The following is a 72,089-nucleotide window of genomic DNA, read 5'->3' as shown; positions in this document are numbered from 1 at the left end:
TAGTAAAAATCAAGTATGTGTGTGCAACTATAGGCCCATATTAAAATAAGCTTACTAATATGCAGGATGGGTATGTTTGCGCATACGCTTGTCTGTGTAGTGCTATCGAGCGTAAGATTTGTAGCTATGCAAACGCATACCAACCGTGACGGCAGTTATGTTACATGCCAGCAACAACAATAAAATACATAAAATTATTCATGTTGCATACCAAAAGGCGTTTACGCTAACACATAGAATATTAATAGCGGTCAGCTGTAGCAAATTTAGTACGAAAAATCAACATGAGGTCGTCGTGAGCAGCACCAAACTCCATCTACGAAAACACAAAGCTATATAATTTCGTATAAACACACACACACACATAACTGCGGGAATAAAAATGTTTTGGCTACCCAACTGCTACTCGCTGCTCGTAAATATCAAAATTAGTTACTGGTCAACAGAAACGGTCACACAATTAATTAATTAGCTAAAGGCCAACATGGCTAGCACACAGAGCAACTAGAAGCCAGCGGCCGAGAAGGCGTTGCTGCAGTACGTTCTCCGTAGCGTCGCATTGTTTTGGCCTATTCATTACAGATGGTCGGTTGACAAAAATTGTGTGGGCGGCATAAGCTTTCACATGAGTTTCCTTATAGCGGGTGAGACGCAAGTTTAGGTGTCTGTCACTTTTTGTTAGTTTTTGTAAAGGTCGTTTGTTTTGTTGCTGACGTTAATAAGGATGCTTGCGGTTATTAGGCTAGCAAAATTTAGGTTCACAGTACATATATAAACTACGAGGATTTACCAAACATAAGTGAGAGCATACAAAAGAGTGACCTACTGCTTGTCATGCGAAAATTATGCTCAAAGCAAAATGCAGAGTTGCCAAATACGAAAAATTTCAGCGCTTGCTCTTACATGCTTTATTAAAAAACAATATATATATAATATTTTGTTTTTTGTTTTGCCTATATGCAACTATTTTGCAAAAACCTTTCCATATATTCAGTTTAGTTTGAATACGTCTAGATTAAGTCACAAAAAGAAAAATTGTGGCCTACATTTAGGATAGGCTTGTTTAAATGAAAGTAAGTTTGGCCTACATTTAGGATGAATATCCGAAAATGTTATATTGAAGATGAATAAGAAAATTAGTTGTTGCAAAAACTTATCAAAAATAGCAAAATATACTTTTATATAAAAATCTAATAAACTTCCAACAAATAAAATTAAATTTAAGAGTATCATCTTCTTTGTTTATTTAGGTATATTGGATATAGTTCCTATTCACATTAATTTAGGCAAGCAAATGCTGTTTTTCTGTGTAGTTTTTTATATAATAATAATATATAATGCTTAGCACGGACGAAATGGGCTAGCTTATATGATTTAAAAGCTTACATAAGCAAGCTTAAGCATATTCTGGGTTTTCTGTGCGCATATTTTTACAACAATCCTAAGTGTATACCTCATTCATATAAAAAAAAAAGTTCCCCATGACTTTTTGATAGTTGGCATTAAAAGCTGTTTGCCTTTTATAATTTATTTCCATATAACTGTGAAAAATTTTTGACTATAATTTGTTTATTTACATTATTTTGTATACTTTTAGGCTAAAAATGGAATTTAAATGAAGCTCGTGTATAATGGCATGTATGCCTATAAGTATGCTACAAAATTAGTATAAAAGTATCTCAAAGGTCTCACAATTGTTTTTAATTTCAAAAAAAAAAAAGTTTATTCTTTGCTGATAAATATTCAATACAGAAAATTAAAATGTAGACAAGAGAGGTCACTGCCTTTAGTAACCCAACCAGATGTTAATTGTAAAAAGGTTGTTTCGGCAAGAAAAGGGAGCTTCATACCTTTTATAAAACACTTATTTCATTTATTAAGTCAAAGTTTAAGCTTATATATTGGCTTACGTTGGATACAGCTTTCGTAATTTCAATACAAACAGGCATTCGTATGAAGCTATACGTAGGAATCCAAAAATTCCTTAATACCCAAATTAACGTAAATTCCAATGCAATGCACAGCAATAGAAACGCTGCGAAGCTCACTCACCAATTGTAGAAAAACTGCAAAATCAGCACGTTTCGTAATTTCCCAAACAAACTAAGGTTAGTGAATGTGTATATTGGTAGCTGCACTTCAGTGCATTCGCCCACTTCAAATGCGAGAAGCCGCATCGAAAATTCTGCAAAACTCAAATGCAACTGTTCCAGCAAATAGCCACTTATGTGGCATACATGTAGGCGCCGACAAAACAACAAGCACCAAAGAATCACGGCATTATAATGGACGCCCCACACGCATACACACACACTCAAAAACAGACGAATTTTTATTTAAAAATTTTTGGTAATAATTTGCTGCAACTGCAACTGCCACAGACAGACAATATGCACACATTGCAGAGACGCGAGTGGGGCAAAATGTAACCGCCAGCTCAGCAGGCGCTTTGCATTATTCTCGTGCAGTTTTATCAAATTGGCAGCCGCATGAACGCACAGAGTACACGGACCTTTAGCCGGTTACGCATACGCCCTGGCGCATTCCACCGGGCATCAGCGAGCGGCGAGCCGAATGCGTCACAAGTGTCGGAGACGCAGGCAAAGCGCACTAATTGGAAATTTTATGCACTTCGTTAGGGTAAATGAGTGGTCAGCGGTCGCCACTAGTGCTGCACACCAACCACTTCAACGACGGGTTCCACCGTGACTCCCAATGCAACTACTATGCTTGTGATGCCCTCACTCACGCTTCCCACTAGCTATACGCCGTATTCGCACTCATGTGGAGTTTAAATACTCCGCCGCTGCATATCAATCGGCCTGTAGTTATTGGCAGCGATTAAATGTCGTCGGCACGCGCGGCAACGTTAATTGGTGGTGATGGGCTTATCGCATCCGCACACATACATACCATATATTGCACACACATTAAAGCCGTTGCTTGCAGTGCATACTGCAGCGAATCAAAATTCATGGCGTTGCACCAATCAACTCAAATGTTTCCAATGTTCATGCTCAAGTGGCATTTAAACAATTCACTACAAAATCATGCACACACTCAAACAAGCACACTTTCACAGCTATCTATAATATGTGATCGCTGACAACTGTAAGCGCATAAAACTTATAACAAAGGTAACAACAAAATCGCAGGAAATTTTATAATTTGCGGTGCTGCACTTGAAATTTGTAATTAAATAAATTGATGTGCAAATTGAAGTGGTCAAAAGCACAAAATGTGGCCTTGCTGGGCAATGATTTGGGTGCCGTAAAGATAAAGGTAAATGAGCTTCCTAAACGATAATTAAAACATTATTGATATACTTGTTTATAATATATATATATATATACTTGTACACATATATATATATATATATATTCTCTGCTCCAATATATCCGGCATAGTGATTTCCGTCTTTGTACAGGCTAGGTTGGTCCAAATGTGTAATATTTTCATGAATTTACGTGGAGTTTCTTACTTTTCTTAAAAATTATGTGGTTACGCCCTGAATATAAATGGAGTAGGCCTAGATCTTGATCTTAAGCTCATATCTCTAATATAATGAATTCCAATCCTCTGGTGGACAACTCGTCGTCGCGATGTGATGTGAATTAAAATTAATAACTTAACCCCACGACAAGCTGGCTGACCGCTGGCTCTATAAAAGAAAAACTGGCATCATGCCTGGATGGTGCTTAAGTGACTCTCGTGCCTCAATGTGATGTGATTTAAAAGTCATGAGGTGAACTCAGGTGAAGCTGACTGCCAGAAGCCTCTATATAAGTAAAAGCAGGCTCCGTGCCTAGTCAGTGCTTAGGTGACTCTTGCGTCTCGATGTGATTTGATTTGTAAGTCACCAGGTGACCTGGCTCTATATAAGTAAAAGCAAACTCCGTGCCCGTCCAGTGCTTTGGTGACCCTCGTGCCTCAATGTGATGTGATTTGAAAGTCACGAGGTGACCTCATGGGAAGCTGTGATGTGGCTTGAAAGTCACGAGGTGACCTCTTGGGAAGCTGTGATGTGGCTTGAAAGTCACGAGGTGACCTCATGTGAAGCTGACTGCCAGCTGCCTCTCTATAAGTAAAAGCAGACTGCGTGCCTGGCCAGTGCTTACGTGACCCACGTGCCTCAATGTGATATGATTTGAAAGTGACGAGGTGTAAACAAAAGAGTCATATACCGCAAATGCAAACAAAGGTTGTTGACTTAGTTAAATGTAAACAAAAGGGTCATTGACTTCATAAAACGTAAACAAAGTTTTCTTTGACCTCTGCAATATGTCAACAAATGGGTAATTGCCTTCAAAATATAAACCAAAGGTTCATTGACCCAAAATGCTAACAAAGGTTGTTGACTAGGCTAAGTGTAAACAAAAGGTGCGGACTTGGCCTAAAGTAAACAAAGGTTGTTAACTTGGCTAATTGTAAACAAAGGGGTATTAACCTCATAAAATGTGACTTCACCAAATTTGGCAGGGATTATTGTCCAAAGCAGTACCGTAATATACGAGTATATTGTTCAGATTCTTCCACTACAACATATAGCTGCCGTATTAAATGATCGATCAATATCAAAATAAAGATCTCTCTACATAATTTTATGCTACAAAAAATGCCCGTATAAAAGTAATAAAGTTTTGTTACACCTGCTTTGAACCTTGCTATTTGCTAGCGTCTAACTAGGTTACACCCGATTTTAACCCTTCCTTACTTGTTTTGGTATATTACAATAGTTTATTATAAAATTTTAAATTATCAATATTTTTATTTTTATGAAAAAATTATTCTGTTTCTTTCAATGTACTAAAAACATCAAAAGCAAAAAAAACATCTGACTTAATCTTAAACTACACTCTTCAAAAAAAATCCTTAATACACTTGCAATGGTCTATGCGCTTGAGCATTGTTCACTGAAAACGCTTTTAATTAGTTTTTAATTTGTTTGCACCAAGCGAACACGGAACGTTTGTAACCTTTTCTTACTTTTCATTGGATTGCAAACAATTCGACGAAGGTTATCAAGTATAAAGTTGGCTGCAAAATATCGACAGCAATCAACAGCAAATGCCGCACCAATAAAATTAGCTAAAGCAACAGGCAAAAGCATACTACTAACAACAAACACAGATTGCAATCACTGAGCAATACCTTTACAAAATTTTCAACTACACACACACACACAATTATGTGTGTTGAGGCGAAGAGTAGAAAAAATAAAATTTATTTATACCAAGAAAGGGAAGTAGAAAGTAGGAAAAGTAGAAAGTACTGTGAGTTAAGAATACTCTACTAAATGACCACATCATGATGCACCAATACACTTGCAATCACCCACAACTCATATGCGCTTTCATAAAAGTCAACATTGTTGTTGCTGTGCATTTACCAATTTCCACTCCTTTTTCGATTTTTTCTCTCCGTTGCGCTGAATAGAAAATTATTTCGTCAAATTGCAACTTTGTATGGGTTTAAATACTGTATCGAGCAGTTTATGGCAGCGATTTGTGAGCATTTTGCTCAAGTGCCTGTGCAAACATGCGCGTATATGTACGTGTGTGTGTGGGTGTGTGTGCACAAATGAAATGCTGCATCGCCATTGGTGCGACTGCACTTTTAAATAATGTAAATGGCAATTGAGACGTCTGCAAACTTTGTACCTTAAGCTTCCCATAAACATGACTTGCCCTAGCGACATGGGCAAGCCATGAGACTTCGGCTACAAGCTTCAGGGTTAACTAACTAGCCTTTCGCAGTCAACTAACCCCGGTAGACTGGTGCCACCCATATGCGGGTATGGCAAACTATTAGCTGATGGATGCTGGCGTATCGATGACTAGCTATAAGTATTTACTTGTAGACTGGTATTAGTGTGTGTGTGTGTGGGAGTATGAGTGTGGTATATATAGCAATAGTGAGAACTTCAACTTCACTCAACCACAAAAACCAAAACACATGATGACGGACCGAATCGCAGAGTTGCAATGATGCCACGTTGCTTTGTTGGCGAAAGGCAACGAGTGTAGTTGGTACCCAGTAAGAAATTATTTGTGCTATTAAAATAGTATTCAGAAGTATCTCTATTAAATATCCCAATAAGGCATCTCACATTCTCTTTGCTTTTTCGTACCGGATTGATAACGCTTTTATACCGAATAGATCCTCAAGCAAAAATTTGTAAAGGTATGCATACTTGGACCACTTGACACATATAACTAGGGTAGACGTTTGGTGCTTTTCAGACCTGTTATTGTTGTTGTTACTATTAAGGTAATGGCATCCCCAACAACCCCACATCTTTTTTATAAAATTCTACGGTGTTGACAGTCCACGGCCAGCTTTAAATAGAGGTTAGTTCGGGTACATAACATATAACCTTGTATCGTGATTTTTACTGTTCATACTCTGAAAAAGTAAAACCCACAACCCAGGGAAACGCCGGTGGTTTCAAGAATAGTCACTGACCAAAATATGCTCCTTGTTGAACAATTACTCTTAAGTATTTTTTCCTACAGGTCCTGTTCACTATCACTACAACTGAAAGCACATTCTTATGTTTGCCAATATACTAATACAGCATTTTCAATGACTTGAAACAACCTTGATCGCACATGCATGTTATATTTCTCCATTCGATATTTCAATCATAAGCCATTTGGAATCAGCTTTCGGTTTTTCCTTCAGTTTTTCGCTGCAGCCAATTCTCATAACTCCCGATGACTTAGTTGCGCATAAAATGCCATAAACTCCTAGTGGAAAAGCTTACGCGTTACGAATAACGATAGTTAACGATAGTTATAGATTCTAATAGCAGCTGTAATAAGGGTGGTCATCATTTTCGGATGGATGCTAAAAAAGTTTAATGTTGAAAAATCTTTCTTATGAGATCTCTATCGTCGTGTCTGTCTTAAGTCGAACTTACTGGGAAAGGAGTGTAAACTCATAACTTCCAGCTGAGTATTTTTTCCTTAAAGCTTATCATAAAACCATCAGCTATACGAAACACTTTAAAATCCATAAATACACCGATCTTAGTTTAGTTTTTAAAACTTGAGAGAAGAAGCCCTCAAGACTTACTATTAGTGATGTGACTCCAATTTGTATCTAAGGCTCACTGAACCTTCCAAGCTACTACTAATATCAAGAACCAACCGCAAAAAATTTAGAATCGCTGGAGTTAGCAATGACGACTAAAAACTTGCCGAAGATGATGAACCGCAAATCAAGTATACTGTTGTTTTATTCGCGCGCAACTGTTGCCACAACGCTGAAACGCATGATGCATACCAACTGCGGCTTGCAACTCCATTTTATTCACTGCATATCGCACCGTCTGACTTATTCCCAGCACGACGGTGGTGTTATTAGCGTCTGCCATTCTAACATCTTGGCCGCGAATATCAAATAGCTGACAGTAAGACAGGTATACTGTGGCTTTCTGCATGCACCTGTACGTTGTGCATAGTGTTCTAGCTTGTTGGTTGCGCGGCAAAGTTATTGTTTATTGCGGTCTAAGCACGTTTCGGCAATGCGAGATTGCGCTTGCGTCTACCGCTGGAAGATTGGTCTTTTCGAAAAGTCTTTTCCAGTCTTTCGCCAGTTTGTTATGCATTCCGTGTGGTCTAAGTATTTTTTCATTTTTCTTTTGTAATTTTTTTTTTCGCCACTTTAGTTGATTTGCTACTTTTTTACTTTTTGCTGGTTCTTGCCACAGTGCAAGTTTTTGGTTGTGAATTATTTTTGAGTTGCAAGCTGATTTTATCGCCTTTTCCCCAATTTTTGTTAGCATTTTTCAATGCAGTGCAATTCGATTTGTTTCATCAAATATTCAATGGCATTAAAAGACATTGCTGTTTTGCGCTTTTGTTGCAGCAATCGGCAAACGTATTTGCGGCACCAATAAGTAACAGCTATACAGTTCTATAAATAAATAACTATATTGCTGACATTGTTTGTGTTGCATAGTGTATGAAAATTTCCTATTTGTCTTAGATTTTTTGTTCGCGCTTTATTTGCAACACCAAATAATTTCAACATTTTATTTTATTTTGTATATCACATATTTTCTCTCTCTTTTTCATTCAAGCATGTAGACAGTAGTGAGTCCAATCCAGTCAATCAATCGTCTATTTTATTATTTATAGAATTTTTCTGTGCATTGCTTTCGAAAAGTCAAATATCAACTCATTTTCTGAGGGTTTTGAACTTTTACTCATTCAGAGCGATACCAAGCAGAGTTGCGAGTTTGTTTGTGTATGCAAAGAGTATTGGTTATTTCTATGCGTTGTCAGTCAATCTGACTTCACTTGAGTAATTTGCATATTTTGGTGCGCTAATTTCGAAAATTGAAAAAATAAGGAGCATTAGATAAATATTTAATTAAAATTTGTAATAAAAAATATTTGGTGGTGCTATTTAATTGAGATACATCTATTTGAAATCAGAGCCCTGGTGACAGCCTATTTAATTTAAATCGAGGAAATTAAGAAACTTCTTTCTAAAGGAAGTTATTTTCATTGACTTTTAGTTACTAAGAATGATAAATCTTAACAAAATCTTTAAAAAAATGTGAAAAAAATATTTCATACATGATTTCTTTAAAAATTATTGCATACTTAAAGCTTCTGTAGAGCCTTTAAACGATCACTTAATCTGCGCAGGCGTGGTGTAGTCAGAAATTTCTTTACTATAAACAAAGTTGTAGCACACATACTGTGAAAAATTTGAAAGTCCAAGATCAATAAAGCCATTTACTTTAATATTAGATAGGTTTTTGTATTAATAGATCTACAATTAGAGCCATGTTGCGTGTTAAGGTGTACGAAACAGCACTCCGTAATCAAGTAAGAGAGTAAAAATTCAGGCATCCAATTGTTCTCGTGTGTGCTAAAGGCTAATTTTTCATTTAGCTTTAGCCTTTTATGTGATCCTGACTAGTTTGCCCCAAATGCAGCTACATTAGACAGTCTACAAATGGCACAGAATTTTTAGTAAGTATTATTCCAAATTTCATTATTCCAAAATATTCACTCAGAACAGCGAGCATAGAATTCCATTTGTGTTTTAATTTTGGAGTGGACATTTGAAAAATGCCTTACAGTTAAGCCAGAATTTTTTTTTAGCAAATCACTAAACTAATATTTCCAATATTCAAACGCAAAAAATGTACTTAATAATTTAGTTACAATTTCATCAATCAACATGTGTCACAAAATTGTAATCCTAAAAATTTGATATGAAAATAAAACAATGCAACAAATAATTGACTTGAAAATCATTTGAAATTTATATTTGTAATGCCCGCCTTCCTCCCGCCATGGCATGAGTAATTGCAATATATTCAACCGGCGACCACGCTTGCCAACAGCACAAAATATATTGCATACATTTAGGCGCTCACTCCACCACACACAATTCAGTCGTGGCACAATAGACAACTTTAGTAATAAAGCAAATAACAAATACCAATGCCTGCAAATATAACAACAACAGCTACAACAATTATGTGTGCTTAGCTGCAACAATTTTTGTAAATATGTAAGCAATTATAACGCTTGTTGGCACGTATTTACATGCATACATAAGCATGCGTATGTATGTGTGCATAGAATTTTTGCATTTTCTATGTGCCGGCGTTTGTTTGCATTGCTTTGGTTAGTTGGTTTTGTCTAACCATTGAGGCATGTAACTTTCAAAACACCCACACACACACACACAAATAGCTACACATACAAAAGCGCATATATTTACTTGTGTGCATGTGTGTGTGGGTGTGTGTGTGTAATTATGCGACGCTTGAAACCCCAAAGACAAACCACGAACTTGATATGCGGCCATAGTCTCCATATGTATGAGATCAATCACCGGAAAATTGGATTTCCATATGTGTACACATAAAGTGACAATACTCACACGCACACACACTCAAAAATGCCGAGACACACAGGTGATTCGACTAACATCAGTTAGCAGACATATTGCCGGCTCCAAGTGGCACATAAAGAGTTGTTGTGGTTAAGCTTTCCGGCGGGTAGTTAGGGACGACGTAGAGCTGCGTGTGAGCTAAGGTTAAAGTTTAAATTGGCAAATTCTGTTTACTGACACTTTAATTTCATATGCGTTTAATGACGAATATAAACTTTAGCTAGCTTTAGTAAAGTAATTTAGCAGCAATGAAATTTTGTTCGTATTAAATATGTACACTCAAACGATGCCAAAAAGTCAGCGCGCCGCTATGCTGCAGCCAGTCTGGCGCGACAATTTGGTCGCCAAACTATTTCACCGTCTGCTTGTCTGCCAAACTAGTGGCAATGCGCCTACCTGTATGCAACGTCAAATACATTATTATCTATGATCTTAATGTATATATTCAAATAAATAGCTTACAATGCCATTCTTAAAAAGAATACCACCATAAGCCAGTATCCTGGGTAAAGATAGAGCCTTAAAATATAATTACTATATTATTAGAAGTATCTAACAAAGTTTCGTTTAAACTGCAAAGACCAAATTGTGTCTAGAATTCACTAGAAACTGTATTAGCAATCAAGAAAAAAAATCGTTAGCTGGCTCAGAGGCACTACCGATAGCTCATCGCCGGACATTGTATGGTCTCTGCTAGAGCTTTAGATTGCAATGCTTGGTAATGCCGTGACTCTATGCCCTAATCTCTTCTCACATATACTTTTTTGTGGTTTTAATTTTCTAAACTCATTCAAAAATCTGAACAAAAAAAAAACCCAACAATAGGTGAGTTGACCTATCCTGTGCAAAATAACTTATAGATTGCCCATAGCGGTACTTCCATCCAAGAAGCCATATTAACCTAGAAAGCACCAAGCCTTAAACGATTTAATGCGTTTTGAAAGCCGTAACTTTTATATGAGAATGATGTAACAAACCAGGAAGTAACCTCTTGACAGAAATACTTCGGTTCCGCCTTGCGCCTACAAGCCAGATATTAAAGGCTAAAAGCAAAGTACCTTATCTACCAAAGGTAAAATTATTGATTTTCATTCTACCGTTCATTAATTAGTAAGTCTTTCATCGTCTCTTTAAAAATCATAAAGTATATTTCAGAAAAAAGTTGGTCACTCACCTACCACAGCTTACCTCGCCAGCATCGTCACGTGCATATTTAACGTTGTCTGCTTTGATTTGTTTGCGTGCATCCATTGCTTATGCGGGCATTAGACAGGCTACACTGTCTCCATCAAATCTAACGCTGTGGCCACTATTTGGAACAGACATGCAGGTGGTCAACAAACAAGCATACAAATATAACAAAAATGGCAACAACAACAACAATGTAAGCGGCTATTACAAACATACTGTTCGCGTGCCATCATCCAGCCAAGCTGCACCCTCAAAAGCACATTGTTTACGAGCATGTATGCGTGTATTGTAATGCGTCGACGATTTTCAGTTTGGCACTCACACACGCAGTTATTGCCATATTTGTTTAGTTGAGATGAATTTGCAAATTACTACGACGAGATGCGTGCACATTTGTGGATTGACGTCGAGACAACGTGTCTAACGGTAGAATAAAGTGATGAATATGTTGAAGCAAGCGGGAGAGAGAAGTTGTAGCCAGCCACTCGGTGGTATGCAACAAATTTTGATTGTGATTGTATGTGATTGTTTAATGGCAATAGCAACAAAGTCCAATTGATACGGAGCTGCAAGTTGCCTGCGTGTATATGTTGCAAAGTCTGCATTTACTTTTGCATTTCATTGCATTTTGTCCACTTGTGCTCGTACCTGTGCCGCTGTTGTTGTTTTCGCATTTGTTCGTTTTGTGCAAATTTTAAGCAAATATTGAATTTAATCTTAATTGAGTACAAATTCTCAATTACAGACACGCCACATCATCATTTGTGTAATTTACAACAATCAAATGCAAATATATAAATGTCCAGTGGTCGACTTGTTGTTGCAACGTCAAAGAAAATATTGCAATGAGCAATGCCCATTTACGGCAGTACCCATGAACAGGTTATGTAATTACCTTGAGAGTATAAGTATCGAATAGAGTGGTTCAAATGATCAACAGTTCAGATAATTTTGATTTTAAACTCAAGTTAAAAAGGCTAGCGATGAAGCTTGCAATAATTTGTGAAGCTTTCATTATCGAAAAGCTTACCTCCATCTGCGCCTGAAGCTCAGCGGATCTCTTGGTTGGAAGCTTTACAAAAAAATGTATATTACATTATTCTTGGCATGGTTTCTTCATATTAAGAAAATATATAAATAAAATTGAAGATCAATGCAGAAATTTAATTTTAAACTAAAAATCTCCAAGACTTTCACCTAAAAGCTTGATAAATAAATTTAAAAGCCAATTTTGAATTCCTATCTCAATTAGCAGTTTTAATTTTATAATATCGGCACAGTAAGCTTTATACTGAAAGCTTAATAAAAAAGAACTTTAAAGTGGAAGCTTGGCCAAATAAACTTTCAGTGTAAAAAATCAAAACAAAACAAAGTAACATTTAAATCCCTATTCAAATTTTCATAACAGAGAAGAATGAAATTTTTCATTAAAAAAAGTTTATATATTAAAAGCTTTTTATGTTCGAAATATTTGGACCAAAAATTTGTTAAGAAGTTAATTTCTTAAAATCCGCGCAGTGAGCTTTTTAATGAAAGCTTAGCCAAAAGGAGCTTTAAAGTGAAAGCTTGGTCAAATAAGCTTTTAGTGTAAAAAATCTAAACAAGCAAAAGTAGCATTTAAATTCCTAATACAACTTTTATAACATGGAGCTATGAAATTATAATTAAAACCAAAGTTTATATTTTAAAATGTGCTTATGATAGCAATTTCAATTTCGAAATATTTTTACCATACATTTGATAAATACATAATTTTTACTGAAGAGCAATACTTATTTACAAAAAGCATTTTCCAACACGTAAAGTTACTCATAAGAGCTTTTATAATAAAAGCATGTAAGCTTATATAATATTAAAACTTTTGCTAAGTAATGAAAGCTTTCATAAAAAAAATACTTATCACTTAGCTAATAAAATTAAGATTATTAAAATGTATTTAAATACTAGATCGATCACTTTCATTTGATCGATCATAATAAATAAAGCTTTCATTGTTTTTGAAGACATTTTTAGTATTTTTTTTATTAATTTTTATGTAAAAAATTGTGCTTCCAAACCAAACAAATCTCGTAATCAAGTGCTTACACTCACCTAGCAATCGCTCACCACACACATCATTGCTACATAATCAACACTGCCATTGTTCTTGTTTTGTTTTTGCAATTTACAATATTAACATTTCGCAAATTTTAGTCAAAATGTCAAATGGACAAGCGCACAGCGTCACTGTCGCAGTGACAGAGTCGCGAAGGAGTGACGTGACGTGAATCTATCAGACGGCAGTTGGGCTGTGCGCATACCTGTCTGCCACAATGACATCGCCTCCAACGAATATTTTTCCCAACCACACATGTCTGTCACTCGTTGCGGCAACAGTTGCTGCCAAGACCCACAGAAATTTCACTTTCATGTCAGCCAACAGACGCCGGCACAAAATGTCGCTTGCTGGCGATCCCAACAAATATCAACACCCATTATTTTACATTTGTCTATGTGTGCAAATGTGTTTGCACTGATGTTAATGCAAATTCAGACAGGCATATATATTTTCGTTTACATGCTGGGTGTTTATGCACATTGCTGATTTGCTTCGACTGCAACTCCCAACGGTTTATGGTCACCGCAAAATAAACACGCGTTTTAATTTCCCTCAGCGCATTCGACTTATTTAAAATTCATTAACACTTTGCACTCAAAACCGACCATGCAACCAACAGCAAAACAAAAAATAAGACAAAAACAAAAATAAATCATATTAATGGCTTTTATTGGTATGTTTTTGTTTTTAATGTCTGTTGTTTACTTGGCAAAATCGCTTCGGCTGTAAATGCATTTGTCCGCCGCTCAGTGATTTTTATGATTTATTCATAGGCAGCGCATTCAGTTATACGTCGAGTGGTTGAATTTTAGATAATTTTAAAAATTAATGGCAACCATTTCATATAATTATATTTAAGTAAGTTAAAATTACATGAAGTTTTACTGTTGCAGAGGAACTCTTGTGTAAACTCACCAATATCTATGTTGCGCTACACCAGCAGTGCCCTCAGTGCAAAATAGCTGAATACTTAGGCTTACTATATGTAAGTCCGGACTATCGGATACCATGGAAACTTCGAGTTCATGCTATATTATTTAGAACACACACTGCGTCGCGAACCAACTTCTTGTGGGCTTTTCTCTAAGCTCATACCTGTAAGGTTGTGTAGACGGACGGACCCATTGGAGGAGCTTTGTACGGATGGACCTTCGCTATACCTGCGTGTATTGCTGAATAATGTTGATAGGAAATGGTTGAAAAGACCGCAGACGAACACATTTCAGCCATTAGTAGAATGTACCAACCTTAACCAAAATTTTCGTTAATGCTAACCTTAATTTCTGTTGAAGATTGAAACTGAGATCAGCTCATCAAATGAAAAGTGATAAGCTTGTGAGAAGTTCTTCTCATTTTTGGAAATTTATTATACTGAGTGTTACTAGAAAATGTATTTTACTGGCTTCTCTAAATTTTAATTCCTTTTTATACATTTAATAAGTTTCGCCAAATTTCTCGCCATTGTAATCAATTGCTATTACAACACCACTCACTGGGACATGTCAGACTATCCCAATTTGGAAAATATAATTCAAAAAACAACGATTTGAAACAAAAAATTACAGGCACTTAAAAAGTATGAAAGCATCACATTGACAGCTGCTGTGACTCACATGTCCCCCCCGCACACATTTAAACGTCCACGAGCAATAACTTCATTTGTTGATGCGCTGCAATACCCCCCGACACGTGACAGCTTTATTTTGTAATCACTGCGCAATGACAGTGGACTACAGAGCAGCTGAATATTGGTGAGTTCTTCGGCCAGACAGTGATGTTTGTTTGTTCAGCACACAATCAAGCCCACCAACAGATTTTAGTTGATCAAATGCCTCTTCACTCGTGTTTATCTGCGCAGAGGTCCATAGGGGTTTGGTTAGTCATGTCTATTTTTATGCTGGTAGAACAGAGATTTATTTTTTTTTTTTATTTCGCCGATGAAAATTTAATTGCAATTTGATTAGAGAATCGATGATTTATTTTTTTTTGTTTTTGTTTATAGCAAATTTTGGTTCAAAATGTGCTTTAAGCACCCTAAAGGCAAAGAAATAATTTACACATAATTAAATCTGTGACATTGTGTCTTTTTTATGACAAAACTACTAAAATACTTAGTTTAAATTTAAAATTTAATTTCTTGATATCATTCATTTAATTAATATACTTTTCTTTATGACAAACGCAATCACATTTGTGCCCAAAGATAAACATGAAAATGACATTTAAACGACATAATTTAATTATCCAGCCGCTTTAAATACAATTTCGTATAAATGAAAAAGAAGATTCATATTTATCACAACTTATAGAGCTAAAGTTGTTGATGAGCAGCTGTGCTGGCAAAAATGTGACGAATTGAAGTGAAGTCTCTCATGATAAGGAATAATAAATCATAAAGTAATTAATTATGACCGACAAAGGACAGTATAAAATAGTGGTTGGAAGTACTTGTAAGAGAATGAAGTAATACGTTGAAATGAAATATCATTTGTAGACCTGCTTTCTTGTATAGCATAGTATACAGAACTTTTTGTGGTAAATTAATAACATATTAAAATGTTCTTTGTATATTGCTCCTAAAGGTATGCTACACTAAAATGGCAAATGTGGGACTCAAATATGCAAAAGTTTTCGACCTATTTCGGAAGTATTATATTTTTTATATTATCGAAGATCTTCAATGTGCTAAGTTCCCCGAACATTGTGGAAAAAAATAAGTGCCTGATAGTGATTTGTGTATTATCTAGGATCCTTATTATTTCCACGAAAGCTTTCATAATATTAGCAAATAGTATTTTCTTGTTCCTAAAATTCATACCAAGATTAATGCTACAAAAATCTGAAAGATTTAGTAAGTACAGTAGAGAACGTCTAGTAAAATTGCCGGAAACATCATTTCTTTAACAAAAAGTCGTCAAGGCCTTTCCTTATAGGACACAAAAATGCTTTAACTAACCAGAACTGTTACGGGTATCTCTTTTGGAGGCAACCTCCCAGAAAATGCTTTTCGACTTGTTGAGATTCCTCAATTTAAAGCTTTAAAGAGTTTCATTTGCACCTTCTTCTCTTCACACCAACTCCCACTTTCTAAAATAAACACATCTCTCTAACAACCGGCGACCGCCTGCACTGCCTCATACTCGTATAATTTCTAGCTTAAGTGACGTCTCAGTGACACCGGAAGCCAAAGTCGGATGCTGACTTCTGTGAGGCGTAATTGTCGTGGTCGGTGCGACGTAGACGTTGTCAGTTGTTTGTCGCATATCTACACACACATACATGCACACACATACACGAATGCCAACGAATGGCGCCTTCATTTATCATTTACTTGGAACGTATGAAGCGTATGAACAAAAATAATAATAATAATGCGGAAAACGGAAATGGAAGAATGAACCGAGGAACAGGAATGCGTAGGGAAAGACGAATTGTAAGGAAAAAAGGATATCATAGCCGACACAAATGCAATTAAGTATGTGTGTCACGTGTCATGCTGTCGACGTACGCACACATCAACCCATACATACATAATTCCTGCGTTCTGTTGTACGGGTGCGGCGTTGACGCGCATGTGACGTTACCGTTGCGAAGCTGTCAAAATGGTAATTAATCATAGCGTCAAATGAGTTGTGCTTCGATGCGGACGAACTTGTGGGCAGCCAGACAGCGAAAAGTTGGCCTGAAATGCATATGTACAAGTATATAGCTTTGTGTTATTGGCAAAAAAGCGGTTGGGTTGGGCTAACTCCAGGCGGTATACCTATGCTTCAGCGCTGACTGTAGCTCGTTATGTCCCGGCGGCACAGTCGTGCTGTTATTGTATGCTTTTGTCCCTTTACATAGTTCATTATTCCTCTCGTTCGGTGCGCTTTTATTTACTCTTTCATGCGTCAATTTTTGACTTTTCCGCAACGTCAACCACAGTGACAGCAAATGTTGTACAACATTAAAACAAAAAAGCTTACAACAAGCAAACATAATTTCAACCATAAGTATATTAAACAATAACAATGCTTGCTATTTCGCCTTTTGTTTTTATTCAGGGACAATGGCGACGCTTTAAGGGATCGCTACACGGCGCTACGAATGAGTAATAGTTTTTGGTGAGTTTTCGACCAAAAGCGTAAATGGTGCAATAGAATTTTAATGGACATGAAATCAATTCAACTGGCAACCAGCCAACCATGGCAACTGTCACCCAGCGGAAACGGCGATAGACAGATTGTGACAGATTTTCGGTTAAAAAAGAATATTTCTTAAATAGTTTGAGAATACGTTGGTGGGACTAAGAATAATTTTCTGAGGCTGACATAAGTTTGACATTATAGAAAAGCGACCTCAATGTATTCATCAAATGCACCTACGACAAATTAGAGATGAAGCGAACTAAATTTCGGAGTTTCAATTCTAGACTATATTATTAAAATAGCTAACAAATATGTCTGATGGATAGATTATTCTTCTATAGTTCTTCACATCTGTTGAAAAACAAAATTAATAGATATCCAGTATTAATGTTAAAGTTCTACTATCGCACTGAAAAGTTCCTTTGAATCTGCCTTCCATGCCCGAAACCCAATTTCAAATAATTTATTTAAACTTTCCAAAACCTTTTGCCAATTAATTCTACTTTCTATAGATTTCGCATTTAAATACGCAAATTAACGCCTCGTGCCAACAATACTGTCAGATTTTAAAAATAAATTTAGAAAACAAATTTTTATAAACAAAAACTCAGAACAATGACGTTAAGTCTGTCAGCTTTTTGGCGAAAAACAGCCGAAGACAACGCAAGAATATTATCTGCGATGCAAACTCATTTAATAAATAACTGTCCAATTCGTATTAATGTCAATCAACGGTTTGGTGAGTGAAAACTTCATTTCTACTTCATTGTCAGCGGCAACAGCAATAATAACAACAACACAACTGCCAAAAGAAGTAACCGAAAAGCAAAACAAATGAGAAAACAAGCAAAGACAATAAGTAAAACAGCAGACAGTTGACAGCTGAGCGCCAGAAATTATGCTACAAAAACCAACTAACGATACATTTTCGGATGAGAGGGGGTTTAGGCGAACTTGCAAATTAGTGGAATGGCGGATGAACTGTCAAAACGCAAGAAACTAATTAGAATTAAAATAGAAATGCCAAGGCAAAGACAAAAGCAATCATAATGTTTTTTAGCACACAACAAAAAAGCACTAAATAATAGCACAACTAGACTACAATGTATTTAACTTGTTTCTAGCAAAAGCTGTATATACTAATACAAAGTAGGAAAACTCGCTGGAATGAAGTGAATGGCCGCTAGCTGTGACAGCAAACTGTTTTTGTGGGTTTGTTGCTGCTTGAAAGTGTCAGAGCCAAACCCGAAATGTGGCGCTAAAATGTCATCAGTGGTAACAGTGGCAGTTGACATTTTCAACGTGTTGCACTAAGGACGGCACTGGGTGGCCGAGCTGTGTTTGGTTATAGTATATAAATTTAATTTGGTAGAGAAAATGACGGCATTTGTTAATTATGAATGAAAGGGTATAAAAATGTAAACGACATACAGATAATTAAAATAAGTTGAGAGCAAAAGGTCAGCTGAAATTAAAAAAAATTATTATGGAACTGTAGCACACCGTAGAAATATTATTAAGGAATTTTCCGTCTTTGAGCAAGTTAAAACACCGTGAAACCAGAACTGACCAGACAGAGCAGTGATTAGAGAACTGGATCACAGAAAGTATACAGAACGTACTCTACTTAGGCAAAGTAGACCTATTAAGTCGCAATCAAAAAAACCTGAAGTGACGATTAATAAATGAAAAAACAAAACAAAACAAGTCTGGCACAAGTATTTTCTTTGAACTTTCTTAACTAAACTTGTGAGATTCTTGTCTCAGAATAAATATGGAATTTTTGCTGATAGAATATAGAACTGCCATTTTAGATGTCTGAGATAGTTTAGTATGTACAAGGTGTGTCCTAAAAATAACCTTTTCAATCCAATCTTTGAAATCAAAATAATTAGTAAGGTTTGTAAATCTTTTTAGACCAACAGCACTAATTCTAATGTGGACTCCATTTCGCAATAATTGAAAAATTATATGTAGTAAACATGGGCCAGCAAAGCATTTTAGTACCGATTAAAAACCAATAAATAAAACTTAAAATTTTTAGAGCCGTCTACATGTCAAGCATTCCCATATATTTGAGCTGCATTATAATAAGCGCGTGTTGCATTAAAAATGCATAATTCTTACTTTAATACTCTATTATGCATTCATAATTGTGTTAGTGGTAAAATACTAATATTTTCACTTTTTCTGCAGCCGTTGGAGTTTTTCGACTCAAATTACACACATGCAATAATTCCATGCAAACATGTACAACTAAATTGCGCACTGCAATAATTTTTAGAAGGAATGCGCTTAAAGAATTTCTTGAATACAAAATTATACAATTATAAGCTTTAAGCCAACAAATATATGCAATTTCCAACTCGGCTCGCATTGTTGCAACTTATGTCATTATTATGAACATTTATAATTATATTTATAATACTTATGAGTACATATAACTACAAGAGTGAGTTGCTTTTTAGTAAATGTTACACTTCCCTACCCACACGCGTACTTAACAATTATAAACTTTAAAATGAATACTAGCTTTCTGTATAAATATATCGTAAGTGGCAAGTGCTTAATCGGCATACAGTTGGTTACACGCACATGCCTTAATGCTTATATACAAATATACACACACATGCAGACAAATGTGTTTGCATGTAAGCATGAATGACAGCGCTGCATTGCGAATGCATTTCGTAATAATAATGAAAACAACATGGAAAAGCACTTGAAATGTACGTAAATAATAACCATGTACTGTAGTTATAGAATACCGCCACCACTCGCCTCCAACGCTGCGGCAAGCGACACACATTTCATATGTGCGTGCCAACAAACGTATGCCATGTGCATTTACCACTTGCAACATGCGCTTTATCGGACTGTGTAAAAACAGAAATATGCAGCAGGAATGCCACAATGCGATAAGCGTCGCCAAAAAGCTGTGTTACCGCGCAACCCCCACCAACTCGGCCACAATTCGTAACAGGAATTAAAAAATTAAACATATAAATAAACTACATTGGTATAGTGTTGCATGCAACATGCTGTTCGCTTGGATAAGCGTATTACATGCGGTGCTATATTGGAGCCAACTCGCTCGCCCACTAGTGTTGATGTGACCGATGACTCAGTAGACTAAAAGCCATGCGCGTCACTCATACGCCCCAGTGCTGCTAAAGCTTACAAGCGCACACACACATACATGTGGCACAGCGTATATTTGCATGTATTTGTAGCACATATTTGCAACTGCACGTCATGTGTTAGATTTGCAGGTGACTGCGCTTGAAACCTTAGCAATTACTTCCGCGAAACTTTAGACACTATCAGTTGTGGTGGCAGTAATTTAAAACTTTGTTGACGTTAAAAAATGTGACTGTGTGTCGATTTTGAATTTATAAAAAGTAAGCTCAATTTCAATGCTTTTACGTATTAAAAAAAAAAACCTCAAGCAAAGAAAGTAAGTAATTGTTACAACAAAAGCGAAAGGCTATACAACCTTTGAATCGATTTTTAGTATAGATTTCGAGAAAAATTATATTTTTGAAATAATTGTGAATATTTTGGCCGCAAAACTAAAATCGAAATATTCAAATTTGATGGACTGTTCCAGCTTACTGTACAGAAAATAAAGTCTACCTGGTGACAAAAAATTAACGATTTAAAGAGAGAGTTTCAAAAATTGTATTATGGTTGTCAGTCGGATGTCGAATAAGTGCTGCCAAAAGGCGTCTGTCAGATGGAAGATGTCACATTGTTATCCGATGACAGCTATCAAATTTTGCCGGATGATAGTTGACAACTGTCAAATGTATATTCATTGGAAGCTATATGTATTTGAAAGGATGTTATAAAGGATCTCTATTTGCTTTTAACTGAATCTAAATTAAAAATTTTAGCAGGAAACTGAGATAAAACAGTAACAACTTTGACAATTTGGTTTAATAAAAAATGAAATACTTATTTGCACTTGTTATAGGTTTGTAGGTCTCAGATATACATTTTTTTTTCTCTTAAATTTGTTTAACTTTATTTAACTTTCTCCATGGTTTTGCATTTCTTCGCCCTCCGTGTGGCTCAGCTTGCTTTTTCCAAGCGAACACCTTGTCAAGTCACCTATGTATGCTATATACTATTAAATGATATATATACATATATAATATGATATATGGTATGTAGTTAATGCGCAACAATTATTGCGATAACCACTTTCAGTGAAATGCATGCGATATTAATTTCAAGTGCGGATTCAGCAATATATAATTTGCGCTCTAAAAGCTGTAAATTTAAAATGTGTAACAGAAAGTCATTTTATTTAATTGAAAATTAATATTAATTATTTTTTTTAATTGCTAATTATTTTAACAATTAAATATTAAATTATTTTATATATGTTCCATTTAAATTCAATTAATTTTTTCTCTTTGTTTAACCGATTTTTGCTGAAAAGATATACAATTTACCTTTCAAAAAATGCTTAAACCTGCAAAGAAATTTTTAAAAATATTTCTATACATATTTTTATAAAAGAATTTTGTATAAAATAGAACTGCAAAAAAATTCCCATACCGGGAATCGAACCCGGGCCTTCCGGGTGAGAGCCGGATATCCTAACCACTAGACAATATGGGACTTGCGAACAGTTGTGGCAAATAACTTATTACAGCCGAACAGTGATCGATAATTACTGATCATGAATACAACTACAAGTATTAAAAACAAAAATTATAATTTAATTACAGAAATAGAAATAGTAATTAGGTATTGCCTTGAACTACAGAAGCACAAAAATCATGAATAAACATTGATTCAGATCTGCATAATTTTATACTAATTGAAAATACTGAATTATTTATTACTTTTCGTTGAAAGTAATTAGAAAGCAAAGTTTCATAACATCTAAAAATCACATCATGTCGTAAACAACGGTGTATTTTCACGTCCCTGTCCATATATTAAAATATATGTGTTTATGCACAAATTCAACCGAATTCAATTAGCACTTGCATGAAAAGCATAAATTTCAAATTCAATTTGCTTGCAGAAATCAAATAATATATTATATATGCTACATTAAATTAAAGTAATTCCTTATCGCCCAACAAGCTGGCAAATTTATGCAGTGTACACAACGAGCTTTTAAGCACACGCATACATGCATAGCTTTAAGCACATAAATGCACTTATAAGCATATTTGTCCATCGCTTCCGTCATATGCACCTGTGTGTGTGTGTGTGTAGACACAGTACCTTGAAGTCAGCTTGACTTGCGTGCTTCAGCTTTCTTAAGTAGCGGCTTCCCAAAACGCCACTCACAATTCTCACATGCAGTCAGTGCTTTCGATCACAAATACACACCTCGTACGCCCCTACTTCCTACCGACGGGCTGCGTGCTGCATTTTACCCGATTTTTATCACAATTTCCACTTCACGTTCCCACAGTCATTCGTCACTTTATCACGTGTGCTACGTGTTCGGCCACTTTGCCACTTTGACCCATTTTTCTTGGCAGCGGCAAAAAGCTTGTTAACTGTACATATGCATATTTGTGTGTGTGTATGTGTGTGTGTGTGTGTAGTGCTAGAAAAAACTCGGCTAGCGAATGTGAGTGCTTTATGGATTTTTGATTAAATTATATTTATGTAAGTGCAATCATATTGTACAAGGGATATAAACCGTTATACATTTTTATAAAACATTACATTGTTATTTTTGATTGGCATACAAACATACAAAGAGGTAAGCGTGTGTGTGTGAGGAAATCATAACGTAAATATAATAGAATCGGAATTAGTGGCAAGTAATGTAATGGCTGCACTTTCTTGGAAAAGTAAAGTCCATTAACAGTTGCCGGAGTGTATACTTAAGTTTTTTATAACACACACACATGCAATTGGCAATACTGAAGATGTACATATGTACATAAAAATGTGTATAAATAAATGCAGAGTGAACAATTGTGCTGTGGAAAATATAATAAAGTTTATGAAAAAAAAGTTTAATGGAAATTACTATTAAAATTAAAATTAACAATAACATTAACATTAATATAATATTAAAATTAAAATTTAAAAAATTAAAAATAAAATTTATATTTAAATTTAAATTAAAATTAAAATAAAAATTAATATTAAAATTAAAATTGGAACTAAAATTAAAATTAAAATTAAAATTAAAATTAAAATTAAAATTAAAATTAAAATTAAAATTAAAATTAAAATTAAAATTAAAATTATAATTAAAATTAAAATTAAAATTAAAACTAAAATTAAAATTAAAGTTAATATTGACATCAAAAGTAAAACTAAAATTAAATTAAGACTGAAATTAAAATTTATATTAATATTAAAATTAAAATTAAACTTAAAATCAAAACTGAAATTAAAATTAAAATTAAATTTAAAATTTTAATTAATATTAATATTAATATTAATATTAAATCTGAAATTAAAATTAATATTAAGAGTAAAACTCAAATTAAAGTTCACATTCAAATTCAAATTCAAAATTTAAAATTAAAATTGAAAACTTAATTTTAAATTAAAATTTAAACCGAAATTAAATTTTAAAATTAAAGTCAAATGTACGATTAAGTACTTGAAAGCTATGAAAGTCAATTATTTGTTGAAAAATTTCAAAATAAATTACAAATATACCTGTGTACATAAGTAAGTAATTGGTATGTATTGGAAAAAAGTGTCAAATTACTTTCATAATTACATATAAACACTTATCAAAAGTCTAATTTCTATGCTTTACTGGGTTTCCACACTGTGCAAACATAAGTACATTTTCTAGCAATCACGTGACCAATTCATATGATTACACGTGCATTTAGAGCTGATTCTCTATGGCTGAGCAAACAGCACTGACTGCTTCAACTCTTTCACAAGTCAGCCAAGGAAAAGCAAACAATAACTGGAGCACTTTCAATAAAAATTTTATTCATATATACACACATACATATATGTAAGAATGTATATGTATCTGTGCTGCTATCGACGTTGCATGCACATTTGCTATTAAAGAAAGCCATCGATGACCGCAACCTAAACCGTGCATCCAGCTAGACATAGTAGAGGTGTGGCAGCTGGCGTTACTATGAACTCGATATCGAGAATGTGAAGAGTTGTGAGGCTCTAATTCTAACACTGTTTAAAGTATATAAATATTTTTTATAAAAAATGCATAATTTATTTTTTGAAGTATTATACAATATTTATGGTACTTTTCTTTTGAATTCGCACTAAAGAACTTTAGATAGGTGGCATATACTATTTATGGAGAACGTTTACGAAGATCGTTCCAAAATTGAAAAATATAATAATTTTTTAACTAAATTTATGAGAACGGCGTTTCAAAATAGTGTGCTAATACTCCCTGAGAAGATGTAGATTTAAGTTTATGGAGAATTTTTTTTTTTCCTGTCAAAAGACGAAAAATATTTCTAGCACTTTTGCAATAAAATTGCATCTTAATTGATTATTTTCCTTATGCTATTCTAAGTATGCTCTATGTATGTTAGGTTTGATACTTTGGCCCGAATTCTTGTCTCCACACCTTGAATTTTTTTTTGGATACAATAAAACTTTCATGTTTTAACCCGAAATCCTAATTTTGACTACTTGCAGTCGGTCATTATGTCCAGCTGTTAACTGCTTGCGGTCAATGTTTTAACGAGCTGAATGCACGTGCACGAAACAACAAAAAACATTGTTGTGTTTGTATATCCACTTTTCTAATGCCTTTATTCCTGGAATAAGCGGAGAGCCTACAAACTTGTTTACATGTTAATGTGTACTTATAGGTATAGGTCGCATATATACGAGTACATACCTGGTAGTAAAAAAGAAACTAGGCAGAAGAAAAACTAGTTTGTAACTAGAAAGAAATCGATTTTATCATCAGAATTTTATCAACGAAAATATCAGGAATATACCAATTTTGAGAAAGTTGGATCAAAAAGAGAGCTTAGCTACATTGTGATATCAGTATTCTTTCAATAAAAATTTAGAGAAGTTTAACAAAATCTAAATTAAAATTGTTTTTTAGTTGAGTTAAACATTTATGCATATATCATTTTCGAACTAGTTTGGAACTAGTATGAAACTGTTATATTTCTAACCAAATCAACTGACATTTGCTTTTTCATATCATAATATCTTAAAAAATACCGATTTCTTTTAAGAAAAAAATTTCGTCGACTGACTAGGTGACTAGCTGATTCTAGTTGTAAAGTAGTTAGTAACTAAGTAGTTGATTTCAGATTAGATATTTGTATGTGTAGTACGTATTTATGCACAATATATGGAAAATGGTAATTGATTTCATTCTTCTCGTTTTTTTAGTTGAGGTTGTAGAATGTGTTACTTTCTAACTTTTTCGTTGTAAGTAGCTCCTTCCAGCATTAATATTGTTAGTAATTTTCCACTTAGTCAACAAACAATGTGAGAATACAAACAGAACCTTTGCGCAGCATAAAAAGGGGGAATATAGAAACTGCATGTATGCATGCCATACAGAGTACAACAACAATAAGTTATGACAGGTATGTATTTATGTAATGATTTGGTGAAAATGAGCATAATGCACGTGAGTACATTAAGTGAAAATTCATCCGAAAATTCCTTTCAAGAAATATTAACGCAGAAGCAACAAAATCTTTATTATATAAATTATGATGGAAAAAATACATTAATGCTAGCTATCTAATTTAGGGCTAAACATATATGTACATCCATAGAAAATCAAAACATATAAATTTTACGATATTTCTCGGCATTTATAAATGTATGTATGTATGTAGGTATAACTATATTGTGGAAAAAACAATGCCTACAAATTGTATGTATGTAGTTCTCTCCATATAGCATTGTTGTTGCTGCTAGCTATTATCGCTGCCTACCCACTCACTGTACGCTTAGTAGCGCGCTAGTGAGGGTAATTACGTTTATTCTATCTACATAGCTTGTTTTTACATATATTGAACTTATGTAATTGTTCTTTTTGTTTTTCAAATAAATATTTCAAAATTATTACGATCGTTGTTTGCGCAATTATTTTTTTAGCATTTAACTTCTAAAAAAACCGCCTAAGTGGGAAGTTCTAACGCACTGGAAATATTCCTGAGATATCACGCCGTCTAATTGTTATATGTTCCGTTCGATGTCACATAGCCTGGCTCAGAAGCAGTTCCACTCATAAGACGACATCGAAAAAATGCTTGATTCTTGGTTGGCATCACAAGAAAGACACAGTTTTACCGTAATAGTATTCGAGCTTTGCCAGATATATGGAAAAATGTTATGACTAGCAATACTTCGAATAATTCATTTGCAACCATTTCCTTATAATAAAATTGCATTTTCATCAAAACAACAAACAGCGAGAACTTAGTTGCGCATCTAATAATTAGTTTATATTTTTTAATCCCTTATACCAAATAACTAAAACATCGAAATATATACAGATATTTGAAACCAAGTTGATTAAAATTATTGTCCAACAATCCAGGGTAGAGAAAAGAAACAAAACACGTTGCACCTTATGCAATCTGTGCGCTGAGGGATTTCTTGATACACATGGCAATATTAAAGACCGTATCACATTCATTAGCGCCCTTCTCATTCTTGCAATTATTCACAATTTGTATTATTTCGGCATCATGTCCACTGTATTTTGGAAGTTGCATTAATTCCTTAGCTTTGGCATCGGCATCAAGGACGCCATCTTTCCACATACCCAGCTTTTGCATCAAACATTTGGTATGACACTTTATGTTCTCAGTGGCTTCGTTAACATTCATGCCATTTTGAATGAATTGCTTCAACTCATCCTCCGAGACTTTGGCTTCGTCCAGGCAAGCTTTGCTGAATTTCTCAAAATCGGCTGGAAGTTGACACTGCCACAGAAAATAATGGTATAGTACTAGCTATTTGACTTATTTTCATAATAATATGTATATATTTATATTTTTGAACTCACCACTGCCAGCGTGACTAAAGCCGCCATTATTGTCAAAGTGTAGAACGTTTGCATTGTGACCGAAAAAGGATGCGAGCTGCTTTGTGTTACTCTAATGAGGTCGGAAATGTTACTGAATTATCTGAATAATGGCGTTGAATTTATACTCAAACAATGGAAATACATGCCACTTTTTATTTATTGCCAAATTTATGGTCTGTTTACCAACATTTGCCTACAAACATATTTAAAGCCAGTTTTTAATTCATCACCCGTAATTTTCACAGCAATTTTGTCATCCATGCACTAAAATTAATCGGTTCACTGAGGTATTTCAACAATATTTTATAATTGCGTTAGAATTTCACTAAGCAATTGTTTATAATTTAGGGTAATTAGAGAAGTTTTTGTTTGTCAATTAACTAATCTATGTATAAGTTAGTTTAACTGTCAGTTTCTGATTTATGCTTACAGAGAGTTTTTGTTGTTAGTTCAATAATTAATTTGGAATTAACACATAGCACAACTGTGCGAAATTACCATTGCGAAATTATTAAATATTTTTAGTTGTGGTATTTCATTTGAAACTTCAGCGAAATATAAATTAACTAATTAAAGCCTTTAAACAATAAAACTTGTATGCTGAAAGTTTGGTTGGTCATCTGATCATTTGTGGAAATGTGTTTTCAAAATCTTTGTATTGATTTGAGTTTTTAGTACCACTCCAGTCATTAACAAACTAGCCAGCAAGGGATAGCCAGAAGAGTATGGAAAAAAATGTGCAACCAAGTGAAACATGCCCGCATCATTATAACTGGTGACTTTAACTAATTATTATTGGCGCTGTTCGTTGGACCGATGGCAACAATATGACTTACCATTAGAAAGCCATTTCCGTCTTTAACCGACAAATTTTTACATTCTCGGCAGAACTGAACTCGAGTTGCAATGCTTTTCCTGCACAGCATAGGTTTATTTTGCTTAAAAGAGACGTCTAGCTAAATTTTTTTCCAAATTTGTGATATTTCTTTAATTTTACCAAAATTCTATTCTTACAAAAAATACCACAGTAAAATTTAAAATGTACGAACTGCACTCTTTAGTACGTTACTTAAAAATGCCAAATTAAAGGGGGGAGTAGGCATATTTTTGTAATTTTTTTTACGTAACAATTTAAATCTATTTATTAAAACGAATGGCGCATTATAGTATGATATTTAAAGAATATTCTCTAAAATTTTAATGGAGAAATATTAAAAAATACGGCAATGGCAGCAATTATTCTGGAATGTCTGGAAAAAAGTTAAATGGCGGTGACAGTCAGTAGTCGGTGTTGGATCATTTGAAATCATAATATCAAAATTAGATCGCTAGATGATCGCTTTGCTCAGATAACCCTGGGGTGGGGGGATTTCGAAATTTAAATTGTTCACTTTTTGCGAACACTTTAAAGGAAAAAACGCGATTTTATGCGGAAAATTTTTCTCCAGCGTTACCTCGTATATTGTGTAAAAAAATAGTGTGCTAAATTTCAAAACAATCGGTGCAGTAGTTATGCACTTATACCTACTTTGCAAAGTATGAGTTGTGGGGAAAACGCTTTAAAGTTTAGAAATCTGAATCTAAACATTTTAAGCAAATTTTATAATTATATACTTTTTTTTAGCATCTTACGTTGAATTTTGACAAGCATCCATTTCACCATCTGTAAAAGTCTTTAAAAAAACCCTCCATTGCTCATCTAAATATAGTATGTTTCATCATATAAGCAGATTTTATTAGTATTTCAACCGAACACTCAATTGCTTTTGCGGTGGAAACCTAATTCAACTCGTTTTGTATGTAAACTCCGTCGACCATGCACATATACAATCTGCTTTCGAATGTTCACCACGATACCGTTCATCGTGGTGTATAGATAGCAGTGGTGCTGTCGCACTTACAATATAAGTGCCGCATATGAGAATTTCATTTTAATAGTCCCATATTGTCTAGTGGTTAGGATATCCGGCTCTCACCCGGAAGGCCCGGGTTCGATTCCCGGTATGGGAAGATTGCTTTTTATTTTTTTTTAAATTATTATTTAGACAATTATAATAATAAATAGTTAACAGTTCACTAAAACATACATTTTACATTTAATCAATTTTACGGTTAATCTACTTACTCACTTGCTTAAGCCTGTGAGCTGTTTGAATTTACTTATTTGTTTTGTATATTCAAACTGTGTTCTCGGGTTGATATTTTCAACAATTTAGTAAGATTTATTCATTTAGAGTTTAGTGACTCATTTCGGGACTTATTTTTGGTTCAGGCTTAAATAATTCAAAGCGGGTGTGGTCTAAAATTAATTTAATCAGAGAAATTATAATAAATTTATTGGATTTGAGGAATTGACGTTTGTCATAATATCTATGAACTATAGAAGGAAACTAGAAACAGTAAAAAACGTTAATTTTTCATGCAAAGTAAATACAAATGAAACCGAATGCGTGGGCATATTCGTGTATGTGTGGCTAACTAATACTCCATGCATCGCTGGGGGCTCGAATAGGTAATCTAATTCAATTTCCACAATTTTGCGCAGGAAAAAGTTTTTAATGTTCTTTTTATTGCTCTTTTACGCGCTTACCGCTTAAGCTAACACAATCACAAAATATTCGACGTAATACTGAAAAATTTGTTAACAACAACAGAAGCATGACTTATGTTAAATAATTCAAGTTAATAATATTTTCCAGTTTGTCGGCCCGAATGAATTAAATTAAAAGAAAATGCAAACAATACCACGGGGCAATAACTCGCTAAACAAGAACTTGCCATAAAAGCGGCGATAAGACAATTAAAGAGCACGAAAAGCAAACACCGGGCAATAAGGAAGCGTGTGCTGAGCTAGGTGCGCTTTGAACTTTAGTCTGGAAGGCAGTGGAGCTTCTGTAGCTTCATACCCCCACCAACACAAAATGCACCCCCATATATGCCTGAAATGCGTAATTGCATTCACTTGTTTGTTGGACGCCTTTTTGCCGTCGGCTGTTCGCTCCTCAGGGACACATTCAAACCAAAATGAAGTTGTAAGTAGACAGACCCCATTCATGTGGGCTCAGATCGACAGAAGGAAGGGGGCAAATGTTTCTTTCTCAATGCGAACCCGGAAAAGGTCAGATACATACTAAGCTAACCGCAAGCGGTAGCAGTTTTATTGTGAAAATGAACTAAGAAATGCGAAAGCAGCTCCAAATTGCGTGCAAGAAAACTGAATGTGTCTTATGTGCAACAAAGAAAGACGTAAAAATAAAGGAATTAAGAGGAAAAAGTCTACAGGGCAATGAATATGCAGGTGAGTGCTCTACAGGTTGTTGAATGTAGCACCAACTCCCAAAGGTGTGCGTCGCCTGTGCAGCTATGCGTTGTGCCTGTCTACTCTCTTGATGTGGGGTTGCTGGCCGTTTAATTCCAACATATCGTCTGTTGCCTTAAATGCTCACCCAATTTTTCGCTGCGTCCCCCGATTGTGTATCTACTGAGTTTCCGAAAGTTCCGAGGCATGCTGTTTTCTTTTCTAAGTCTACTAACAACAAGTTGTCTTACTTGTACCTTTCAACTTCAATGGTCTACTCATGCGTTTGTAAGTTATTTGGCCTGAAGTAAGCTTTGTTTGTTTTCCTGTTTGAGTTTATGTTTTTCATGTGTGTTGTTGGTCCAAATTATGTTTTTGCTATCATGGAGGAAAGCCACATTTTTCTACTCGTTTCTATTTTCTCAAATGTTTGGCGTTAGCCTAGAGACATCATGCAGTACATGGGTATAGGTACCGTATAATTGGCAAGCAAACTTTAAAACTATTTTTTACTCTCCATATTTAAACATACTTGTTTATGTTTTACGTGGACCTTTACTAAGCCTTTGGCTAAACAAGAAGGGGCACGAAAGTTGCTATATGAGCTAACAACTAGCATAATTGAACTTTGCGATTTTCAGAGGTGAATTAATTCTCTAGTAATAAAAAAAGATTATAGATATGTATATAGAGAATAACAAGTTTTTATTCGCTTAGCAGACGATGAATCTTAATTCTCATTACAACCACAAAACACCCACTTTTATCAAGTACCTTCATTGCCGTTCAACTCTTAAGCAATTGATGAGCCCTTCGCACTCACTTTTACTATCACTTTAATTTTGACACTGTATCTTCCATTTGTTACGCATTACCCTTCCTAAAGTTTTCTCCCTTTTCTAAAAATTAAGTAGTAAATACGCTTTTCATGTTTTAGCGCCGTTACAAGCAAAACACCTCACTCCTCAAGTTCATAATAGTAAGTAAACGCAATTTCCTTCTTACAATTTTTGTGCTACTCCTGACATTAGTGTCGCAGTTTGTCAGCCGATCTCACATTTAGGGTATATTCCCAGGTGATTTAACGTTGTCTGTGCAGACCGAAACTCACTGTTGTTTTAGCCTACAACATTCACCATTTAGTTTAAAGTTCATAAGAATTGTCAAAGAAGAAAATTAAGAATTTAATTTCGTTCAAAAATATTAATATAAAATGTAAAAATATTTAGTTATCTTAGGTATATTGTATCACGATATGGTTTTAAAGAATGCGTTTTCCTTTTTGTGACTCTGCAATCTGATTAAATTTCATATTGGGATCGGTTTTGAATGCTTTAGAGACTCGTAATGGCATTAAATGAAGAATCCTAGTCCGACAAAAAAGGTAATGCCACAATAATCATACTCTCCTTTAGAAAGCATCTTATTAACCCTAAAAATTTAAGCCAATTTTAAAACTAGTGCTATTTTATGTATCCAACAGAAGATGTGATAAAACATATAGTACAATGTAAGCCGAAATAAATCCTATAATATACAATTTGAATAAAATAGGACGTAATATATAATAAACAAACACTTTAAGTGCGTAAAAGATACAGGAGCTGGTACCACAGTGACGCCCAGAGCGGAAAAATGCGTAAATTGCATACAAACCTATACGCTGTAAATAAGTTTAAACATTTCCAAGCAATTATTGACCAACTAAACGAGCGCTGCCTACGTACTTCAAACAATCCTTTGGTTCATATCCTGGCAAATAAAACAATAAACCATACAAATGTATGTTCATACATTTTTAATATCTCAAACTTTCTTTGCTTGTCGTCCATCAACAACAGCAATTGTAGCTTCAGCGTTTGCACTACTGGTCAATGAGGACCCTTAGCTGCTAGTCAGTGGCACAATACGACACAACACTTTAACACAAGCACAGTGCTCCACCCACATTTCACTAACCCCATTGCATTGATTGTCATCTCAAATTGTCAGCATAACATCAATGACCTCTTTTATATGCTTGTCATGTCATTCTATGTACACGCTCGTTTGGTGCGCGCTTGCTTAGTAGTTGTACTTTTTATTAGTAAAGCACTGAATCCCACTCCCTCCGTACTGGGACTAGTGGACGATTAAGGCTGCATTTAAAGGATAGATACAATATTTTATATAAATATGTATATCTACATGAGCGTGTGTGTAGGTTTATAGTTGTTAGCCGTATATGCACTTTGGTACTTTCCTGACTTGTAAAGATATGTAAACAACATATGGACTCGGTCAGTCAGTCGAGTGTTGACACTTGTTTTAGTTCAGAAGAAAGTTATTCTACATAGCCAGATGCTGGACTGGAATTTCAAGAGACTCTGGTATAGTAACAGAAACATTAATATACAATATAGCATTCATTTGTTATAAAGACTTTTAATATGTCAGTTTTGTATTTATATTACATATACATTGTTTTCAAACTGACACAAATTTGTGATTAACATACATACATTAGAAACTTTATGACTCTAAACCACTCCACCGTATATTAAGTATATGGTAACATTCCAATAAAAAACTTATTTTTAACCTTTTCTATTCTTTGCTCTTAAAGAACACTTAGTTGTCAACCAAGTGTTTGAATGCGTGTTTTACCAATGATGTTAACATATCCCATATGGTCTAGTGGCTAGGATATCTGGCTTTCACCCAGAAGGCCCGGGTTCGATTCCCGGTATGGGAAATACTTTTTTAATATATTTCATATTTTCAGTTTTAAGATATTCAATAGCTAAGTAAGCTAAGAATTATAAAATTATAAGAAATTATATCAAACAGCAACAATAAAGCGTTAAAGCATGCAAACAAAAATTTAAACAAATACAATATAGCAACAAAAAAAAAAGCCTATTTGTGGAATTGCTTGTTGAAGAAAACATGTGAGGCTGGGGAGGAAATAGTATTGCATAGCTGTTGCCATGTGCGCAGACTAACGCTAATGTTGAGCGCTACTAACAAAAATTGCTTCAATTTTGACTTAGCTACCTGAGCTTAGGTAATATTGTAAGGCAGTCATCTTATCTACTGGTTCTTGAATATTTTGTTGTGTTGTTGTGTATAATTTTGTTGTTTTTTCATTTAATCATATATTTTTTTCGTTGTCGCTTATTTACTTAAATTCTCAGACAGTTTATTCGGGTGTTCGTATATATCCCTGTGGTATCGCAGTTGAAAATTTGTCATTTAGTAGAGGTGAACTGACGTTCTACCCTATTAAAAGGTCATATGATGTTTTAGGATGATGATTCAATCTTGATTAGAATCACTCCCACGGTTCCGACGGGGTTGCTCCTGCCTGGGACTAGTGGCTGGACTGATGGCCTCAAATGACCAAAACACCACTTAATTAATAAATTCAATAGTGTTAACTACGTTGAACAGTATTTTATGTATATTCTATGCATGGATTTTAGTGCTAGATTAGAGAGCATTCGACGATTGGCAAATGTTACAGAGTATTTGGTCGCATTTATGAGAAAATTGAAGATTGCTTCAGGTATGTTTAGAGATTTTATTTTTTTGCGTAGAATATTAGGCAAGTTATTTTAGAAAGAGTGTTATGTTGTTGAGGTAATCGTTAGTTACAAATATCATATGAGATTTTTAGAGGTTGCCACTCCCGAAGCAATTTATTTTTATTTTTTGCTTAGGGTGAGTCTCTAGCCAATTTAGATAGCGGAAGATGGTTGTTATGCGAATGTGTGTAGTCGTCAATCTTAAATGTACTTTTCAATTTTTTCCGTCATTTTTATTTCTGGACCCAGAGAAGTGCTTCTTTCTGATATTGGCAGGTGAGAACGGGCGGTAGAAACCATAAATTATGTTGCAAAACCCTATAAATTTCATGAGAATACCAAATTTATAAATGGCTTCACTGAGTTGCATCTATTCTCCTTCCCTCCTACTCCTAAAAATTCCACAATGAAAACCTCATGTATTAGTTAGTCCTATTACGGAGAATAAAAGTTTTATACAAACTATTTGTAGTCAGAAAAAAATGTCAAAATAAATAAGCACACGAAAATACACAAAGTGTTCGCGTCTAGCTAAACTTGACAACACATTTGGCATTCAAAGGATTAAAACGAGAATATGAGAGTACAAATGTCCGCAAGCGTTTTCATTATCACGTTAGCACAAGCGCGCGGATGGAGCAAAAGCCAAAAAACTTACGACAACAAGGAAATTACGAAAAACAACCCACAAATACTATATAAAAACTATGCGGATATGCAAAAACGTGCGGCAACGTAGAAGCTGCAAAAGTCCTGAGCCAACCATGGTCAACACCAGGATATGCTATAAGCACGAGCATATTTTTCGGAGCATGTGGGAAATTTAAATGCAAACAAAGATTTCTGCATATGTGTGAGTTTCGGTGTCCTGTAAAGCTATTAAAAAAACATAGCGAAATATATGAAACCGGTGTGTGTGTGTGTGTGTAAGTTTGTCGTGTCCGGTAAATGAGCTTTACGTGAAAGTTAGCTAACTGGCTTTGTTTAGTATTTTGGTATGTTGCTGGTGTTTGTTTTTGCCATTGTATTTTTTTTTTATTTGCTGTAAGAAAAAACGTCGCATTTACACAAATTGTCTAATCCTTGCAAAACGGTACAGTGCGCGAGAATCTGCAGCTTCTTTTATGTATTTGTGACTTCTTTCAACATTTGCAATAATAACATTCAAAATGTAAGAGAAATAATAAACAACATGAAATAATTAAGATTTGTAATTAAAATTTTATTTTCGAGAAAATGTTTTATTTTTACAAAAAATTTTCTAAATAAAAGTTTTGTGTAAAAATTTCTAAAATATATTATATATCTATAAATATATCAGTTCGAAAAAGTGATTTTGTATTTAACCGAAAATTTTGAAAGTCTGATTCTCGTCGGTATCTCAAATTGTAATTTAAAATTATTTTTTACGGAATCAGCAATTTTCTCTGTTTTTGTTTTTATTACACAACTAAATTTCCAGCGAGGAAGGACGCAAACCAAGTGGATATGCGAAAGAGGAGAAGACTACTTATTTTGATTTTTTGGTAAACACATACTTACCTACATATGCACATATATTTATATATCAAATGTGTTGTTGCTTTTGTGACGCTAGTACCCAAAGTTGGCCATTATAAATGACCTAGGCGTGTCTCGTTACTCACACTTTCGCGAAGCGCCGCTGCGAATGTGTTTACAACTGCGAGTACAACATGCGCAACAAAAGCATGCAACAATACATACATGCTCACATGCAAAAAATAAAATGCCGAAGCATGTAAAAATGTCCACTCACTAGCCTTGGTTCAACTTTAATGTCGGACATTAACATGTGTGCGTGTGTGTGTATAAAATGCATTTGTATGCAAACATATGTAGGTATGTGTATACTTATTTATTGTATATGCATGCATGCACATTTTCATTTAAAATACACTACAGTCGAATTAAATTTTGTGCATCGCAACCAGCTGGCAGTCGCTATATGCTATCTATACAAAAGAGGAAAAGTTTGGGTGGCAAATCAAAGAGGAAGACTCTTAAAAAATGCTACATGGCTTTGTTGTGTCCCAGCTGTTATCCTTGCATACATATACATGATTTTATTTGTACACATACTTTTATGTATGTATGTGTGTACGCTTGCATTTTTCTATGTGCGTCTATATATTCGCTTGTGGCCAGTTAGTTTGGTGTTGAAGTTGCAAGTGTTGTGCAGTATTTTGACTAGCTTTCTGGCTGACTGCCTGGAATGAAAATGTCACCAACAGACAATTTAATTAAAATTTCTTCGTTAAATGTTTTTGTTGTTCTTTTGCTCTTTATGTTTTCTTTGGTGAAGACTTTGGATGTTGTGCAGGCTGCATGTGTGTGTAGTATTGTGAAGTTTTCTAGTGAAAGTAACGTTTTTAATTTACAATTTTAAAATTGGTGTCATTAATGATTCAATCAAATTTAGAAAAGTATTTTCGAAAATTATAATTAACTTTATTTTTGAAATTTACTGTTAATTATTAATTTTTGTTGATAACTACTTTTGTTGGGTTTTTTATATATAAAGAATATCGTGATTATTGTAAATTTTCAATAAAATATGCAACTAAATTTTTTAGTCTCAAATTTTTTTTTTTGTTTTTTCAATAATTAAATTTGTGTATTTATATATTTTTATTGCAATTTATAAGCGGCATTTCAAAAATTAGTTAGTACGTATTTTAAAATCTAATTCAAAACTTAATTATGCTTATGTACATATATACTACATACATAACCTTTCTACTTCTTCTGAAGGTCAGCCCACTAACCAATGTACCATATGTGCAAGCATTTTATTGTATTTCCAGTCAGCAATGTCAGACATGTTGGCTATGACACTTGCTTAAAATCATAAAAATAAAAAAAGTTACACAAAAAATTGTACAAAATAATAAAAACATACAAAAAAATAAAAGTTTGTGAGAAATAAACTGAAAAAAATTACACTAATAAAAACACAAAAACTGTTATTTATGATAAATGAGCGAAAAACATTTGTACTGTCTGTCGCCAGCGCGTTAGCATAGGCTGCTGCATTGTTTTGACAGCCCAGCCCAGTTTTAAATGTCGCAAAAAAGTTAAAAAATTTTGTAGAAAACAAAATAAATTAAAATAAAATGAAATAAAAGTTTGCTGCTATTATTTGGCTTTGCAGTAATTGTCGGTGCTTGTGCGCTCGTCTGCAACAGAAAAGCCTAGACACATTGTAAGCATATAATATGCCATAGATATGCGTTAATAAATGGCTTATGTAACACATGCATGCTAACTACATATATATTTATATATTATTATTAAAAATGCAAAGATCGAGATTTTCATACTTGCAGTTTGCATGTATTCCCCAAGTTGACTCGTCAAAATATTTAATGATGTAGCTTCAACAACAATCGCCACATAAAAATACATATGTGCATTTTTATATATATACATATATCCATGCCTTAACATACATATATAAGTATATTTTAACTTCATGCGCACATACATATACATATATTTGTGTAAACATAAGCTTTCGGAATAAATAGTGCTTTAATTAAAAAGTTTAAGTTTAATTTATTAGAAATGCAAGCATGTATTCACGACTGCTTTCCTCTACACTTTACACCGACATCTCGACAAGCGCATTTATTTAAAATTCTAATTAAAATAATTATTTATTAATTGTTGTTGTAACACAGGCAATGAGTGTAAATGTATTTAATTTAATTAATATAAATGTGTCTGCGGCTTAGAAGCACAATACATACATAGGTACGCCAACAAATATGGTTATTTATGTAAGTACCTATACATACTTATATGGAAGTACATATACATATACATATTTATATAGAAGTGCAGTTACATTTGTAATTTTATCGAAAAATTGCTAATAACCGCGTAGTAATTGTGCTGTGAATATTTAAAGTTTATATGCTGGCTACATGATTCATGAGTCATAAAAATAGTATAGGGTGTGATGGCAGTAGAAAGCATAACATTAATTAAAAACAAAAAAAAAAAACACATTAATTTCGGCCACGCTGAAGCTATAATATCCTTCATAGGTGCATTTCCTATAGCACAAAAGTGTATAAAAAGTTCTTTAACTTGATTTTGTTCGATACGTTTGAGTGGACGCTATTTGCGAGTATATGCAATAGTAAATCTGAAAAATTTGTTCGAAGATTTCTAGCGCTTTTTGGAACAGTAATCTAAGTAAAATTTTGTAAAGATATATCGCAAATTAAAAACAATTTCCGTATAGGGACTTGATTTATATCGTTCCGTTTGTATGGCAGCTATATGCTATAGGTATGCTATAGATAGCAGCGATTTTGACAAATAAGCAGCTTCCTGAGGTGAAAAGAACATGTGCAAATTGTTTATTGATAATTTGAAAACTCGATACTTACATGGCCTTTCAAAACTCATATCTACTTAACTAAGCCACTACTTTTTTTCTCGCACTGAATGAAGGAAAAGGAACAACCTAAGTATGAACTCTGGGCTGTTAATATCAGTATATCATTTGGTTTTATAATTACAACAATGCCCTTAAGTTAATATTAGTGTCCTTGCCTTAAATTACTTTCGAACCAGAATATTGAAAATGCTTGTATTTTAAGCTAACCTTGAATATTATTGATTTTTAGAATGAGCTGGAAAAGTTGTGTGAGACTTTTGAAGATTTGAAAGTACAATAAGCATCAGCTTTTGATTGGCGTTATAGCTCAAGACTAAAAAGCTGCGTTGTTTGCCTTTCATTAGTAAATAACATCGGTTAATCGATGCAAAGCAGCTGGCTTACAGTTATTAGATAGTACACATTCTTTGAATACCTTTCGTAATCTTAAATTTTATAACATCGTCAATATTTTTACGAAACCGATCCGAATGTCCGAAGCTGTAGACAACAACCTGAAGCTTAAAATCCGTGTACAAAGATGCTTAAGTGGTGATTCTGCATGTGGATTTCAGCAAAAATATTTACCATAGTAATAAACTGGCGATATAAGTTTCAGAATGCAAAAATTGCAAAACCTTCAGCTCTGTAAGCGCCGTAAAAGAAACGAAAAATAAATAAAATGCCAAATCTGGCAAATTCATTCAACTGAAATAATTGGCAAAGAGATAAGCGGTGAGTGCAATGAGTGCACTTCATTGACGGCAGCAGCAGCAGCAGCAGTTCTGCGATGGCTGCGACGGCGTGCGGCAAGCGACGCACAAACAATGTGTTCACAATGAAATGCCCAAAAAGGGCCAATTCACTCAAATGCAGGCAAAGGCAGACAGACAAACAAAGTCACACAAACACATATACACTGAAAGTGAACAGACAAAGCCACGCTCAGGAAACGCTTTAGCTGCCAGGCAAATTATGTGGATGGACAGACAGGACGGCTTTGTAGGCATACAGGCGCAACGCGCACAGGCAACACAGACAATCGAGCACAAATGGGCAAACATTCGGACGCAATGGAGCAGTCGGCAGCAATTTTCATTGCCAACTGAGAGCGCCACCAAATGAATGAGTGAAAGAAAGAAAGAACCAAAGAAACAAACAAATAATGCGCCACAAAAGTGTTTGCAACCAAATGTTGCTGCAGTCAAAAATCGCTGCAAATAAAAAGGCCGCTGGCAAACAAGTTGCGAAAATGAATTGTCCGTATGTATTGTGATAAAAGCAAAAAACAGCAATGCGACGAATTAAGCAAAAACTTTCATGCAGAATTGAAGCTGTGGAATAAATTGATTGGGTGTCGTTTTCCGGCATTTATGCAACGCTTCTTCTTATTTTCATTGGGTGCAAATATTAAAGAATTCAGCGGGGTTTGGGGCTTACTGTAGTTGTACTCGAAACGGATGGTCTCAGCTGAGCAAAGTCTGTTGTTGCACGAAAGATATTTGGTTTGAAATGCATCGAAAGACTGTTTAGGACAATTTCAATAGCAAGCTTGTTTGTTTGCAGCTACATTTGTTTATAAGAGTTCAATAGACTTTGAGGTGCTGGCTGAAAATAATTTAACGAACAATAAATTTATTTTGAAAAATTGTAGTGGTGCGCGAATACGGTAATGGCTGGTTGAAAAGAAATTTAGTTTTTGATGAAAATGTTGTATTTAAGTAAAGATAATTTTAAAACTATATATATTTGACTACCTATATGGTAAATTATTATTATTTTCCAGCCTAAGTTCAAAATTTTGATTTTGTAAACTAAAAATATCAAAATATATTTAGTAAAACAAAGATATTAAAATAAATAAATTAAACTTTTACTTTTAATATTTACTAAAATTGGGTTCTTAGCTTTTGGTCATCACGTTTCATATCAATGCGCCAAAATGTAGGCATCAAATATCTCATTTTTCAGCGTCATTTCAAAAAGGCACAATTTACTTTTCAATGTAATATTCTTAATTAGTTTCTTACATCAAAAAAATGAAAAATTTTCTTTATCTTTACTTTTACAAAATGTAAAATACTTCAAGCCTTACAATAACCTCAAGTATACCCATTGTAGTATCGACTTTTATTTTTTATAAGTGGCAGCAAGTTGAAGCATGGAAATAAGCGTAAATGATAATATGATATAACATAGAAATTAGCAATATGCGCTATTTGTATACAATTTCATTGATTGTGCTAATATTAGCAAATAAGTAGGCTACAAACTCTACAAAAAAATTCAAAGCGAGCACAAAAATTGTTTAGTATATAATTTTTAAAGCATATCTTTAGGCTGGTAGAGAAAAAATATTATGTTTGTGAACTAAAACTAACTCGTAAGCATTACAAATTTTGCCTTTCATCAAAATTATTATTTCATTTAGTTTATGTTCTTAATGAATTCCTCACTTTGGTAAAATATACATTCTTAATTTTAAGCATATCAATGATTTACTACCAGCTATGTATTTTCGCACTTTAATATCACATTAAAACATAACTAAAATGTATGAACTTACATAACATGACGTGCGCGGTTTATTGCCACCTTAACTATGCGCTTTCATATTTCCCTACAAATCGCTTAACTCCTCGTTAAAATGTCCGTTTATGGTCAGCTTTTACAGTTGCAGCTGAAATGAAAGAAAAGTAATGGTTTGGCATAACTTAATGTTCAACGAAATGAACGAAAATGTAAGCTTTAATGTTTGCATAAAATATATTCAACTTTTTACTACAACATTTACATACAATTTTATGCCAAATAATAGAGTTGAACTATAGTAGTGGTTATAAACCTAAATATAATATATTCATGCATAAAACTCATAATCTGCTTGTAGTGGCCACGCAGCGTAACCTTTGTTTTTATTGCGACCTCTTTATTTAGTGCCACAAATTTAGTATTAGTCAACTTTATCATAAAGTAGTTTCTGCGATTTGTTGGCCAACAAGTGCCAAAGTGTCAGCAGCGCATATCACTCAACCCTTTCGCACACTCACACACATATGTATATGTGTAGCTTAAGTATTTCATGTAAATGTTTTTGCTATAAAAATCTCACTATCGACCCTCGTATCAACATTGTAGAGCATTTAATTTTTATTTTTATTATTTCGTTGCTTTTACTCACTGCGGCAACAGGCGCGTGTACTCGTTAAGCGCTTTATGCTTCAAAGGAAGGAAGTTGAGAAAGTTTCTTAGTAAAGCGGAAGGTTAGACTTGTGTCGTAAATTTTTAGTATTAAGATTATTATGCTATAATAGTTGGGAAAGAGAATATTGCTTTGAAAATGCTTAGTGTCTATATGTAACTGTTTGTTTGAAGTTTGTATACATTTCCGTGGGGTAAATTAAATATAGAAACACGCGACTATATGTAACGTCTATAAAATTTTTAATTTCTGCGATTTACCCCATTCAGAGAGTAGACAATAGAGTGAGGGGACCACAGTCCCGGTGGTATCACAATGGGACTCCTAAAGGCTTAGGTGGGTCGAAAGACAGCCACTTTATCTACCTACCTACCCCACTTATAACATTTAGGCTAGGTGATTTCGTATAAAAACTTCTTGTATGTTCATATCTCCATGCATGAGTGTTAACAGACTAAACGACATTTTAAGTCAGCCACATATAATTTTCAGCTTAAATTAATATTTCTAGGAAATAATATTTTAAATTGTCATTCGTCTTTGATATATTTTTGAATTTATCTTATTATTGATACAGCCTAACTTTTCAGTGTTATTTTAGCCTAATTGTAGGCAGTATTGATTAACAAAAAATTTAGCTAGTGCACTTTTAGGCGCTTTATAAATATAAACTGGAGTAAAATATAGAAAATCCTTAATTTACTGTAGTAATCATGGCACAATATGACCATTAAGTTAAATTGAGGAACAGTGGATATACAATTTTAATCTAAAAAATATTTTCAAATATCTAGAACTCGGATTTCGTATTGCGCTAGGTAGGCTTACGAGAATTTTATGACTTTTTATAAATACTAGCTATGTTAAATTTAATATTTGCATTCATTTCATTTATTGAAAATTTTATTAGTTGCATTATATTTGCATAAAATTGCGGAAGTAACTCGTAGCTTGATGCTTTCGACTACATTTACCACACCAGCAAATATGCATAGTCGAATTTGTGCACGCATGTCTGTAATAGGCAACGCATATGAAACATAATCTAATATTTAATAACGCACAAGATTAAAGGATGAGCATTAGCTGCGCTGCCACGCTTTAAAAGGGCAAAATACGCCAACGAGTGCCAATAAAAGTAGTCAAGAGCTGAACATACCAGTGAAATACCACACATTCACATATGTAAGTGCACTTTCACGGTCATTTACAACATCTGTGCGAGTTTTTATTTGGGTTTTCATTTTTTTTTTTTGCCACACTACAACGCATTTTACACATTTATAACAAGTAACGGCATATTTTGTAATTTGCAATATTGCAAAAATTGGTGCACGTTCTTGTTTACACATGTGTGCGCATGTATGCGCTTGTGGCAAGTGCATTTGGCGTCGGCTGAATTACAGTTTGCGCAATATATCAAAACTAACAATACACCAGTGCATACTTGAAGGCGCAACAACCCTGTTATGAGCGCTTGTTTTGTATAAGCTACGTGTGCGGCGTACGTATGTGACTGAGGGTGCTGCGTGCGATACACAGCAAGAAAAAAAACACACATCAAAGCCATGCAGCCATAACGCATTTACACGCATTACAGCAACGCAGCAGCAGCGGAAGTTTGAAGCTTGAACCCGCTGTGGGGTAGTGTGCTACAATCAACCACCCCACCACACAAGAGACTATGTGAAGATGCAACTACTATTTGCCAGACCGCACAATTGTTTGCGTCTACAAGTGGCAGATAAGAGTATTTACGACTACGCAGCCAGCCATGCTGCAAAGAGGTTTTACTGCGCCTGCGAGGGTTGCTCTCTGAGCTGGCGCTTTGCTGTCGGCTGCAAGCTGATTAACGACAAAACCGCATATTACTCTGTTGTTGTTATGTCTGCTTGGTTGTTGCGCCCTGTGCAGCACATTACAAGTCATAATTTAATTTATAAAAATAAATTGTATAAAATATTTATTCGGTTAGGTACTCATATGCTGTTGCAGGCCGAATTACATATGTACAATCATAGAAATGAGGCTAGTTATGAGCTTAATATTTTGTTTGTTAAGGGGAAGAGTGCTCTTATGTGCAATTATAATTTATTGCATTAGATGACAAGTGCAAGGCTATGCATTAGGAAGTAAATGAGCTGTGTTTAAGTGAAAGCTAAAACGGTAAGGACCTCATGGAAGCAAGTATGATGGGTGTTTTAGATGATAAATTAAATAAAAACTGAGATTTTCTGGGTAAACTAGCCTTTGTTGTCTGATAGAATAAAGTGTGCTTCTGATCTTAGCATTGGTCGCAAAATAACTATCCATCCTTCTCATTAGTTCTGATGTTCCTTATCATTGAATCTCTGAAATTGGCTCAGAGGATTTTTCTAAATAATATTTCTAGAAATACTGCTACTTACTAGGAAGACAATGAAATCTCCATTGCCGCGCTTAAAATATGAGAAGTTTTTTTGTCAAAAAATACCCCCGAACCTAACTTAAGTATCAAGAAACTATTCTTGTTTACTAAACTCAACGTGAATATAAAATTTTGTAGCTTAAAACGTTGAATTATTTTTCCTCACAAAACTCTCCACTTCAACTTTTAAACAATTTAATTTCAATAAAAGCTTGCATATTTCTGTTTATTTTATTATTATAATTCTGTCGCTTCACTCATGGAAACTGGCTGGTCCGCCAAGTAAACAAGCAGACACAAATGAGACATATACGCATTGCCATGTGGCAAATATTCCTGCCACATTTGCCATTTTCACTGTCAAGTTTGCCGGTTTCAGTGTCGGAATATACTTGAAAATCATGCAAAGGTATATTTTATGTAAACACACACGCACACACACACATGCGCATACGCTTAAGTTGTGTGTAAACGCATTTGTACCGTCATCACTGTCGCAACGGATAGATTCATCTGTTGTGGCATATTGCAGCATATAAGCGCTTGCAAGCACATTTGTGTGTGTATATGTGTCGGCAGAACATAAATATTATAAGAGGAAGCATATTTCTGTCAAAAAATTTTATGTTTGTACAAACGTCATAATATTTTAAATTGCTTGAATGCTGTAAATAAACTTGCATGTGAAGAGAATGCTGTTAAAACTGCAGAAATATTTTTTAGATTTTTAATTTCATATATTTAAATTGAAAATATGAAATACATAATTTTAAATAATTACATGTTATTGCTTCTTAGTTAAGCTGGTTTAAATTCAACAAATAAAACTAGCGTAGAAATAAAGTATCTCTGTGTTTCCACACTTACATACTTATATACGCGTATATATATTTACAACTGCATGCGTTCTTTTTCGTTGATTGCATTTTATTGATTCCCAATGGACACAGTTTTAGTTATGCACACGTCAATTTACTTTCAAGTACATGCAATTACCAGCATTATTATTTATAGCCTACTTTGTGGGGTGCATAAATATTGGATACGCTGTTAGCTTCATATAACGCATGGTTCTAGCCGAAATCTAGATTAATTTGGGGATGAAAAATGCTGAGAAGTTGCACCATATTTCAATGAATATCAAATGAATTTTCAAGATTAATTTGTTTTGGCGCGTGTCTCACGAAGCTACTGGTGCGCTTCGTGACCTATAGGAAGTGGCTGTTCTACGCTAAATATAAATTAATACAAGTATATCTATATATGTATATAGATAACATACGTTATAATTGCTCTCTTAACCGCTTTCTATACTGTCTCTACTTCATTTTCTTTATCTTTCTTCCATAACAGTTGTTTTTTTCGTTTCATTGCTATGCAAGATTTGATAAGTTGAAAAGAGCTTTTAGTCATTTTGTATAAAATAGGTTTCGTTAAATGTGGACTTCATGAAAATAATAAATATTTACGTCTAATCCAGAAACTTTTCGGATTATATAAGGATTCTTAAGAAAAAGGTCCTAATAAGAGAGTACAAGTATAAGCACTGAAAAGATTGGTTGGAAAGCCACTACCTTTGCAAGACCAACTTTTGAATGTAGTAGCTTAAGTTAGGTTAGGTAAATAGTTCGATTTCTCGTGAACCCACGAATAATCCCACTTGAGTTATAGTAAAATAAAAGTAATATATATTTTGACTACTTTTATTTATTCTTTAGAAATGCTGTATATATCCGAGCCCTTCTTTAGTTAGTGCAAAAACTTTGCAAGTGATCAAATTCTAAGCTGTTCGAATAAAAAAATGTTCAATATGCTAGTTTATTCTACATATGGATCTTTGTAAAAAATAGCTGCCTCTCACTGGAAACAATTATCCCTCGGTATCTACAGCAGTTCTGAAACACTTAGTGCAGTTATTAAGAAATTGATTCAACCGGCTGAAGTGATATCTCATCTATTTAAAAAAATTTGTTTGAATAAGTAAAATAAAAATAACTGTACATATCTGCCATACATTTCTGCTTCTCGCCTTGCCACAATCGTATGCAGCTACTTTTCGGGCATTTATCAAGCAATCGCCTGCCCGCCTGCTCATTTGCCGGTCTCTAAACGCCATTAATTCTAATTAGTGGGTGCATTTAACGCTTTATGGTTCACCATTTCTCCAACAACAAATGTAACTCCCAACGGGATGTCAGATAAAACGAACACAAGACGGTGTATTAGCAAATGAGCAAAAAAAAAACACACATAAATGTATCATCCGTTGGGTGGAAAGTGTTACTCTGCCACTTACTATCATTTGTTTGCTTTTTTACACACTCGCGTGCAAATATATTTATTCATATTGCGTACGTTTGGTAAATCCTTCGTTTATTTGTTTTGTCTATTTTTTTTTTGTTTTTGTTTTGTGGCTTATTCTTTTATTCGTGCACATCCTTGGTGTTTATAATATTGAAATACGCCCAAGGGGTTGGTGGTTTACTTGGTTAGTTGCTTAGCTGTTTGGGTGGGCGCTTGTGCAGTATACGCTCGGTGCAGCAAGATGGTATTCAGCCAGACACATAAATTTCCGTGTTGCATTCGCATGAGTTTACTCTTATTTCTCTTGGTATTTTTTTGCTTTTGCGTCAACGGCAGGTCCCAAAACTACAAAAAAAAAATGGAGAAAGGATGCTCTCTAGATATTAGTTAACGGCGTTGCGTACAGATTGGTTTAATAAACACCGGTGTCGGTGGCAGACAACGAAGAGACAGCACCACGATTACGTAGCAGTTCGCCACGCTTACAAATGGAAATAAATTAGCGCTAACCTGCGGTATTTTGTGTTATTCACTACCCCGCGCGATTGCTAATTTAATGCTGGCATTTTTTTTTACAGTTTATTTGTTTAGCTTTAATTTTTAACCCTTAACCGGGGTTTGGTTTGTGTCGCGCGGTAAAATTTTTGGTGAAACAAGGGTTAGTTTGGTGAAAAGTCGGCTTCTATTGTGTTGTTGTCAAAATATTACCGTGTTTAAATCAATACGATCATAAAACAATATTTTTTATTTTGTTGTTGTCTTTGTTTTCGCTACTTTTTTGCCCTCCACCACATGTTCACTTTATAAAATATGTACTTAACCTCAAAACAGTGTGGTTAATAAAGCAAGAGGTAGATATATGTGTGTCATTGATAGTGATGCGTATGTCAAGCGGTGATCAAGCCCGATTCCGATTTTTTCCACACTTCTTTATGCTATTTGTAGATGGCAAGTTATTTTGTAGATCTCTCTTGCAATTCTAATCAATTTTTAACAGCTTTTACTTCATATTTACATAACTTCCATCAACCTCGAAAATCGTAAAATGCTGAAGAGCTGCGAATTTGTAGGAAATTCTAAGTAATATCAAAATCTTTAAAGTTTGCACCACAATTTGTAAATCCCGGAAATTCTGTAAACCTGAAAAGTTCTGTAAATATCGAGAAATTTCTAAATCCTGAAAAAACAATATCGTCTTTATTGTAAATTTTGAAATTTTCCACTTCTTAACAGAAAACATTTATCTAGTCCCAATATTATATCCATCTCGGATTACTTCGATATATATATGCTGTTAATTTTTAAACATCGCCAGTATATGGTACAAATCTGTGATGAATCACGAAATTTCACGCGTCCCGTTTCACCACAGTACCGAAATATTTTGCACATCTCTAACTCCAGCGCGTAATTGTCGCGACCTTCCCAACTCGATTAGCTATAAATAACTTATTTGATGTCATCGTCTTTCCGTTTAAATGTTCGCAGCTGTTGTCAAACGCTTTGTTGTTGCTTTTACTTTTGTTATTATTTGCTATACTAATGTGCATTCATTATTTAATGGTGTGCACACTATGCGCATGGTTTTTGACAATCTGCTTGATTTTTTATTTGTTTCGATTTGGCGAAGTAAAGTTGCAACTTTTTAGAGACTTGTGAAATTGAAAAAATTACTTGTCTACTTGATAAGGTCGTGAAAAAATCGAGCTACATACATACATATGTCAATGAGAAAATAGTTGACTTTGTTCAGTATAGCGATCGCTAGTTTAGAAATATTTAAATTTGTGTATGTGAGTATTCTGAAATTTTTTTTGTTTTTGCTTTAATTTTGATGTTGTTGTATATTTGTATTTGAATCAAGACAAAAAAGTTGCGGTTGTGGTTATATCAGGCATTTGGCATGATTTGTTTAACGTCCTCGATAGTATAGTGGTCAGTATCCCCGCCTGTCACGCGGGAGACCGGGGTTCAATTCCCCGTCGGGGAGTCTTCAACATTTTGCTTGGACTTCATTTTTTATTAATTTATTATGAAATATTATTAATTTTCCGTTATTTAAATTAAGGTTTTTTTTGTTTAGAAAATTTACCAACGAAACAAAAACGAAACAGTCCGGCGTTAAGTGAAATATTTTGGCTTGCTTATATGAAATTGTTGTGTTTAAAAACGTTGAGAATTGCCCATTTATAATTTACGTTCAAAGTTTTTAAGTGACACGGGTTAAGACCTGAATATTACAGCACGTGCTTTCATATGTAATCTTTTTAAGGGATGGTGGTAAATTGTAGACTGAGCTAATTTGAATATTTTTTTTGGTATTTTTTTAAATAAAATAGGCTTGTCATTGCTTTGGTAATTACAAATAAAACATAATGATGATAAGAAACAGCACGACATAGATATAAAAATGTACGAGTTTAAGAAAATTTACAATAGAAATATTTACTGGAGAAGAAAAACCGAATTATTGCAATAATATGGCAAACTGAAAAAGCTTAAGTATATGTACTTACTGCTCATAATATTTCTGATAAGGACTGCTCTTCAACAAATTTGATACATGCTAACATATTGACTAAATAAATTCTGCATTGCACTATTAGTATTAAAATAAATGAATTTGAATGAGAGAATTGTGCGCTTCGAGAGAATGGAGCCATTATCATTTCAAATATAGTTCAATATAGTTCAAATTGAAGCGCTACTAGCCGAAAGTGCACTTCTACTTATTTATTATTAAATTTAAAATTCGCCTTTAAAAAATTACCTTATTGCTCCCACATTACTAGTTCTGAAATTATACAATAAAAGATCAAACACCGCCAAATACACTCCCCATAAGTACATTGCTGCGAATCACTTCATTTCGTTAATTACAAAATACAAATATGAGCATTTTCAATTTGATTTTCATTACATTTCATTGCATTTCCAACACTTGAGTGGTCAACACTTGCAAAATTGAGTGGCGAGTGAGCGAAACGAGTGGGAGACGAAATCCGCGGTAGTCAACAAAAAGTACAACGGAGAGAGAAGAGTTTGCTAGTCATCGAGCGCAGGTTGATGAACAGTAAACGAACAGTATTTGAAAAAAGGCAACAACAATAACAAATGATAATAAAAACACACACAATTGTAGAAAAAAGGTCGGCGAAATACGCGGTTTAGTCAATCGTTGGCACTCGAATTTTAAGTGAATTTTGTACAAATATTCATATTTACATGGAAGCGACAAGGGTGCTAGTGATACGGTGCTAGGGAGAGATTGTGGGCTGTGCCAGCCACACGGGCAATCAAAGTTAAAATACGCCCATGCACTCATGAAATATTGGCCAAGCGAAAAAAGGCCGAACAGCAAGCTTTCAAGTGTGTCGCGACAGAGGGGGCATGCACCCGTTAAATGATGGCTTTTGGTGTTGCAGCTTAATTCAGATTTTCAATACTGCCAAGGGCAGACAGACATGGCGTGGCGGTCAGCAGTAGACCAGACAGCAGCCAACTTTCATGTGGCGCGAGCGTAAGGGGTTAACAACGCCGACCAGCCGACGAAGGTGATTATGATGTTCAAGCTGCTGTTGCTGATAATAGCAATGATGAGCTTGCTATGTATGCACAAGCGCCACAAAATTGTTCAAATATTTTACTAACGCAATGCGATTTTTTGGCAAGTAAAACTCATACCTCATCGGTTTGGGGGGAAAATCGCATAAAAAGTGTTAGAGCTTGCGTGCATTGACTGCCGATTTGTTCGATGATTTTGAATTATCCCAGCATTTGATATATTTGCATAGCTGAGCGCTGGCTGCAGCCGCTGTGGTCGGGCGTATTTGCTGTGTGGCCTGGTTGACCGTGACCATGACCATGTGTACGGCAACCACAACCAACGTTGCAGCGCCCGCCACTGCCATCGCTCAACAATACACTCGTATTTTGCCAATACCATGAAATGAGTCGCCAATATATTGGATTGTTGCCATAGCATCAATGCAGCTGCCAAACTAGTCACTGTCTGTCTGCCTGGCTGTCTGTTCGCACAGCCAACCATTCTACTACATTCAACTGCTCAGCTGTCGATACGTTTGTCTGTCTGTCTGTCCTGCGTGTCCGCCCGCCTCTCTGCTTGTATGCACAATACATTTTCCACTGTGAAATTTACATAAAAATCGCATTACACTTAACATCCACTTTGCTAAACGAACCATGCAAATTTTTCGTACCCCCAAACCATGCGCCATGCTCCAAGCTCCACTCAGCGGCTTTTAGTCCTTTTTCTTGTACACCGTCTGCCTGCTTGTCTCTCTGCGTGCGTGTATTGCTGCTCGTTCGGCAGATTTGCTCAGCGCTTTCGAATTTCCAATTCGGCATTGTCGTTTTCATTTTCATTTCAATTTCCAATTTTATTTCGCTGTATCAATTCTTGTCCATGTTTGGGTGGGCATACACCACATTTGAGGTTTTATTTTATTTCCTGTCGGGAAACCGATCATCAACGGTTTTGGCAATGAAAACTTTTGTTGTCAAAATGGGCGAATGCTTTTATTTACTAGCGAGTAATCGAACAATGGTGAGAGTGAGCGGGTGGGAAAGAGTGGGAAATAAGAATTACTTAATGAACAATTTAACTAATGCCTTTTCAAGTGCTTTTGAGTATAATCATACCGAGAATAAAAAATATAAATGTATTTGTGCAGATTTTATAAAACTTTGCTTCATGGTTCTCAAGATAATGTCTTTGATTTTTATGTTGAAAGAGTGTAAATAGAACAAGCAGTGTCCGCTGATGGTCGTATTTGCTCTTTCGATAGATATACTCTTGCAAGCACTGAAAGAGTATAACGGACAATCATTCAGCCGAAGTTAAGTTAAGTTTCTTCTTTATAAAAGTTTTTAAAATAAATGCTTATATTAACAATATTTCTAGCTTTTAACTGTATTAAAAATCATGTAATGATTTATTTATTTAGTTTAAATATTTTAAGCATTTTTGTTTGGATCAAAGCTGAAAATTAAGGATTCTGTACACAGCGGCATTCGTGTGCTCAATACCCTTCTTCAGCTTCTATGTTAAACTCTTCGTTTTATTCTTTGGCTGAACCGGAAGTCTGCGACTGCCATGAAGTTTCTAACTGTAATTCTTTAAAAATAATTGTGTGTTGTCTTCGGTTGAATATCCTGCTGCAGCGTAAACTTTGTTAATAATTATTAAATAAATTATTTATGACATGACAGCACTATTACAATTGTTTACATCTATGAGTTTGCACAAGTTATGATCTTCGATAACTAAATATATTGTATTATTCATTCGAAAACAGACTTACTCAGTAACTAATGAACGCTTCCACTGGTGCTACACACACACACACCCATACCGAGCACACCAACAGCGCACTCACAACCTTATTGTTTCTAAGAAATATCGGCACATTCACACACATACACACAAATGAACTAACAAATATATTTATCTTGCCACAAAAGCCACTCAGCTGCTGCTTTATTCGGTGAGTTATTTGGAATTTCTTTTGCGTGACAAAGCCAACTAAATTATGTTTACAATCAAAAGTAAACAAACACACGCACCCACACGCTAAGCAATTTAGCTAAAGGCCGACGCCAAGGGGAAGTGGCTGCTGACTGCTGAAGAACTTTACTGACTTTTCACTGAGTTCATATATTTTCTTTATGTGAGTGGACAAAACTTTGGCGACGAGCAAATGAATGGCTGCCTCCGAATGGATGGATGGCTGCTTGCATGCAAGGTGGTGTTGCAGTTAGCACCGCAACAACAACAACACTAACAACAACTGGTGCAACGCGGCGGCAGCTAGTTGGCCGGCCAATATTTATTGCACTGTCAGCAACAATGAAAAGTTAGTTGTTTGCTGCTGCTTGCAGTTGTTTATTTTATTGCAGCTGACAACTGCGCAACGAAATGTAGCTGCAACAGCAACAACAACAACCACAAAAACAAATACAGCAAAGGGGGTGTAGAAAAAAGCGTGCACACACAGACACTTTGTAGTGAACTTTTAGGCGTGTTTGCAGCGCTTCAGTTCATTTGACTTGCGCGTGTGGCATGTGGCAGGGGTGGTGAGTGCGCAAGGTTGTATTGCGAGTGGGTGTTGTATGCATTACTACAGCTTGATTTTCGTTTCGCTAGCGGCCAGTCTTGTTGACTGTTGTCAAATCAGCTTTTAACTGCTCACGTGACTGCACGCAAGTGAATGCACACAGCCAGCTACAATTAAAAACATACATACAAATAAGCCTATAAATATATGTATGTATGCACTTGCATTGTGTGCTACTACATAAATTGAAAATTGTTTGACAGCATGCTTTTTTATACGCTTACCTATGCCATTTGCCCGCTGATTAAGCAGCGTAATTTAAATTTTTTTTTTTCCTGCAGTTTTCCCTTCGTCCTTTCTGCAACCAATCACTCCAATCGTTTATCTGTGCGCCATATATCTTTAGTTGACATTTTTAAGGGTTTGTCATTAAATTTACAATGACTTTTTGGCTGTCATGGCATACCGTACTTTGCATGCATTCGCATAACTATTTCTTGCACATGCTCACATACACACGTACATATGCACACCTACACAGTTACATATGCACGCTCAGACGCATGCGTTTTATTCGCTTGCGCTGCATTGCTTTATTAATCATGTGTCTGTTTGTCATAAAATTCTGAAAATGAAATGAAAATATTTGTCAATTGTCTGCTTTCCTGCGCTATTCAATAGTTGCTGCTGTTGTTTTTGTATTGCATGGCTGTCGTTCGATTTTTCGGCTCATTTACTTGATATGCTTGCGTTGAGAGGCTTGTGCGCGCGTGTATGTATCTATACCGTCACAATGTACACGCATTTTTCAGGTATTTTCCTGCCTGTCAGCTGTCTCATTAATTTTTAATTGACTTTCATAATTAATGGCACAATTTCAGTGCGTTCTCGATATGACAACTGTTAAAGAACATGTGACTATTGCATTAAGTGTGTACTGAATACTTGGTTTTCTAAGTTCATTGCGTTTTAAGGTGGAATAAGTGGTATAGTATTAAAAAAGAATTGAATGAAATTGTTTCGGTTTTAACGGGCATTTCGAACTATCTGAAAACGGGACAGAAGATATAATTCAATACTACATCAATGCCACAAATTTGACAATTGTGTTTTTATGAGTGTTTTGACAAAAACTTTTCGCAGTCCTCGATAGTATAGTGGTCAGTAGCCTGTCACGCGGGAGACCGGGGTTCAATTCCCCGTCGGGGAGTCTATATGGTTCTATACCAATATTTTTATTTTTTTATTGAAGTCTGAACCTTGCAAAAACCTTTTAATTTTTCTAATAAAAATTTTAAAATATATTAAAAAATATTTTAAGTTTATTTTCGGTACAAATTTTGTACAAGACCCTTGGTAAGATTACACATAGATCACTCGCAATAAATGTGTTTTATATATGATCAAGTTCATTCGAAAATGACTGCATGGTAAATAAAAACACATCACTAATTTATTTTTAGAGAAACACATAACGGAATGCAGTGGTGAATATATGTCGATATGGTGTAAAATTAAATTAAGCGATCGGTCAGTAGAGCTCTTTTACTAACAAACGCGAGATGGCGCTATAAAGAGTTTAGAATTAATGACGATCTGCGTCACTTATTGCAGATCAAACGAAATATTAAATGAAGTGGTCAAAGCTGTCCGTTTATATAAATTAATTTTGCACGTAGATATATAATCTGTGCTCAGGAGTCTATCATCAAGATAGACTTTAGAAGTAGTAGCTGGTGGCAAATACAACTAGTGAACTATAGATTTAAAGTTGAATAAACTGTAACTTAATGAATTTTCGATAAATACTCACAGTCGCTTGTTGAAAAGGTTCCCCTTCACTTTGACTTCACTTCACTTTTTAAGTAATACGATTACATCTAATCTATTCACTAATCTTGACTGTTCTCATTGCCGTTGGAGATTTATAAAATAGCTGTTTTGGACTAGCCGATCGAAGCTGCGGCATTTTTTCTAGTCACAACTCTATTAGATCGGCTCCGGCAGCCTCACTCCACATTACTCTCCTGGTGTTGGTACTATTTTCTGCCATTTTCACTTATTTATTTGATGCTTGCTCTTGGTTCCACTCTGTGCTCAGCCTTAATTGTTGCGTATACGCCGTGAAGTATTTCTGTTGCCTGCTGTGTCTGTCATTTCCACTGCACACATTCGACTGGGTTTAGAGACAGAAATGCATTTAATTTAGAATAAAGTTTTTTTCGCCGCTCCAACTTCTTTTTATAGCATGCGAAAATAAAAATATGCTTGTTTGTTTGTACGTGTGTTTGCTTTTGTAATTTTTACTAAACAAATAACAGATGCAAAGTACTATGTAAATAAAGTTAGTGTAGACATGGAGCCATTGCAAATGATATAAAGCCCATGGTAGTCATATATATATTATATGTATATACATATATGCCACACATACATACATACATGAAATGCCGTCGCTTATGCGCCAAAAAATACACACGTTCCATATGAAAATGTGGAAAAAGATATGACACTGAGCAGTCATTTGCAGCGTCGAGGCGCAAAAGTACACACATATTTGCAAAATATGTCTGCTGCACTCTTTACATACAAGTGCACATTGCTATGCCTTCGCCAAGTCCAATTTTGTTATTTAGTTTAGTTGCTGCAAAAACAAACTTTTTTCGCCTTTTCCACTTGACTGCAAACATTTGTTTCGAGCTTGTGTATTGAGTTGGAGTTTGCTGAATGAGTTTAGTCTGGTTGCGCATTCGCCGGTGTTTTGTATCTAATTCGAAAATAAAGTTTAACAAATAAAGCTAAAAAAAAACATTAAATTTGCTTTAAAATGAAGTTATTTTGCTGCTGGTACCTCGAAAAAATATCAACAATTTCCTAAACAAAACTTGAAAACTTCATGACAAGCGGAAATGTAAACGCGGCGCGCATAGTTGTGCGTCATTTGAACGGAAAAGTTGTGGAGAGTTGTCAAAGTCGAAATAAATAAGATAAATAAATGGCGAATGAAGGAGCAGTGTGGAAAAAATTGTAAATAGTTAAATTAAGAAAATGTTGCCTACATTTAGGGTCACTACAAAATCGAAATATAAAAAAAGTTAGGAAAAGGTTCTGATTTCTCTCCAAAGCATATAAAATATTGAATAAAGCGTGGAAGAACAGTCTAAATTAAAGTTATGTCATTACTATTGTCTCAGTGCTGATTTCTTTACTAAAACAAATTCTTTATGGGTTCTAACTGTACAAGTATATACGATATTAAGTAGTGCGCTTAACAAGTATCTTGCAAAAGTTCAAGTAAATTTCCGATGTGAATGAGAATATAACGTTGATGATGATGGGAGACTCACCTCACTTTAACTACAGATATTGGTGATGGGTTATAAAAACACGATTTCCGATTTCTAGAAGTTATGAATTTTGAAGAAATGAATAAGATTTTAATTCATAGATCTAACATAAAACCAGATCCAGTTCGGGTTTGTAAAGACCTATGAAAGTTATATTAAAAGTCATAGAGTTTCTAAATATCCAAAAGCTTTTCACTGAATCGATTTAATCTAAATAAATCCTTCAAAAGTCACCCAAGCACATCTTTAGTTCTAACATAAGAAGTAGAAGTTCACTGAATCGATTTAATCTAAATAAATCCTTCAAAAGTCACCCAAGCACATCTTTAGTTCTAACATAAGAAGTGTTGCAGCGTTTTGCTTATAAAATCGCCCGTTAAAATAACAATTTCCGAAAATATAATCTGCCTTCGACTTGGTCGAAGTGTCGTTGGTCACCGGTTTGATAATTATAGATTAAAATGCTTCCGCGCTCTTACGCAAGATATAAAATCAGCAGTATTTAGCTACAAGACCGTTTTACGATCCATTAGGCGAGGCTCCTTCATATTTAAGAGTTCAAATTTCGGGCACATGTGCCCTTTCTAAAAGTGATAGACATTTGAAATAATATGGCTTGGAAACAACTGCAAATAAATATTTTCGAGAGCTTTTTCGAAGAGCTTTTTGTGGAGTGCTTTCAACTCCACTGCTTCAATATAAAAGCAAAATTAATAGACATCGCTCAAACTACTATCCACTGTACTGTTCGTACATTGTAGAATAGGTAAGAAATTTAATCAAGGCATATAATTTTCTCCCTACTCGATTACATAAGCAACTTAAATTTTATGTGCAGAAAAATATTGAAATATAAAAGCGAATGCCGAGTGCAGAGGAACAAATATAAAATGTCAGACTGTCATTGGGAGATGTTAATAAAAATTATTGAAGCAAATAAATGGCAAATAACAGTAAAGAGCTGCAAAGTACTCGTGCGGGAATAAGTAATACAAAAAGGAGCGCAGGACGTAGAAACTTGCTTGTCACATGGTTGTTGACGCTAAAAATGCACAAGGAAGCGTACAGTCAAAGGAAAGTGTTGTAAAATGCGTAGGTGTGTTAGTGTATGGCGCTATGAATGTATTAGTAGTTATACTCGTATGCAGTAGTTCGATTTGAACACACACATACACATTAAGCGACGCACAGACGCATTTGTTCGTTTGCTTGAGTGTGTGTATGAGAGCATGAATCCTGCGTATCTATGAAATTGACAATAAGCAAACGACTTACCAACAAACTGACAATTGTGGCAACAACAGCAACAGCAACAACCAGTATACTGTATATGCCGTAGTGATAATAAAGGAATGCTGGAAGTGAGACAATAAATGCAAATCGACTGTTGTAAAAGTGCAAATAAATATGAATCTACAGTTGAGAGAGTTGAGACGCATAAAAGGAAGATACCGTTAAAGGCATAAGCACTTAAATGCATTGAGGCATGCAACGGCATAGCAACAACTGCATACATACAAACTATCTACTTACAAATAATGCCTCCAGGCGCCGAAAACTATGCTCACTTCACTTGTTGTTTATTGGCTCTTCCCACACCGCAGCCTGCTTGGCGCACCAGGATTTGTGTTTGTGTGTGTGTGTGTGTGTGTGTGGGTGTAGGCAGCTTATTGCTTACGCTAAATTTCGTCGAGACAACAAACAAGACAAACAACATTGGTGAGTATAAAGTTTGAAAACAATACACACAATTGAAATGCTGGCGTTGGTGTCGACGATATTGAAAGGATGTGCGCGTTAACTGTCTGATTTTAAGAGATAGCATTTAGTAGATGCATAAATGTCCTGGCAAAAACGCATACATATGCAAAGTAGATTGGTGTGAGTATGCGCAGTTACGCAATGGTAATGTTTTGTAGTATCGCCAGCATTTGAAGCGCCTTTAAGCAGACTATGGTTTTGTCGGAGCGGCACAGTGATGCTGGCTGAAACTTGCACTAGTTTGCAAAGTGTCGTTGCTAAAAGTAATGTATGCATCTAACTTATTAAATATTTCCGAGACTCCAGCTTAACTATGGGACAGTATGGTCCTGGGCCTTTGTGAATATATCTGATAGAGCAGAGGGCAGAATAGACCTCAGATCAGATCGAGATTATTTGGCAGACTATTCGGTTTTGTTCGGGCCAGTTAATTTTCAAGGAGTAGTTTGATATTAATAGCAGTTTTATTAAAAATTATGCAGTCAAAAATCATCGAGAGAATAACAATCCTTACAATCTGAATATTTTTTGGTACCGAGCTCAGCCGTTTATATATTTCTTGACATATAAAGGCTCAAAAAATGAAAATAGGATCGATCCAAATTGATATAAAACCATTTATATCAGGTTCTGAACTATTTATATTATTATGTCTTTAAAAGCGTCGTCTTAGATAAGAAAACACTGCAAAAACTCTTCTAAGATCCATATAAATCATTAGTTATTTCGTCAAGTACAAGAAAGAGAGCTTATCTCCGGCTAGTAGACTCTAGAAGCTTACCTTCCCTACTGGGCGTTTCTTTCTGATAAACAATTGTTGAAGGAAATTTGTATTGTTCTCTTAGCGTTGTAAAATCCGCTCGGTTTCAAAGCACGATCTTTCACTCTTCTACCGGTTTGAAACTGATAATTTCTTTGTATAAATTTATTGCAGGTCGACGTAAAGTAATAGGCTCCTAGGGATAATAAGTATGGTGGATTTTTAGACTTGCTTGTGGTGAAGTTAAATTTCAAGGATGAAAAAGAGCAATAAAAAAAAGAGCAAAGGTTATTCCACTGTCTAAGAGCTTGAATTGTTTTCGATCTAAGCTCGGTGTACAAAAAGATGGGGATGCTGACTCAAGTTACTTTAATGTTTCAGAGCTTGTACTGAAATTTCAAAAAAAAAAAAGATTATAATTTTTTTAATAAACTATGTAAGATATATCATTCTGTTTGTGACAACATTTTCAACAAAATAAAATGTAACCGTGGGTAAAATATTTGCATCCTTATCCCACTTATTTTCTTCTTTCGTCACAAATCCGCCTGAGGTGTTTATCGACAGCAAGTAAGCGCCTCAAATTCAACGAAATTAGAGTTTCTGCGAAGGGATTTCATAAGAGCCGAAGAGTGGAGGAGTGGATGCATATTACCGTAACCGTATACACACGCACACTTATGCACACACACTTCGAAGCATTTATCCACTCAATGGCAAAAATTCGCAAACGCATTTACGTTTATTGCATTTGTAAATTATTCGCACAAGGATATTAAATGCAAATTGTAAAATAGACGACGAGAGCGACAACGACAACTACAACTGCGTACTCGTATTACGGCGAACAGACACACATGCGAAGACAATAAAGCTGAGCACAGCTACAACAAAAACAACGAAACACTTCCGGGAAACAATAGCGCGCCCAAAGAGAGAATTTGCAGAAAACGGCAAGAAGGGAGCGTACCGTTAGCTAAGGATAGACTTTTAAGTCGAACTGTGTTTGTTGTTGTTGTTGGTGTGTGTGTGTAACACAAATGGGAGTGTAGCGTGAATGACAACTAAAAAAGCATGCAGCATTGAAGGCGGTTAGTTGTAGTGATAACAATAACAACAAACAGAACAGCTGCAGCAACGGCGACAACAACAACAACGAAAGCAACAACAGCAAGAGTTGTAATAAAATCAAATAGGGACCACGCTACACCACACACAAACAACTCATGTTGGCATTATCGTTGACACTATATAACGACAATGTTGAAGTTGATGTTGTTTGTTGTTACTGCTGTTTGTTGTTGTGCTTGCCGCCGCCACATCCTTGTGTTGCAGTTGCTTGTGTATCGATGAGCGCAACATTGCAATCTGCCTTGAAACGGATATATGCCAGAGACACTTGGCAAATTGTTGTTTGCAGTTATGCTTATGCTGTAAGGGTGCAATAACAAAAGCAACAACAACATCGTGCCGGCATAACAAATGCAGTATTTAGTAGTTGGAGCAAAGTGTGGAGACAATCGGCGGTGAACTTCAATAAATACACAACAAGTTATGCAAGGAAGTAACAGGAACAGCAACAGCAACAACAACTGCAACACTAACAACAAATTGTGATGAAACTATTATTTCAACGATATTGATAGAAACAGCAACGGCAAGCTGGCTTGCTGCTTTGTTAGTGTTGACAGAATGAACAACTTGAAAAACAACAACAACAACAACAATAATAACAACAACAAAAGATGTGCTGAAGTACGTGCTGTGGTTGGTGGTGTCATTGGCGCTTGTAGAATTGGAGTGTGGCTTTAGTGCATGCTTGAGTACAGTGGTATAGTTGTTGCATAAGTTTTATCAGATAACTGTTTTTATGGTATAGCGTGATGACCAGATATATATAGATGAGTACTTAAGTGTTAAGAATGGGTTATGATTTTAAAATACTTTTCTTGTGTGGCTATCAGACTATTCCCTGTTAGGTCACTACAGACACTCTTTCAGCGCCTTAAAGCTCAAGACGCTTTCTGAGAATTTCAATTTAGAGATCAGTAAAATATAAAATCTATATGTTTTTTCTATAATTCTTTGATGCTGATTGTGCTGATATTTTAATTTTTCGCTGAGTCTACTGAAGAGAAGAAAGATTTTGAAGAATTCTGAAAGTATAAGAGCAAACTAAGATCGCCGAAAAAAGCAAAAAATTGTTTAACAATAGCCCATTCATCTAATATAGCAGTTCATTCTTGCACTAAACTATTTTTCTGCGCTTCACACCTTCAGCTTCATCACTTTAATATAAATTTGTAGACAAGAAACTACACCGAGCATTATAAAAAATTACACTACGTTACTCAAAACGAAAGCACACTGTGACAGATGAATTGTCATGCTTGTACAAGTGCGGCATACCGTAAGACTGGAGACTTGAAAATGCTTGAAACGCCCACAACTTACAGCCAACTATGCGCACTTGCCCTCTAACTGCAACAAAAGACCTGAGGGCATACTGAAAAACATTTGCAAATTTCTTATAGCCCCGCTTAGACAATACGCATGCGAATATGCAAATAAATACATAGATGTGTATGTATGCGCCATGGTGAAAATCCGTTGTATATATATATATATTTATATATTATGATATATATATGAAAATATGTTGCATATATATGCATTTGTATGCATTGCAACTTAGCACTCGTTTACTCCTTTAGTTTCATGAGCATTCCCATTTGCTGTGTTGCAAATTGCAAATGTGCAAATTCAAGTGTAAATTCAAATTTAAATTTGAATTCAAATGTAAACTGACATTGTGTTGGAATTTTGTCAAATTATTCACAACTTTTCCACTTACAATACATGCATACATATTCAAGCAGAGTTCGCAATTTGAACTGGCGTCAATGACTTGCCACATCGTTGTGGTGAGTGTGTGGTGCTGCAAAGGGAAAGCCGATTTTTTACACGGCGAAACAAAAGCTCTAACAATGACTACGATTTCAACTCGGTATATAGAATATTCTCATATTTGTAATATTTTATTTGTTATTTTGCGAATCTTTTGTGATTTTGAATGTTAAACTGCGAAAAAGCCCGAATTATTTGTCACAGTTGTGTTATCAGAGCTGACGTTCGCTGACAACATCTAAAAACAATATATTACGTTGTTTGGTAAAAAGCTCAACCTGCTAAAAAGCTTCGTTGAGATTTCGCTCATATTAATTTTCGTTCGTCTCCATCAACCTGTACTCTTGCTCAGCTCCTTTTTGGTTGGTGCTTCCATAAAAATAAAGATGTTGTTTGATATAGATAAGGCTTAGGGTTTAAGAAAAAATTCTCTCAGTTCACTTAGTAAGAACTATTACAGTTATCTAGTGAAAATATTACTGTTATTATTTTTAATTCTTCTATGGCGTGATTGAGTTTCCACCTTATCAATACAATTATATTTTAATATAATAATAAATATGTAATAAAATAATATTCTCTCCAACCAGTAGAGGGAGCTCAACTCGTTTTTGTTCTATATTTTCAAAGCTTTCTCTCTTTTTGTTGCATACCTATTTATATTTCCTCTCAATTAGAGTATAATTAAAGTTTTACTGCTCTTTTGCGTTCTTAATGTTGTTTCTTTATGTTAAAACAAGAAAATATGCTAACTTCGTTTGCATCGAAGCTATGATACCCTTCACAAATACAAGAGATTTCTTACAAGAATTTTGATCGGTCAGCTTGTATGGCAGCTATATGCTATAGTGGTTCGATGTCGGCAGTTTCGATAAATGAGCAGGTTTTTAGTGCGAAAAGAACGGGTGCGAAATCTCGGATCGACATCTCAAAAACTGTGGGACTAGTTCGTATATATACAGGCAGACGGACAGACAGACTCACATGGCTAAATCGACTTAGCTCGTCACGCTAATCCTTTACGTATATATTTTATGAGACCCTATAAAGTTACATTTTAAGTGCTAAAAACATCGTGTTAAACTTAATACAATATATGCTGTTCAGGGTATAAATAAAGCTTTGTTTTGCTCGCTCAATTGCGTTGTTTATTATGTGCCTCACTTTACTTATTTGTTTTCTGACTTCAAAATTTTTATTTATTTGGCTTGTCAACCTTTGTTTACATTAAAATCAATTTATCTTTATAGGTCTCACTACAGTTTTTGCTTACGATCACCTCCCGCAAGTACCGACACTTACTTATCTATCTCTTTATTTATACCCCCATATACGGTATATGTATGTGTGTAGCTGTGTAGCACGGCAACATTTTTTCGCAATTCTCTTTTGTTTGGACCAAACTAAATAACTGAGTTACAATTTTGTTTGCCGTTGATGCTATTTCCTGTCTGCCATTGTTGTTTTCTGTTTTGTTGTTGTACGCCAACACGTTTCTGCCAATAAGTTAAGCGCGCTGGCAATAAACGATTTCCATGTATTAGTAATGGACGAGTTTGTTCAGCGCTTTCGCTGCATAGATTCGCGTAATAGCTGCGCTTTATCCTTCCACATGTATGTAAGTATGCACAGATATATATTATGTATATACATGTATATTGATATATATACATATATATATGTGCATGTTCGTAGCGCTCAAGCTTCGCAACATCTGTAGTTACATGTGTATATTCGTGCTGACTGCACACGTGTTGTGGTCGCGATTATTCCCACTTGTCTGTCTGTCTGTATAGCTGACGGCTCGTTCAGCACTTTATTCATTTGTTTGGCTATATTAGTTTGTATATTCGAAGCATATGTGCGCGTGTATGTGTTCGTGCATTGCTTGCATTCAGACGTCTGTTCATGTTGTGGTGATCTATTAATTTAGTACAATTTCGTTTGCACGTCCAACACGTTTAAAAGTGTTTTTTATTTAACTATAACAGTATTCTACTTTGTTGTTGTTGTTTCAGTTTTTTTTTTCAAGTTTGAAACTTTTAGTTGAATTGATTTACAGTTTGATACACGTGCTTTTAGGTATTTGGTTTGAAGTGGCAATAGTGGGTAATTCATTATTTTTAAAATATATATTTTTTATGCTTGCTAACTGTATATAAAAGTAAATATTTAATGGTCCACTTGTCTGTTTGGTTGTAGATTAGAGAAATCATTGTTTTAAGCCTCCGATTAGTCAATTAAATGCTTTTTATTAATGTGTTAAATATGAGAATTTATTTATTACATCTATTTAGTCATAATTTGTTTCTAAATCAAAGCTTATTATACTCTAATTGGCTCTCAATTAAAACCCTATATATTATATTGTTTAATCCGTATACTTTGAACTTTACTAATTCTTTTATTAATTATATACTTGTATGACCATATTATTTAAATTAGCCGAACAAAGTAATAAATCAAATCAATTGTTAGAGTTTGTGGTAGCAACTGTAATTCAGTGTGTTGTTCACAGCTTTTTCAAATAGAAATACTAATCGTCAGTAAAGAAAACTTTAATAATTACGCTACTTTAATTGTCAACTAATTTACTATACAAAGGGAATAATTTATTAATTGCTTGTAAGTTGAAGTAAAATTTTTTTATAAAATTTTCAACGCAATAACACCCCGTTAAAATAGTGATCCTAATTGTCAATTAAACATTTTAAACAATTACGCGTTCTTAATTATATCCCAAATACTTATCCAAAGGAGCTAATTAAGTAATTGCTAGTAAATTTAGGCAAAGTTTTCGACGGGTTCACAGTCCGTTAAAATGGGGATAATAATTGATACTAAATTAATCCAAATTTTTTTAAAAAGCTTTCGATAGGTTCGCCGCATTTAAAATAGAGATCCTAACTGTCAATTAAGATAAGTACAACAATTACGCATTTATAATTGTTTCCTAATTTACCACAAAAAGAAGATAATTAGCTAATTGCCAGTAAATTTAAATTTACTAAATATCAAAAAGAAAATTTCAAAAATTTAGTTTTTAATTGTATCTTAATTAGCTACACAAAAATACTGAGTAAGAACAGAAAAAGGTTAGAGTTCTCAATATTTTAAGTGTGTGGTTGCTAAATTAACCGTGTGTGAACACCAAACTTCATTAGGCTATGTATGAATATTAATTTTTCTTATTAATTGACCTAATCGATATCGATATTTTACTTTCAGCCCGATTTCTTTAACTTTTGAACAAATTTTTCTAAATGTAAGCAAAGCTGAGAGTGCCCTAAACATTTTTTTTTAAACTTTTTACACTCTTATATTAAATATCTTCCACATTAATTTTTTCTGCCTGAAGTTAGTAAAAATCATGAAAAAGTTCTTTTCGCAGTACTTGACCTCGAATGCAAATTATTGCGTTGTATTTTTGGCGTACACACTACATTTTTTGAGCGCATTGCACCATCATTTATCAAATTACAAAACATTGCTAAAATGTCACTGCTCTCTTTATTGCATTTCACGCATCACAAATATATTTTATACTTACTACATACACACATACATATATTGCCTGTTGTATTATTTGAATTTATGTACATTTTTTTTAACATATTAACAGGTTTTTGGTAGTGCCAACAAGTGATGTATCAATTTATTTTATGCTAAGCAACTGCTACAAGTTCAAAAGCTATTTTTGGAATGTTTAAAAATTTACCTTGATTCTCTGTTACTTTCTTTGTACGAACTACAATTCTTTTTTACTTTGCCAAAAGAGCCTGTCACCTCAATTTTAAAGTTGATGTCGTTGTGACATGCCTTTTGACAGCCAAAGTAAAAATAACCGCATTCAAGATAAATAGTGTTTGTGTGTGTGTATGCATGCAGTATTATATTCAAGGCCAGTGAAATAAGTAACAGGCAGCAAGGTATTAATTTTAAATGCAAATTCTGTAGAAATAGTGACAAGCAAAAATTATATGCTGTGTTGATGAGTGTGAAGAAAGTGAGCTGTATGAAAGTTGAAATTAGTTTGAGAGCGCAGTTAGCAAAATTGAAAATGTATTTGTATATTAAAAATTATATTATATTATATATAGTTGACGCTTTTGGATGAGAGAGCCAGTCTCATTGACATATTTTTAAAGGACTTCAAATCTTCATCTTACAAATCTGCATGTCTTATATAACGAGCAGTTACCTACAGTCATTATGCAAAGCATCTACAAAAGCAAGCAAGAAGTCTATGGTCAAAAGGCATTTCCTTACATTTTAAAATTTCTTACTATAACAATTTTTTTTTGTCGAAAAACTTCGCTCTAGATATTACAGCCAAACAATACTAGTACTTGTTGTAAAAAGAAATTCCGCAACATCATTTATCTTGCTAACAATAGATTTCTTACGCATTCGAGCTACTTTTTGCCACACCTAATTTTATTTACATATCCTTGTAGAAAATAATAAAAAGTACACGTGATATGCCAAAAACCCCCAGTCGAATACAAATCCAAAGCGCCATCGTATGCATGTATATGTGTATTCATAGTATACCGTAAGGCGCTTAGAGTTTTTGTTTAGTCACTCGTTGTAGCAACATCATCAGCAATAGCAGCGATAGCAGCAAACAAGTTGAAGTATGCACATCATCTGTTTGGTCATCATTAGAAAATAACATCAAAAGGATATGGGTAGTCAGCGCAGAGTAAAGAAAAAATAACAATAAAAACATTCCTCGAAAACATGTAAAATAAGCAAGGAACCTTGACAGCAAACCGGCACTATAATAGTGCTAACTCAAGCATATGGAAAAAGAATTGAACTTAAGTATTTACCAAGGCTTCTTAGAAGAAAGTAACATTTGGCTGGCAGAATGGCTGGTCGAAGACGTTTGCGTGTTGCAGCAAATGACATGACAGCCAAAAGACGTGCTGTAAATGATATATTCGTAAGCAGCATTCTGCAATTATTGCTGTACTCTTGCAGGCATGGTTGAGCGCCTGTGTGTATGCTACATTTCTTTTTAGAAAAAACGTGTATTAAGCTATTAAGGTGACATGCTTGCAGTCAAAAAGGAGTAAAATATTAGTTTGAGGTATTATACAGTTATAAAAGACTAGTGATAAACGGTTAGCATGGTAACTAGTTGAAAATTGCATGAGATTAGTTTATTAATGGTAAATTACAATCGAATAACTTGCTCATGTACTATATAAAAGTGATATGTATTTTGGATTATTTTACTGATTCAAGTGTGAGTTAATTGCTATGATTGCATTAATAATCTTGTTTTGTTGTCATTTGCTTTTCCATTTCATTACCTATTAGCATCAAAAGCACCCAATTCGATAATCAATCAGTTTTTTTTTTGCCAGCCTACATAGAATACACTTTCCATATTCTTGTATTTTTTCTCACTCCTCTAGTACTTTTCTTATCATCCCATCTGATTCATTAAAATGCACATTTTCTTGTCTTCACATCACTTGTACAAATGATAAACATTTTTTTTTTGTTTAGGTGTTTTCATTTCTTATTTTGCCATTTTTTATTTGCAAAACACTCTCCACTTTTGTTTTGCATATTTTATGATTTATTTCAGACTCAAGTTATTCATAGAAAAATCTACAATAAATATTTTTCAGCACTTGTTTGCTTTCCATGCAATTTCATATGACTTTACTTTCATTTGTAAGCAAATTTGCGCATATGAATTGTGGCCTTGCTTGTCCTGCGGTCATTGCAAGATCCTCGACAGTGCTCTCTGCACCCGCTTAATGCCCACAATGGGCTTTTGCTGCTTATTGTAGTGCTGTTTGTCCGTTTAAGCAACAGCTCAAGGCTTCACATAGTTAGTTTATATTTTTATTTTGCATATACTATAGACTTTTTTGTTTAGTTATACTTGTATTTACTTACTTCGGCCATTTCCTTTGCATCTTTCCCGCAATGCTCAACTTGACTCGGCTTCGAGCAGCCTTCAAGTGCTGGTTGCTAAGACGATTTTACAATTCAAATTAATATTTTCAGTTGACCTACTTTTAAAATCTGCTTTATCTCCTTGAATGTATTTAGATTTTCGTTTCTTTGTTTTGTTTTTTAGTTTTTTGTCTCTGTTTATTGCCGCTCTTGCTACTGCTGCAGATAGTCTATAGTTGTTTCGATAGTTTACTTGCGAAATCCTATTTGGATTATGAATATGTAGAGAATATGAAATAAATGAATTCCAAGTATCAGTAAAGTTTGTGGATTTCGAAAGTGAAAGCTTGTTAATCCGTAGTTGGAAAATACTTAAAAATATTGTGAAAAGTAAATGGCTTAAAGGGAAATTGCATAGAAAAGCGAAGGCAAATATTTACTCGAAGCAGTAAACGGCAGCAAGTACGAAATTGCTATAGTAATTTATTTGTATTTTGTCAATCAAATTTGGTTTATGTCTTCGATAAGATAAGAATTCTGCGCCGATATGTAGGCAACATTTAATTTTTGTAGTTATTTTTACCATAAAACTTTACCTACATATATGGTGTTTTGAAAGGTTATTTTAATGATTATAGTTAGATGATTTTGCGGCTATCAAGCCTTTGGATGAAGGATTATTATTCCGAAGTTTTGTCTAAAGAATATTTTTTTCAGAGAAATGAAATCAATACCGTATTGATCACGTAGTGCATCGAAAAATGCAGGAAATCCTGAATGGTTGGCAGATCACTAATAGATAATTATATTTACTAGAAAAGAATACTGTTTTCAATACTTTGTATTTGGTCCAAATATGTTACTGAAGAAAGCATGTGAAGAACGACGTGATATTTCTAATTGGCACCAAATCACTTGTGAGATCGAAAATGGGTCTGTTTTTCAAAGATAAAGCAACAAAAAAGCGTTACAAAATGAAACACCGACAATGCGAATGCATTTGATTACGTGTACTTAATATGGCGCTGATATGCGCGCGGAAGTAGCGAAAAGCAATGAGATAAACAACAAGCCGAAGGACGTGTGGATGTGGCATGCTGCATAAGCAGCGAAAAAGTAAAGCTCAATACATTTTTCTGCACGTTTTGCGCTTTTTGGCTCATTGATAAGTGTATTCGAATTTCGAAATAACAAGCAATTTGCATGCATTGGCAACAGTAAACGAGCAAACGAGGCTGAGTAGCGATGAGATAAGTATGGCGCTGGATGTGGGTTTAAATGCGTGCGCGCGGGCCAAGCGGCAGCGCATTACAAAGCGTGTTATGTTGCACATAGTGGTGGCGGTGATTGCCAGTACACGCGGTCGGGTAGCTTAGTTAGCGCACTTACAGGCGCATAAACAGAGTGAATGTATACAAAAGCCTCAGCTATAGCGCATTAACCCACACGCGCACACACATTTATGTGCGGTGCACACTTGCATTAGAATGCAACAAATAATGCGTCGTCTTTGAGCTTTGCACATTTGCATTATAGAGCAATGCGGGGCGCTTCACATGTGTGAGCGCGCTTGCACACACACATACAGGAGCGTGCAATTTCATTTTATATATTACAAAGTAATATTGGCAGCGTTGCGAAATTCCACAGCCGTTAACTCTTGTGCCTTGCCCCATCCTTGCGCCGCCGCGCTTTGGCAGCCGAAAAGAAGCATAAAAGCACAAAAGTATGCAACATGCACTCCAGCGCGCGCACAGCTCGAATGGTGCTCGTTTATTCGATGCCACTTTGAGTGGAGTGTGCTTGGAAACGGACATGTGAGCGTGCGGATGTGTGTTTGCGACCGTACGCTCTGGTGTCCTTTGGCCTGCTTATTTGTTCGCATAAAGGATAAGTGCCAGTTAATGGTATTAAATTTCATGCGTGGCTTCCGCACGACTGCAAAAACAGCAATAATGTCAATAAAAATATATGCAACATGTGCGCGTGTGTGTGTGTGTTTGTGCGTGCGCATGTGTGCACCCGCTACTTTGCATTCTTGCATTTGCTATTATTATTATCAGCTAACAGGCAACCAGGCAATGGCTGCTTACCGTTCTGCTGTTGTTGTTGTTGTTGTTTTTGTGCTTATTGCTGTTGTTGCACTCACTCGTTCTACCGTTGCACTTGACATGAGACATCAAAGCTGCTTTTTTGCATGTAATTTGCATGCGCGCTCCTTTCGCACTTGTCCGCTGCCACTCGACTCCATTTGCTTGCTCATTTAATGGTGATTGCATGATGTTTAACGTTGATCCTGCCGGGTCCTTGTTGTGTGTCCTCTTACAATGTTCGTAAATACTTTTTAAACCACTTTGAGGCTTGTAGTGCGTCCTTTTCGACGTCTGCTTGTCCTCATTCGCTGCCACTTGTATGAAGATGTAGTTATTTTAATAAAACCTAATTGCACGGGCATGCTGTGATTTGCATTAATGCACCTAAATTGCATACTTAAGGAGGATATAAAAAAAAGAGGAATGTCAATATTGCCGTAAAATGTGTGGCCAACTATTTTTTTTTGATTTCTCTTGTAATTTTCGAATTTTCATGCTTAAGTTTATAGTTGTCTAATTTGAGGAAGATATTAAATGCAAGACACTTGCTGGTGTCTATTTGGAAAAAAAAGCTCTGTGGCAAGCTTTTTTCAAGCTTTTAAATATTAGGAAAATTTCTTAACAAAGTCTAAACACTGATATGATTCAATTATACCGAGCTCTAAGTGCACTCACAGAATTCTTTACAATAATAGTTCGAACTGACTGCATATTAGTTATGCTGATTTCTTCGAAAGCTTTCTTGCATATTCACCATGTTTAAGCCACATACTTTTCGATACCGCCGCTGCATTTGAATGGCTGGACAATATTGCTTAACAGTAACCTTGAGACTAAAACTTGCTTGAATTATATTATTAGTTCAGTTTTATATTTTATCAACACTGACTTAGAGAGGCCGGCCTATTGAAAGCTGGCGTGAAATACTGAAAATAATGTTAAAGCTCAATTTATAGCTACATTCAAAGAGCCTACCACAAATAGTTATTTAAAGCTTTTAAGATTTTATTAGAGGCAGAAATAGCTGACTAGATTGATTGGGGTAAGTATACAAAAGATTAATCTTTGAAATCACCCCACATGTACAGACTACTCTTTTACATTCAATACCTGTTACTCTTCTGCACTCGATAAATGGAAATAAGTAATAATTTCAAGAAATAAAATATTTCCATCAAATAATAGACTCTTAATCCCAAAAGGACTCAATTATGCACATGGACCCTAAAGGTATGCTACATTTGAAGCTTAATCGACATTTTAGCACACCAAATGCAAAGCAACGTACAGTGATATATATTTTTATTTCCATTTGACACAAATTCTTTTGCGTATAGAAATTTGAAAATAAACTAGAGCAACTAGAGGAATTATCAAAAAACTGTGGCAAAGTATAAATTAGATTTCCATGTAATGCTAAAGAACTCAAAAACTCGACTAACTAAATAAAATGATGTCAAAACTAAGTACCAACAGCAGCAGCAGCCGAAGTACTAGTATAAATGCGACTGTTATAAACAAATAACTTTCAGAGTAAATGCGTGCTGCGGGGAGAGCACGGTGGGGGTGGTGAAAAGTGATGATGACTGCGGGTGCATAGAGAAAAATGTAGGCGAAAAGAGTACAGCTGTACTAGAGTGAAATATACACATATTTTCGGCTTGTCTGCGTGTATGTGAGTGTGTGCGTTTTTGTGCGTGCTACAGCGCTTCGCTATTACTAGATAGTTGCAAATTCAAATTTAAAGTTCGACTTTGTTGAACTTTTCTAAGTGACAGTGCGAGCAGATGTGCTCGGGGTATTCGAAATGTCGAAGACAAGACGCACAGCAATACATGCAACAGCGCGCTTAAAATCCAAATATGTACTCACATACACTTCTGCCGCTGCAACAGTACATACACATACACACGTCCAAGCCTGCATGTCAATTTTAAAAGCATCTGTTAGGAAATTTCCAAAGGGTATTTGCCACAACTACTCAAGCACTGTGTGCTGAGCGGCCGTTTGGTCGCTGTTGCTCGTGTTGTTGTCTGCTGTTGTTGTTGCTGTGGGTGGGCAAAATAGTAAGGCAAAAGTATTTCAAAACTATTTTGACAATTTGCTTTCGAGTTGCTAATGCTAGCATGTTGCACGCTCAAGTGCACACTTGCAATGAAGCTGTATGTGTACTACAAGTAACTGTGAAGAAGAAGTGTTAAAACTACGGACTTTTGGCTATATAAATATGTATTATTATATTATATTATATTATATATATATATGTACATACGTATGGTATATCTACAGACGCCACAAAGAAGAAATATTTCTTAAATACTATGAATTAATTAAAAAGTGACGTTAAATATATAATATATTTGAAAAAAATTATGCAAGAGCTATCATTATGATCCATTATGTATTTAAATTAAAAATACCAGCATCACAGTAAAACCTCATTTTATTGATTTTTGTCAACTATAGGTGCTCAATTTAACGAAATTCATTAAAAAAATTAATGCTTCGACGTAGAAAATCAATTCATAAACAATTTTACTAAACCCGAAATTTCGGGATTTTGAAAAAACAGTAACTGGATCCCGTTATTACATTACATTTATACTTCATTTTAAGCAAAATGTGTGTAATAACAATAAAATTGCTTGCATTAAAAGTGTGCGAATATTTATTTATTATAAAAACGTTTGCTAT

At 34.7% G+C, this 72,089-nt stretch overlaps 1 protein-coding gene and 4 non-coding genes across 5 annotated transcripts; 3 read left to right on the top strand and 2 right to left on the bottom strand.

Annotated features, from left to right (window-relative positions):
* Window positions 1–21,900: 21,900 nt before the first annotated feature.
* On the bottom strand, window positions 21,901–21,972 carry TRNAE-CUC (transfer RNA glutamic acid (anticodon CUC)). The gene has a single exon. It is a non-coding gene; the product is annotated as a tRNA-Glu (tRNA).
* A 4,761-nt stretch (window positions 21,973–26,733) lies between these two features.
* Window positions 26,734–27,452, bottom strand: LOC106626790 (general odorant-binding protein 56h). The gene is made up of 2 exons (XM_014246623.3): window positions 27,326–27,452; window positions 26,734–27,242 (listed from the first exon to the last, which is right to left on the bottom strand). The coding sequence occupies exons 1-2, from the start codon at window positions 27,377–27,379 to the stop codon at window positions 26,886–26,888; spliced, it is 411 nt and encodes a 136-aa protein (XP_014102098.1). The 5' UTR covers window positions 27,380–27,452; the 3' UTR covers window positions 26,734–26,885.
* A 1,832-nt stretch (window positions 27,453–29,284) lies between these two features.
* Window positions 29,285–29,356, top strand: TRNAE-CUC (transfer RNA glutamic acid (anticodon CUC)). The gene has a single exon. It is a non-coding gene; the product is annotated as a tRNA-Glu (tRNA).
* A 3,950-nt stretch (window positions 29,357–33,306) lies between these two features.
* TRNAE-UUC (transfer RNA glutamic acid (anticodon UUC)) lies at window positions 33,307–33,378 on the top strand. Its single transcript has one exon. It is a non-coding gene; the product is annotated as a tRNA-Glu (tRNA).
* Window positions 33,379–48,449: 15,071 nt separating this feature from the next.
* On the top strand, window positions 48,450–48,521 carry TRNAD-GUC (transfer RNA aspartic acid (anticodon GUC)). Its single transcript has one exon. It is a non-coding gene; the product is annotated as a tRNA-Asp (tRNA).
* The last annotated feature ends 23,568 nt before the right edge of the window (window positions 48,522–72,089 follow it).

Source organism: Bactrocera oleae, chromosome 4 (assembly GCF_042242935.1).
Source record: "Bactrocera oleae isolate idBacOlea1 chromosome 4, idBacOlea1, whole genome shotgun sequence".
Lineage (NCBI taxonomy): Eukaryota > Metazoa > Arthropoda > Insecta > Diptera > Tephritidae > Bactrocera > Bactrocera oleae.
The sequence above is the reverse complement of the archived record's forward strand: the minus strand, read 5'-3'. Positions and strand labels throughout refer to the sequence as shown.

Coding starts and splice junctions, on each gene's coding strand:
- LOC106626790 (XM_014246623.3), bottom strand. CDS start 27,379: ATGCAAACGTTCTACACTTTGACAATAATGGCGGCTTTAGTCACGCTG. Junction 27,243..27,325: donor CTTTAGTCACGCTGGCAGTG/GTGAGTTCAAAA, acceptor TTTCTGTGGCAG/TGTCAACTTCCAGCCGATTT.